Raw genomic sequence first — 72,089 nt, 5'->3', positions numbered from 1 at the left:
GAGTAACTGCCGTGGTCAACAAGGTCGCCCAGGCATCCATCAAACCGGAGAGAACTTGAGCCGGCCTGCGCATGGAGCCTCCTGCCCCTGCTACCGGTCCGGACGCCGCCACAGTAGAGTTTTGCAAGGTTGGCTGTGTTCCGGCCATGAACATCCCGACATGGCTCGGCGGTTCAAGAAATTCTGGAATACTGGTGCCATCGGAATACCCTTCAAACACACCATCCTGAACCTGGTACAGGGATTCGGTTTCTCCAGCGGATGACTCATCGTCGGAATAAGCGACCGTCTCACCTTCAGACTCCGGTTCAGATCCGATCCCGTGGACACATCCCACAAACGCACGCTTCACGGCGGGCTGAATCCGAGCGGGGCTTGCATGCTGAGTCGTCTCGATGAGGTTGGTGCAGATGTCCAGCTCAGGGCCCGGTTCGCCGATCTTGCCAATGAAAACGTGAATTCCGCCAAAGGGGACTCGGTACCCGTACTCAATCGAGCCGGCCTCGGGGCCCCATCCTACGTCATCGATGTAGAGCTTGCCGCGACGACTCTTGGTCATCCGGCCAACCGCATACCCTTTGAGTCCTTCAAAGTTTCCCTTCAAGAGCTCGAAACCATTGTGCGATAGCCCCACGGTGGGCGCCAACTGTCGTGGAAATATCACGTCAGATGTCCTCGTGTAAGGACTTAGTCGTGGGGCCATCGCGACGGGTTAGCTTAAAGGGGTTAAACCGGACAAAGGACACAAGGGATTTTATACTAGTTCGGCCCCTTCGATTAAGGTAAAGGCCTAAGTCTAGTTGTGTTGGGATTATTGGGGGCTCGATTACCAGGGAGCTAAACACGCTATGTCTGGCTCTCGAGTTGTTGTTTCTTGTCCCTGAACCACCGTCGGGTCGTCCCCTTATATACATGGGTTGACGCCCGGCTGGTTTACAGAGTCCCGAGGCTGGCTCATAACAGCGTCCGGCTCGGTCTCTCATTTCCTTATCTTACAATACAAGTTACATGACTATGTCGGTTTATCATTATGGGCCCTATTCCGCCTTTGGGCTCCGGGCCTCTAAGCTTCATTAGTTAAGCATCGTCTTCCGGGTCTTCGTGGGCTTTAGTATAGTAGAGGGTGAACCGGCCCCTCCTGGGCGGTTTACACTCAGTAGTTATATCCCCAACAATGATGGTGAACTGTTTGTGTGCCAAATCTATGTGGATGACATTATCTTCGGCTGCACCAACAAGAAATACAGTGATGAGTTTGGTCACATGATGCAAGAGCAATATCAGATGTCCATGATGGGTGAACTGAAGTTCTTTCTGGGTCTCCAAATCCGTCAGCAACGCAACGGCATCTTCATCTCTCAAGAAAAATATCTCAAAGATTGCCTGAAGAAGTTTGGAATGCAGGACTGCAAAGGATACACAACACCAATGCCAACCAAAAGTCATCTGGGTCCCGACGCCAATGGTAAAGAGTTCGATCAAAAGGAATATCGCTCCATGATTGGTTCTTTGCTTTATGTATGTGCATCTAGGCCAGATATAATGCTTAGTGTTTGCATGTGTGCTCGATTCCAAGCGGCACCACAGGAATCGCATCACCTAGCTGTGAAGCGAATTCTTCGATATTTGGCTTACACCCCAACACTAGGATTATGGTATCCAAATGGCTCAGAGTTTGATCTAGTTGGATTCTCAGACGCTGATTATGCTGGTGACAAGGCTGATCGCAAGTCCACATCAGGCACATGTCACTTTCTGGGTCGATCACTTGTCTGTTGGTTTTCAAAGAAGCAGAACTGTGTATCTCTCTCCACTGCTGAATCCAAATATATTGCTGTTGGATCTTGCTGTGCTCAGCTTCTCTGGATGAAGCAAATGCTCAAGGACTATGGTATTCACCTAAAGAATGTGCCACTCTACTGCGACAATGAGAGTGCCATCAAGATTGCCAACAACCCAGTTCTGCACTCGAAGACAAAGCACAGTGAAATTCGTCATCACTTTCTCAGAGATCATGCTATGAAAGAAGATATTGATATTATTCACATCAATACTGAAGAGCAATTGGCTGATATCTTCACAAAGCCCTTGGATGAGAAAAGGTTTTGCAAGTTGCGGTGTGAGCTAAATATCTTGGAATCCTCAAATGTCTTGTGAATTGGACACACATCCTAACACTTATGCATTTTGATGACATAGATGTGCAACACACGAAGAAACGTATATCTTCAATCAATGAAGACATACACTCTAAGTGTGAATACATTAATGTGGAATTTGACTTCGGAGCGCCACGATAATTGTGCGCCGTGTTTGGGTCTAATACTTCCTATACGGTGGGTAACGCCACCACCAAACTTTTGTTTGAAATGTTTCCCTTGGCGTTATGTTTGCAAAGTCTTCGAAATTGATTTATCTTCACCATTGACTTAAGCTCTTATTTATCTTCATTTGGTAGTATACTAGTTACATACGTACTTATGTTCTATCCTCTACAGCATTCACTTATAGCTATGGCTTCATGCTGAATCTTTTGATCTAAGTGAATGTGATCGGACCCCAACCTATCTATGCTTATACCTCAACTCTATCTGTCCAAATCATATGCATTCTATTGAAAACTGTCGATTGTCTTCACTGAGACCTTGTCAGCTGACGTCAATCTGACAAACATTTATATCTGTTTTTATTGCTCTATCTTTATTGCCTGAAACCCAAAGAATTCGAAACGACCACCCCGACAATCCAGGCGTGTGTGGGAACATGGAACAACTTCCAAGGTGTTGCATGCTTGCCACATGTCCTTCAGATGTGAACCGCCAGGGGCACCTGCGTAATTGCGTTATGTTGTCCCTTTCCTTATAAATACCCATCCCATCACGGCCAAAATATTTCTTCCACCTCGCCACCTCTCGCAAACCCTAGCGCCACAGCTAGCTCTCGAGGACGCCGGCGACGAAGCGCTTAGCTGCCGCAACTTCTCTGACACCGTCCTCACGCCAGCCGCGGACCTCATCTTCTCCGGCGCTGCCATAGGTGTCTCTCGTCGCCAAGTTAGGGCACAGGAGATCAAACTGCTCAGCCTCCAATTTCGCTTCGTCTAGCAGTTCTTTGTGTGTTAATTATAACTCACTTTTTACCGTCTTTTTGATCTGAAAGATTCATCCTTCTTTACCAAAAGTGGTTTCTACACTTCAAAGTTGAATCTGTCCAGTTCTACATTTCATGTCATGCCTAGTCTGTTCACTTATGCTTCCCTACAAGTCTGATTCCTCACTTGTACCTATTCTTGGATTCGTACAAATCTGGAACCGACTCACAACAAATAAGTGAATGTCATGGCGATATGAGGTCAATGTCTTCAAACTGATTTATCTTCAAAATCTTCTGAGAATGCATATGACCTCTTCCCCTTCCCTCGCACCTCTAATACTGTCACAGGTACATGTCCATGGGAGAATCCCTTGGTTCTCATAGTATGCATTCATTTGCAGAATTCTTACAGAGTCACTTAAATTCTTCTGAAGCCAGTTCTTGTCTCACCAGCCGTAAGAAGCCTTTGCAAGTTCTGAAGCCTTTCAGGTTAAGATTCATGGCTACTAACAAATCAGCTAGAAAGGGTGGCCGACAGCGCCATGGGAATACCTCCAAGGATTTGCCACCTGACTTGCATGAGATGTACAAGACTGACCCTGAAGAGACCTATGGTGAACGCAAAACTCGAATCCAATGGATTCGAAGATATTGGGCTGAAGAATGGTTCAAATACAGATTTGTCACGGCTGAGTACGCCGAGAAGAATGCCATCAAGCGACCTTGGGGAGATATCCTATACAAAAATCTTCCACCCAGGTCCAAGTCTGAAGCCATTGATCAAGGCTTCTATCCGTGCATGGTTCGCGGCCCACAACTAGAGAATGCCGCCCCATCTTCTCTGTTGTGGTGTCGCGAAGACAATCTATTCAAGGGCAACTTCAAGTTTGCCAAAGACTCTGCTGTGAAGAACAAGAAGGCATTTGGACATGACTTCAACCCAGGTCCGTCTGCTCCTCGGGAAGATGGCACCCGTGAAGCCAATGAAAATAGGATCGGCCCCTTCTATAACTTTGAAGGCCTCCTCTCACACATTGTCGTCCAAGGTGCAAACGTGGATCACTCTGCTACTGAAGCAGATTCTGATGAAGCTCTAGCTCTTCCTAAGCCACAGAAGCAAAAGAAATCTAAGGCTTCAAAACCCACTGCTTCACCAAAGGCTTCAAGAGTGAAGCCACTTGCAACTGCTCCTCCTGCACCGAGTTACTCTGAAGATCAATCTCGGGTCTCCAAACGGAACGAGAAGCCTCAGAAGAAAACTGCTCAGAGGTCCAGTCAAGCACTTACACCAGTTGTCGTCCTAAGGAACAAATCTGAAGCTATTGATCTGTCGTCAAACGACGAGTTTGGTGATGATGCTCTGGAGCAGCTGATCAAGAGCAAGCAAGAGGCGGAGATCTTCAATGATCTGCCCCTTTTTGATGTAAACATCCTGGACAACTTCATTGATGAGTGGTTTGACAACCCTGATCTCAGCTTTGATGATCTTCAGCTCCCAATAGGCATCAGCATCGCCTTTCAAGGCGCCATTGCTCCTGAGTTGGCTCTGGCTCAGAAGATTGTCGAACTGAAAAACAAAATTGACTATGAGAAAGAACAGTTCAAGAAGCACATGGCCAAGCTTAGTGTGTCTGATGTTCAGAAATCAAGCTGATGTTAAATGACCTCCAGGAGACATTTCGCAAGAAACGTGAAGAAGCCAAAGGCTCTCGGGAACGGATGAAGAACCTCGCTGCCAAGTGTGTTCAAGCTTACAATGAAGCTGAAAAGCGCAAGGCACTTGGGCGACCAGGCATTGACCCCAAGATGGCTGCCAAGAAGAAGAAGAAGTCCACTGTGACCCCAACTGAAGCATCAAGGCAGGAAGAACATCGCAGTGTCTTCCCTGCCAGCATGACAGGATCGAAGCCAAAGGTCCCCACAGTGGCTTCAGAACAAAAGAAAACCAAGGCAGCTGAAGCCAAAGCCAAAAAGTGCAAGTTCAAGAACACCACTGATGACACTCCCTTGCCCAAGAAGAGAAAAATAAGAAGAAAAATTGTGCTGCTCCCAAAGAGCCCCTCATTCTCGAGCCTCTGTCTTATGCTTGTCCTGCATCGAAAAACCAAGAGCGTCAACTAATAGTTCATGAGCCTGCTTCCACAGAAGCTCCTAAAGATCAAGAAGTTCCAGTCGTTGACCCCAACACGACTGAAGACATTGGTCCCCAAGAAAATGTGGTTGATGATGAAGTCCTTCCTCAGATCGAGTGCCAAACGGTATCATCGCCTGCTCTCACGAACAGCGAACCCATCAGTGTTGGTCGTCCTTTGACGCCAATCTCACAGGATGCCTCATGGGCTGATCGCCCCCAACCAGCAACCCCAGTTCAAGACTCACCAAGTACACCCCATCCTCCACTAGTGCAAGTCAAACAGCCTAATTGTCAATGACAAAAATTACATGGAGACCACACCATCACCGAAAGTGTCGCCCGTGTTTCAACGGCTTCGCAAAGTCCAAAGGCCATTGGTCTCCATGACAACCATCACAAAAGAGGATTCCCACCAGTCCAGCTCAGTGGCGCATCAAGTGTTCCCTGAAGACAATCCTTCTGTGATGATTCCCGCATCATAAGCCAATGCTACTGAAGAGATTCCGGCTGCATCAGCCGATGATAGACAAGAAGAAGAATGTGTTGCTACACCTCCTACCAACCAAGAAGAAGTTGTTCTCGAGGAGAACGCGTCAGTGCCCGACCCTCCAGCTATTCAAGTGGAGGTTGAAAATCCTGAGGCGGCCACCAACAACACTACTGACACCAATGACGATGTCATGGCTGAAGATAATGTGGCGCCTACAGTCAACACTGTGCATGAAGCCAATGATGCACCTACCACAAATGTGCAGCCTCACGCCATTGCTAATGCCCCTGCTCCTGTACCGCCACCAAGGCCACACACTATTGAGCATGCATTCTATCAAGGCGAGCTGGTTCCAGTCAGATGGCCTATTCTGGTTCCTCCGCCTGCTCCCGGACCTCAGTTTGACTATCATGTGGAGCGCAGGCCTCAGGTTCAGAAGTCAAAGCCAAGGTTGCCACGGTTCCTAGGTACTGCATCTGCACCAGGATCATTCAATGTCAATGTCTTCATTGCACACAACACCTTCTTTGATAGTGCCAAGAACCCATATTCCAAGCCAAGGATATCATCTGATCGGTTCTGGAGTTATCAGCAACACAGCTATTACTCATGTGTTCTATACAACCAAGGGCACATATTTCCTCATATGTGTCTGGATTCCGAAGCCATTGCTAGCCTGCCCTGCTTAGAAGAAGCACTTGACTATTTCAGAGATGCATGCCTTCTCTGTTTTGTCACTGATAAGGAGCATTGGAATGAAGAGCTTCTGCTAAAGTTCTATGCAACTCTCCACATTCGCGGCTACAACAGGGATCCGAAGACATGGGTCCTTGAGTGGATGATAGACAATGTACATCATGAAGCCAAAGCCTTTGATCTCATTGAGCTTACCGGCCTGTCCACTCCAGGTGAACTCTATGAACCTAGTTGTCAGCTTCACCGCGATGCACTGAAGAGCATCTTTCAGAAGCCAGAGCCCAACATGAGCCAAATGCTGAGCATGATCAAGCCACTGCCACATGATGCTGAATATCCAAAGGAATTCTTTGTTGAAGACCTAGAGTATCTGCCCTGCACCATCTATCACATCATTAGGCGAACTCTATGGCCCATCAAAGGACACTCTTCCTCAGCAAAGCTTGAAGGTGCAATGAAGACATTGGTCTTCTATATTCTCAATGGCAAAAGCTTCAATGCTCAGGATTTCTTCATTCGTCAATTTGTGCATCCGGATCCGACATCTTTGGACTGAATTTCTATGCTTTGTGGGTTATGCGTCTGATAAAGCTTCACTCCGCTGTTAACTATCATCCCTCTGCACGCAACCATCTTATATTCCTGCGAGAGGTTGATATGTCAGTCGAAGCCATCTACCCAGGGCCTGCCAAGGAGGCAATATATCTTTACAATGCCGATCATTAGAGTTTCTCTCGGCATGTTGAAGGTGTTCAGGCTGCTTCTCGAGTCTATCCGTTGGCTGGCAACACTCGCCATGCACGTACTGAAGCCATAGAAAGCACCATTGCTCCAAGGACTCGAAAGCAATCTTGTGTTCTCAATGACCGAGAGCTTCTCGTGGCCTTGCATCAGAAACACGACAAGCATCACTACTGGCTGAAACGTCAAATGCAAAGCCTCTTGGTGGATGCCAATCACATTCGCAACCTTGCCACCAAGAACGCCTTTGTTACTCATGAAACCTGTCGGAGGACTTTGAAGAGTTTGACATTGTTCAGTGCTGAAGCTGATCTTCAAGACGATGGCTTCACCAAGAGATTCAAGTTTGACTCCACTCCTCCCAGGAATGTTGTCTTGCGTCGAACCCCGTCTCTTGAAGATTCAGGATTCTCCTCCTCCGCTGCAACCGTACATGCCAGATTTCTTGATGACGTCGATGATGCTACTTCACCACCTCCAACTTCAGCGCGCGTCGACACGGCACCAAGTTCATCTGCACCACCAAACCTCGACAACGACCCTACTACCTCACCTACTCCTCATGGGAATGAATAGAGACTATGTCTTCAAACCTTTTTGGTCCTCATTGACAAAAGGGGGAGAAGCATATGTTGATATTCTTCAAGCGGGTCCTTAAGGGTATTTGCTATATTTTTGCCAAGTGCTTACAACTCTCGTTTTTGGTTCTTTGAGTTGTAACACTTAAACTCGATGGTCGTCTGCTACTTTTTACTGTTGTTCTGTGATGCGATGATAAATCCCACATGAAGCCATTCTGCAGATGTCCATTTCTCATTATGCATATCATTATTTCTATATATCTGCTCATGCATGATGAATTGTCTTCATAATATGAAGAGGATCTCCACAAGTACAACCTGCCATGTGCATTTGCATTCCAACACAAAACATCTATATGCACATCTTCAGGGGGAGCCTGTTTACCATCTATGAAGACAATATCTTAATCCTTTACAATTTCACATACTTTTATCCCCGTTGAAAACTTCAACCGGTTTGTCATCAATCACCAAAAAGGGGGAGATTGTAAGTGCATCTAGTGCCACCCCTAGTTGGTTTTGCAATATTGACGACAAACCTGGTTGAGGGACTAATGTGTTTGTGAGAATTGTAGGATAACACAGGTAGTAGTCCCTCATTGATTCGGTTTACCTACCGGAGATGACCCCTAAAAATGTGTGAAGACATTGAAGACAGTGGTAGTCTGTGAAGCTAATCACGTTGAAGACTATGACATGAGAAGACAATGTCTGAAGACTATGGAGCGTGAAGACTTGGCTGTTTCGTTGTTTCTTTTCTTCTTTGTTGAGTCGTAGGAACCACCTCACTGTTAAGTGGGGTCCAAGTGAACAAAGTCAGAGTGTCTGAAGTGATGATTAACCAAATCCTATGTCTTCGAGCAAAGACAATGAGAGAAAATCTTATCCAGAGTCGGATGAGTCAGCTTTACTTGTAGCCCAAGTCAAGCTGCCGCGTGTGTTTGAAATCTGACCGTTGAGACACGTGTTAGTTCCTTAGTGACCTAGGGTCATTTCGGACAAATCAGGTCGGGTTGCCAGTGTCTATAAATAGCCCACCCCCTACACCATAAATTGGTGGCTTCTCAGAGTTAGTATATGGCTTTTGTCATTTGAGATCATCCCACCTCCGAAGCTTTTGAGAAAGAATCCTTGCGAGGACAAAGCCCAAACCACCCAGAGCCCAAAGAGTGTTTGGCATCCACTGAAGTCTTTCTGTCTGAGTGATCTGAAGACTTATTTCACTGAAGGACTGTGAATCCTCCAGCCGGTTAGGCATCACGTTCTGAGCATCCAAGAGTCATTATGGATTGCCAGTGAACGAAGTCTGTGAAGGTTTGGGAGTCTACCTTTAAGACTTACCAGAGTGATTGGGCGGGGACTGAGAGTCCTTAGCTCAAGGGGAATAAGGTGAAGACGCGGTCTTCTAAGTTAAATCTTAGCCTCCCTAACCATACGTACAGTTGTCACAGCAACTGGAACTAGTCGAACAAACCCCTGTCCTCCTGAAGCTATTGGTTCTATCTATCACTTCTCTTTACTTACAGTTTGTCTTCGTGAAGTCATTGTCTGCTTGCATTATCTATTTGACTTCACTGTGTGACTACTTGTCCTGATTGGCTTCATACTATCTTATATCCTGATCTTTACTACCTAGCTGCTAATAGTCTCCGTGCTTTCACTTCATTGAATACTTGACTATGGCTTGCCTAGTGTAGTCTACCTTCCGCCGCATACGAATAATGTCGTTTCTATTGTTTGTCTTCAAAAATCCCATGTTTTGAAGACTTTCATAAAAATCTCCTATTCACCCCCCCCCCTCTAGTCGATAACTAGCCCTTTCGTACACTTTTATATCATTTTTGGGACTAACCTACTAACCGGAGGCCCAGCCCGAATTGCTGTTTTTTTGCCTATTTCAGTATATCGAAGAAAAGGAATATCAAACGGAATGAAACCTTCGGGAGCGATCTTTTTGGAACAAACGCGATCTAGAGGACTTGGAGTGCAAGTCAAGAAACAAGCGAGGTGGCCACGAGGGTGCCCGGCGCGCCCCCTAGGGCTGGGCGCGCCCCCACCCTCGTGGGCCCCTCAAGCGTCCACCCACATACTTCTTCCTCCTATATATACCGATGTACCCAGAAACCATCAGGGGCGACCACGAAAAACTATTTCCACCACCGTAACCTTCTGTATCCGCGAGATCCCATCTTGGAGCCGTCGACGGTGCTTTGCCGGAGGGGGAATCCACCACGAAGGGCCTCTACATCAACTCCAAGGCCTCTCTAATGAGTTGTGAGTAGTTTACCACAGACCTTCGGGTCCATAGTTATTAGCTAGATGGCTTCTTCTCTCTCTTTGATTCTCAATACAAAGTTCTCCTTCCTATTCTTGGAGATCTATTCGATGTAACTCTTTTTGCGATGTGTTTGTCGAGATCCGATGAATTGTGGGTTTATGATCAAGTTTATCTATGAGAAATATTTGAATCCCCTCTGAATTATTTTATGTGTTATTAAGTTATCTTTGCAAGTCTCTTCGAATTATCAGTTTGGTTTGGCCTACTAGATTGATCTTTCTTGCCATGGGAGAAGTGCTTAGCTTTGGGTTCAATCTTGCGGTGTCCTTTCCCAGTGACAGCAGGGGCAGCAAGGCACGTATTGTATTGTTGCCATCGAGGATAAAAAGATGGGGTTTATATCATATTGCATGAGTTTATCCCTCTACATCATGTCATCTTTCTTAAAGCGTTACTCTGTTCTTCATGAACTTAATACTCTAGATGCATGCTGGATAGCGGTCGATGTGTGAAGTAATAGTAGTAGATGCAGGCAGGAGTCGGTCTACTTGTCACAGACGTGATGCCTATATACATGATCATGCCTAGATAATCTCATAATTATTCGCTTTTCTATCAATTGCTTGACAGTAATTTGTTCACCCACCGTAATAATTATGCTATCTTGAGAGAAGCCACTAGTGAAACCTATGGCACCCGGGTCTATCTCTTATCATATAAGCTTTCAATATACTTTTATTTGCATCTTTACTTTTCCAATCTATATCATAAAATACCAAAAATATATTTATCTTATCATATTATCTCTATCAGATCTCACTTTCGCAAGTGGCCTTGAAGGGATTGACAACCCCTTTATTGCGTTGGTTGCGAGTTCTTGTTTGTTTGTGTAGGTGCGTGGGACTTGTGAGGAGCCTCCTACTGGATTGATACCTTGGTTCTCAAAAACTGAGGGTAATACTTATGCTACTATGATGCATCACCCTTTCCTCTTCAAGGAAAACCAACGCAATCTCAAGATGTAGCAGCGGTTCTCTGCCCTGACGCTGCGGAGGAGGGGGAGCTGATGCTCTATGGCTATGCCCTTGATGACCTGGTAGAGCCTGAGCCCCCCCCCCCCCTCCCCCCGTCTCTGATGGCCCTCATCTCGATCCTTGGTGGCAAGACGGCTTCCCCTGCGATCATCATTGATGAGCTCCGTCACCTCTTCCGCGTAGATTGGGAGTGGGAGGTGACCCCGATTTCGGCCCCCGAGTTCACGACTGTCTTCCCCGACCCGGTCAGTCTCCGCTACGGCACTCACAGCGCCAAGCTCACCCTCGCCCTCAACAAGCTCCAGGTTAACATCTCGGTGCCCACGGTGGATCCCATGGTTGTAGCCGTTCTAGCCCTCGTCTGAATTCAGATCCACGGGCTTCCTCCTATTGCCAGGAAGGAGAGGGTCATTCGCGGCATGTCCTGGCTCCTTGGCAAGATCATGGAGGTTAACGCAGCTTCTCTCATCCGTGGCCCGGCAGTCCGTGCTAGGGTCAAGTGCCCCGACTCGTCCAAGCTCCAGACCATGTTGCGCTTCTACTTCAATGACGCTGGTTATGATCTCCGCATCTCGGTCGAGAACGCCCCCCTGCTGCCACGCCTGCTCCAACTAAGGGGGGGGGGGGTACTGACCCCAACCGGGATGGTGATGATGGTGATGATGCTGACCACCACCATCGCCGGGCTCACAACCGCAACCGCTCCCCCAGCTCGACGGAGGGTGAGGACTCCCCGGGCCAGGGTGCCTCCCCGTCTCGTCCCCTGACTGCGGCGGGCTCCGGGGCCGCTGGTCAGGATGCAATACTAGAGGCTGGGGTGGACCTGCCGGCCATTACAACCATCCTGGAGGTTGCGTCCACCATCCACCCTGCCGCCTCTCTAGCGCTGCTCCTCGCCTCTCTGGTTGTCTCGTCTGTCGACGAGGGGGCAGCGAGGTGAGCTCGGTGGGATTGGTTGTCTGCCCGCCATCCCCCCCGCGCTCGGCCTCTCCGACCACCCTCTCCGTTGCGGACCATGTTGCTTCATCCCTGATGCCTGCTCCACCTCTGGGGTCCACGTCCCCAGACCCGACCCCCATGGTGGTTCCCCCTGCGGCCCGACCCCCTCGTCCCTCGGGTTGGCCACAATCGGCATCTTCGCCGCCTTCGTTCATGCGAAAGAGCTCCCACTTGGGCTCTGCCTCGCTTACAAGTGGGCCTACGCCCAATGCGATGGAGAAGGCCCTCCATCGGGCGGCGGTGCGTAACCTCGATGTAGGTTCGTCATCCAGCTCTGTCCCTTCTTCTGATGTTGATGATCCATGTGATGATTCCTTCTTGGCGCTAGCGGGTGTCCCATTAGGGCATTTGGCTAAGATTGTGACTGATTCTATGATTGCTTTCCGAGGGGGAAAGGGTCCTGCCTTAGAGTAGATTGCTTCCCTATAGGATCAGGAGATTCTCGAGGGCCGCCTTGCGGCTGCTCGCGCCCCTGTGGTTGCCACTTCCAAGGGAGCAGAGACCCAGTCTACGTGTCCCTCGGGCCGCCGGGAGCTCCTGAAATTAGATTCGGGAGAGATTAGAGGACGAACCCGGTCTTGTACCGCCCAGCTCCGTTGGGCACTAGGTGCCTCCACCCCTATAAGGTCCAGAGTGGACCCGGTAGAGGAGTACATGCTTTCGCTCTTCTGGAACCTTGCGGCTTTGGCCATGATGGCCTGTTGCAGGCAGCTCATAGAATACATCCGTGATGAAGCCATTGACATTGTGGCTATTCAGGAGACGATCCGTACTGAGTTCTCTCTGTCGGAACTCAAAGGCCTTAGTCGGCAGTTGTTTGTATGGCACTGGTTGCCATCTAGTGGAGTGGCAGGTCACTCCGGTGGTATCCTGCTAGGTGTGAAGGATACCACCTTTGAGGTCGTGTCTATGGATCGGGGTGAGTTCTTCGTTAGCATGGAAATCTGGGAACGGGCGGCCAAATTCAAATGGGAGGTGATCGTGGTTTACGGTCCCGCCGACCATCGTCGTTCCCCGACTTTCCTAGAAGAACTCCACCTCAAGATTATTTCGGCCACCCTCCCGCTGGTGGTTGGTGGAGATTTTAATCTCCTACGGTCTTCGGCGGATAAGAATAACGCTCGAGTCGACCTACAGAGCATCCAGGGCTTCAATGACCGGGTTGCGGATTACTCAATTTGTGAACTTTTTCAAATCCATGAAGTTTTTTCAAACTTGTGAATTTTATTGGTATGCATAGACTTTTTTTAATTCTTGAATTTCTTTCATATCCATGAACTCTTTTCAAACTCAAGAACTTTGTTCGAATATACAAAAAAGTAAATTCGTGAAATATTTTCAAATCCATGAAGTTTTTCAACGTCAAGAACTTCTTAAAAATCCATTAATATTTTTTCATATTCATGAATTTTTTCTAAATTGACAGAAATTTTATAAATCCATGAACATTTTTACTTGGCAACCGTTTACTCGGTGAACAGAACAGCAGCAGAAAAGAAAAACCGTGAGAAAAGCGAGCAAATGAAAAAAAAGGGTAGGCTAGCAAAGGAGGCTGGCAGCAGCGCGCCAACGAGGAAAGCTTTAACTGGCACTTAAGGCGGTAGGGTGCGCTCTAGGGTTACAAATAAATCCTTTGGGCTTTTTGTACGTAAAAAAGACGCACATATAATCAATAAAGCGCCATGATGTTGTTTCCTAAAAGAAAATCAAGTTCTTTTCTTCAAAAAATGAAAATATTCAGTTCTTTTTACTTGCATCGGATTTCCCGGATCAAACTAGAGAATGGTAAGTGATGGTTCCGGCTCAAAAACCCAACATCCGGGCTGGGTGGCTAAGGGTTTTTTCACCTGAATCCCGACCTGAAAGTATAATGATATACTTCATTTAAAAACTAAACAAATAATTAAATTAAACAGAAAAATCATTGATCATCCATTTTGGGCAGGGCTTGGCATTTTCGACCGGCTTTTGTTAAGGATGGCCCAAAACCTGGCGTGGCCCCTGGTATCCCAGAGAACTTCTTCTAGGGTAATGCACGGTAAGCCAAAATAAATCCCGTGTGCTTCGGGTATGTAAAAAACAGACCCATACGTAATCCCGTCTTCTCCGATTAATGGGAGTTAGCCTCGAACCGTGACCTCCTTCCATGGCGCCGCCGTTGAGGCCTTGGGCGGATCTCCATGCCGATCTCATCATCGCCATCGTGGACCACCTGCGATCGCTGATGGACTACGTCTACATCCGCGGCGTCTGCGCGGCATGGCGGTCCGCGCTACCTTCCGAGTCGCCGTGCCTCCTCGTCCTCGACGACTTGCAGCCTCCCGTTTCAACACCGGTGCAGCACCTTGGCTTCCCTCTTTACAACACCCGTGCGTACGCCCTATCCATCCCCATGCAGCGCACGTTCCACCTCCCCATGCTCCGGTGCCACAGCAGCAGCGTCACCGGCTCCAGCAGAGGCTACCTCATCATCGCCAATGGCGTCGACTGGCGTCGTCCTGGGATCTTGCTACTGAACCCCGTCACCAGCGAACAGATCGAGCTCCTTCCCCTGCCGAACAAGCACTACACCTACCCGCGCAAAGTCGTGCTTGGGCCGAACCTAAGGCCTGGTTGCTACACCGCCGTGGCCATCTTCTACCATGAGTACGCCACCAAGGTCGCCTACGTGACGAGCGGGGACGCGGAGTGGACGATCGCCAAAGTTGCCGTGAATGGAGCGAAGCTGGTCGATCTGATCTACGATGCCGAAAGCGGCCGTGTATATTGCCTTGATGAATGTGGGGACGTGCAAGTACTCCACATCCCCCGACGCGGCCGAATGCAAGAACAGACGGTCACGCCATTGCTGGCTGACCGTGTTGGTCCTAGCTTCGCCCCACCTTACGAAGCCGTGTCCAGCAAAATATCTTTCATGCGCCTCTTCTTTTGCGAGGGCGCTCTATACCAGGTGTGGCAGAACACCGGGGTTACCATGCGGTTTCGGTTACCGGCCGGCGGTGTGTTCACAATGTCCACGGACGAGATACTCGTTCTAAGGTACTACCCAGAGCGATGGCCATGGTGGGATGTTGTGACGGATATGGGAGGCTACTCCGTGTTCATTGGCCATAACAACACGGCAGTGGTGCAGGCTGAGGCCTTGTCGGGAGTAAGGCCCAACTGTGTCTATTGGATAGATTGCATGCAATGCACGCCATGGGTGTTTGACATGAGCAAGAGAACCTCTAAGCGGTGTGTTCTTCCTCGCAGTGTAGGAAGGCCAAGATGTTGGTACTTTAACAATGAATGAGACTACAACAACACAAGAGAAACACCGATCAAGGAGCAATGATATGAATCACAAAGACTTAAAATGACTTATTCTCATGTTCTTTGCATGTCTAATGTATTATTTCTTGGTCTCTTATAAGACTTGATTATTTTCGGCCCTCTGCATCAAGATGAGGTGCATGCAACCCTTCTCCCCACTTTATGTGTATCTTACATTTCTAAGTTATTTAGTTTTATTGTAATGTCCTACTTAAGTTGCTATGGATTAATTTTTTTAACCAACCCTCTGGCTAAATTGGATGATACCAAGCTGTTGTGTTAGCTTGGCAAATCCGGCTCAAAGCAACAGACACGACCATGCTTGCTTGGTAAGAGATGCACGCAGAGACATATGTACCTAGGGCTTCGGTTTCTCTCCACTCCCGCGACTCAGCTCCCGGAGCGCAGCAAGCTGCTGCAGCTTTTTACGGAGCTGCTCAAACCGAGCTCCGCGAAGTTGAGCGGAGTGGAGAGAAGCCGAACGGTGACCTAGTATTTGTTGGTTAACTTCTAGCATGATCTTACAATAATTGATGTTATATAATACTACGTACTTGATTAGCATTAGTCCGTATTGAATTTTTTTTTTTAGAAAAGGAGGATAACCCCCGGCCTCTGCATCTGGGCGATGCATACGGCCACTTTATTAATTATTCTCACAAGACCTTACAAAACCATATAACAGCAAGACTAAACCCACCGTCTAAGCAACAACTGTCGCTACACCTATCCAAATGATGAAGGGGCGCAGATAGTCTGGGCATAATACCAAACCGACATCGCAGCCAAACCTAAACATCTAAGACCTGAGATCCCAAACAGGATGCCTGCAGGGTATGGGGCACCTACTAGTCCGGCGCACTCATCAACCAGGACGCCTGCCGGGTATGAGGCCGCCGCAGCCACCTGCCATCAAGCCATCTTCAGAGTTGTACTGTTGCATGAACCGTGCCAGGTCTCTCTGCCATCGACGCCACCACGACGCCCGACAGCGTCGTCCTCCTGCGCGAGTCCATCCTCCCACAGCGAACTCCGAATCTGCACTGCGCCACGCCGTCAAGATCCATCGCCATCAGTGTGTAGGATGAAGCACCGATCCACCAAAGAATCCGTCCTCTGGTCCCTCGATCACGTGTGTACCTCCAAAAATGACGCCCCCAAGGGAGGAACGACACCAGAGCGCCGCCGTCATCCAATCATCCGATTTGGGGTTTCCCTCGGAGGTAGCACAAAGTGGCCTTGAACTTCTCCACGACGATGCCTTCAAGAAGGGAACGACACATATAGCGCCGCCACCGACGGCCTTAGCAGGAGCCGAAGGCAAGTTTTCACCCAGATCAGTGCGAAGGGATCAATATCTCGTGCCCGGGCCGCCGTCGCCACCAGCACCAGCAGGCAGACCCTGGAGTACCGGCAAATCAGCGAGCCGCCGGCACCACCGCATCCAGATCGCCGGCCACGCCGGGCCGCCATCATCCCCTGTGTCGTCCGGGTCAGAGACAAAGCCGCCGACCGCGCACAGGGACCGCCGCCGCGACTGCACACGCCGGAGCGCCGCCGAGAGCACAGCGCCCGCCACCGCTTGCCGAAGCCAACCGCCCAAGCACTGGGGCCACCGTGGAGCCATCAGAACGGGGAGGAAGACGTGCGTCGACCACCCTCGCGGACCCCGCCGCACGTCCGAGCGCCGGCGCCACCGCGGCGGCATCAGATCGGGATGAGGAGGAGCCCGCGCGCTCGCCGCCCCGCGCAGATCACGCCGCCGCCAACGCCGCAGCGCCTCCAAGGAGGGGAGCCCCGCCCCGCCAGCGGCCCGATCTGTGGCCGAGCCGAGCGCCGCCGCGAGGGCCGGCCGTCCCGCGCTGCCCAGGATCCTCGTGAGGGGGGAGGGAGCCCCGCCGCCACCGACGCACGCGCGGGCTTTGCCCGGTGGTGTCCCCTGACGGCGGCGAGGGAGAAGGAAGGCGAGAAAGGGGAGCGACGGCGGCGGCGATCTAGGATTCCGCCAGGGCCGCTCGCGGGAGCGGCACGGGGGACGGGGGACTGCAGTTTTTTACGGAGCTGCTCAAACCGAGCTCCGCGAAGTTGAGCGGAGTGGAGAGAGGCCGAACGGTGCCCTAGTATTTGTTGGTTAGCTTCTAGCATGATCTTACAATAATTGATGTTATATAATACTACGTACTTGATTAGCATTGGTCCGTATTGATATCCACACTTGTTAGGAACAGGATCAGATAAATGTAAATTGTAAAACCTCAGCGACCCACGATACAGAACAATACCGATTGTCATGCATATACATTGGTGGTTCGTGAACGGCAGCAGCTTCCGCCTCAGTGGCAGAGCCCACCCCTCCCACTCCAGCGGCAACCATGTCCGCCATGGCCCCCGCGTCGGCAAGTCTGCTACATTTTAAGATAATAAAATCGCCCTTTATCAAAAAAAGGATTTATTCGCCCCTCGCTGCCAGTAACTTTAATAGTCGGCTTCCCCACCTTCTTCGCAATTTTTCTTGCGATCTCCTTCTTTGTGAGTCCATCAGCAATTCCTATAATCCTGACCCACGCTAGTATTCTATGCAGTTTGTATTCCCGCATGTTCATGAACCCATTCTATTCTTCATACAACCACCACTGTGGCATCTCTGAACAACCACGAATTTCCTCCGATCACCCTGTTCCAATTTTTATTTTTTATTTTTTATTTTTTGCGGGGCACCCTGTTCCCATCGTCTAAATACATAAACAGGACCATGAACAGGTTCTCTCCCATGGGTTTGAATGTGACTCCCTGCGCGGGCACCCATGCATTGTGCATTGATTTGATCAAGGCTGCATGGCTAAACGCTTCTGAGTATGAACCCTAAATATTCCAAGCCAGTGAACCTCATCCATTAGCTCGTCATTCTTCTCACCAAACAAGTCAAGCTGTTCTTCCTCCTCTCCATGAAGATTTAATCTACTGAATCTGTCCTCCAGGTTTGCACCTGGGTACACGTCTTTCTCAGTATCACCACTTCCTGATGCGTCCGCCGCCGCCGGCGTTGCCCCCATGGGGCCAGTTTCCGCCACAGACGGCATAGGGGCGTCTACCACCCCCCGCTGCTACCACCACGAGAAGCACCCATGGGCCATGGCCCAGCGATCTTCCTGGATGATCTTCTATCCCTTCTCACGTACAAATTCTGGATTTCATCTCGCGTTTTTTTTTTTTTTGAGAATCATCTCGCGTTTGTTTATATCCTACTACTAGGGAAACACACACGTTCGTTTGCTCTAAGGTATGTAATGCACGTAAGCCGATCCTGTTAGGTTTGATGAGCATATATAAAACAGACACGTAATCCCGTCTCTAACGAAGGGAGCCTCGAAGCGTGACCTACCTCCTTCACCATGACGCCCTGGGCCGATCTCCACGCTGATTACTTCCTCCTCATCGTAGACCGCGTACCATCCCTAAGAGACTACGTCTACGTCCGCGCCGTCTGCACAGCGTGGCGGTCGGCACTGCCTCCCGTCCGTCAATCCCCGTCCCTCCTCCTCCTCGACGACTTCCAGCCCAACGACGACGGCCCCCCTCGCGACAACAGCCATGTCTACGCCTTATCCATCTCGATGCAGCAGCGCGCGTTCCGCCTCGCCACACTCCCGCACCACAGCAGCCGCATCGTCGGCTCAAGCAACGGCTACCTCACCATTGCCGATGGTTGTCATCTTGGGGCCTTAAATCCCGTCAACGGCGAGGAGATCGAGCTCGTTGCTCTGCCCAACAACCTCTGGCCACGCAGAGTCATGCTTGGGCCAAACCCAAGGCCTGGTTCCTACACCGCCGTGGCCATGTGCGACCATAACTACGTCACCCAGGTCGCCTACATGACGACGATCGGCGGCACGGACTGGAGGATAGCCGACATCGTCACCGTGGATAGAGCAAAGCTGGTCGATATATTCTACGATGCCGAACACGGCGACATATACTGCCTCGACGAACGTGGGGCCGTGCAAGTACACCACATCTCCCCCCAAGGCGGCCGGACGAAGCACTTAATATTGGCTAAGCGTGTTGTCGGAGCGGTCGGTCCCCGCTCTGACTGTCCCTCCGCCTTCGCCCCACCTTACGACATCATGGCCAAGAAAATATATTTCAAGCGCATTTTCTTATGTGAGGGCGCCCTATACCAGGTGTGGCAGAACACAAGATCCACCATCAACTTGCAGTTGCCGGCAGGCGGTGTGTTCACAATGTCCACGGATGAGATGCTCGTCCTCGGATACTACCCAGAGCGGCGGCCATGCTGGGAGACGGTGAAGGATATCGGAGGCTATTCGGTGTTCATCTGCAAAAACAACGCCATGGTCCTGAAAGCTGAGGACACCCCAGGAGTAAGACCCAACTGTGTCTACTTGCTTGATTGCCGGCTACGTCCGTGGGTGTTTGACATGAGCACCAAAACCACTACGCTTTGCCATCTTTCTCCTAGTGTAGGAAGGCCAATGTGTTGGTACTTCAACCGTGACTAAGCAGATTACTAGTTCATGTATTTTACAATTCTAAATTATATATTCAGCTATATGTATTTTGCATTTTCTATTAATCCAGGCTTGAAATAGTACTTTAGAAATGCAGTCCCTACAAAAAAAATAGAAAATGCAAAGAACACGAGAATCATTGATTTTGAAGTCTTCGACACCCATATGTTTTTTTAGAAAAGGAGGAATCACGCCCGGCCTCTGCATCCGGATGATGCATGCGGCCATATTATTTATTATTCACAAAGACCTTACAAAGTAATACAACAGTAAGCCCGAGGCCACCATCTAGACGACACCTGTCGCTACTCCTATCCCCTTGATGAAAGCGTGTCGAATGTCCGGGCCAAATACCAAACGGACATCGCACGAAAGCCTAACATCTAACGCCGGATGCCCCATCCAGGCCACATAGGCGGGATTGGGTAACACTCCGGTCCGGCGCACTCTCAGTGAGTACCACACTCACACGCTGCAAAGGGCCGTCACCTCCATCTTTCAACGATCCATCCTCAAAGCATGTATTGACGCATCGACCTTATCAGGCCTCTCTGCCATCGACGCCACCACGACGCCAGACAACGTCGACCTCCTGCGCGTGTCCCTCACCACACATCTGACGCCAAGCCTCCACTGCTCCATGCCGTCGAGAACCGCCGCCATGAATATGTAGAAAGAAACACCGCTCCACCGCAGCTGCCATCCGCTGGTCCCTCGAGCCCGAGTGCATCTCCAAGAATGCCGCCCCCAAGGGGGTAACGACACATGAATGCCGCCGTCATCCGATCAACTGATCTAGGGTTTCCCCCGGAGGTATTGGGTGGGGTTGGGAGCTTCACCTCGATGATGCCTTCATGAAGGAAATGATGATAAGAGCATCGTCATCACCGGCTCTGGCCAATGACCGAAGACCAAGTTTTCACCCGGATCCATTCCAAGAAATCCACCCGACAACCTGTGCACTGTCTCGACCGCCTTCAAAGCCCCAGATCTAGCCTCCTAGATCCGGCGACCAACCGTGATAGCAGTGCCACCGTAGGAGCCCTGGCGCACCAGCCACTGCCTGAATGTGCCACCACTGGAGCCTGGGAGGAGGGCTCCCACCCCACCTCGCCAAACCGCGAGAGCCGCCGGGATGGATCCCGCATGCTCATCACCGTCTCTGATCCGAACCAATCCGTGGCCAAACCACGAGATCGCCGATGCATATCCGCCTTGGATAGGGACTACACCACGCCATGCCGCCGCGGGAAGCCTGAGCTTCACTCGCCGCCACCTTCCAGGGCCGCCGCCCCGGGATCCAGCCGCAGCCGACAGGACGCGCCGCCCACGTGCAGCAGGCTGGAGGAGCTCCCCCGATCCAGATCTGGACCGAGAAGCTGACCACGGCCACCCCACGCCGGCACGCCCCGCCTGGCCGCGAATCTGCAGCCACCCGCGCCTCCGCGCCAGAAGCCGCCATCCGGCCGCCCTGGACGCATCCGTGCCGCGCCGCCCTGCATGGCTGCGCGCATCCGCGCGCTGTCCCGCGCCAGCCCCACACCGCGCCGAAGGGAGGAGGGCCCGCCGCCACCGACGCCGGCCGGGCTTTGCCCGGCGGCGGGAAGGCGGAGGGGACGGGGAAGGGTTGGAGGCGGCGGCGTGTGGGTTCGCCCCCCCCCCCCCCCCCCCTCGCGGGAGCGGGCTGGGCGATATCTCTGTTCCTTCCCTTTTGACTGCAAATTTTTCGACACCCATATGTAGCTATTCAGCATTTCTCTTCCATTTTTGTCGATACTAGTAAGTAATCTTAGTCACTATTAAAGTACCAAGAGCTTTCAAATCCTACACTAGTAGGAGGAAGAACGCAACGCGTAGAGGTTCCATTGGTCATGTCAAACACCCACGGCGTACATAGCAAGCAATCTATCCAGTAGACACAATTGGGTCTAATTCCCGTGGTGGCCTGGCCTCAGCTTGCACCACCGCCGTGTTGTTCTCCCTGATGAACACCGAGTAGCCTCCCAGATCCTTCACCGCATCCCAGCATGGCCATCGCTTTGGGTAGTACCTGAGAACGAGTATGTCATCCAAGGACATTGAGAATATGCCACCCCCGATGTCCTGCCACACTTGGTATAGGGTACCCTCACAAAAGAACGGGCACTTGAAAGACATTTTCTTGGCCACGATGCCATAAGGTGGGGCGAATACGGCTGCAGCATTGAAGCAGGGACTAACAACACGGTCACCCACCAAGGGCACGATAGTGCGTTGCTGCGTCCGGCCGACTCGGGGGATGTGGAGTACTTGCACATGTCCATGTTCATCAAGGCAATATACGTCTCCGAGTTCGGCATTGTAGACCAGATCGACCAACTTTGCTCCATTCACAGAGACGTTGGTGATCGTCCACTCCATGTCCCCGCTCGTCATGTAGGCAACCTTGGTACCGTCGTTGCAGATGGCCACAGCGGTGTAGTCATCGGGCCTTGGGTTTGGCCCAAGCACGAGTCTGAGTGGGCAGCGGTTGTTCGGCAGAAGAAGGAGATCGATCTCCTCGCCAGTGACGGGATTTAGGATCCGGAGCCGACGATAATTTGCAATGGTGATGTAGCCGTTGCCGGAGCTGACTTTTTGACCTATGCAAACCATTTTTGGTAGATTCCTTCAAAAGTACACAGATAAGACGCATTGCACAGAATAAACCCATTTTTTCATAGATTACTTAAAAATGCACAGATTCTTAATGGATGTCGTTGAGAGAAACATGTCAGATTGATGCAGAAACATGATCTAGTGGTTCAAGTGTATATAGACAACCGGAGCTAGAGCTAATGGAGCAAGATCTACAGATCTGACCGTGGAGTACCTTGTTGAATTCGTGGGCACCGATGCCGGAGATGAATGCGAGCAGCACAGGGAGCGCCACGCACATGGCCATCCTCGGCTGTACTGTCGACACTGGAATGAAATAATGGATGCAAGATTGGCTGCCGTCCGTTGCTAGATGGCTGGTTTGACCTGCACTTCTATGTTGCTCCGAATTTCTAGTAGCGTGCACATGCAACAATTAAGGAACTGTATACTGAGTGACCACTGTATATTAAGAGAGAAAAACTATATCGTTAAACCTCAAAACCTGTCATTTGAGTGGAGCATTGTCTATTTGTATGTGCTGGAATTTAGTCTATTTGGGCAGCCCAATAACTATTTCAGAAATTCCTAATAAATCCTAGAGGCCCACATAGCCCATTTGTGCAAGGCAAGGGATACTACTAATGTTTAGTCCCACATTGCTAGTTGAGTGGGAGTTGGACCTCCTTATAAGGGAGGTTCTTTCCCTACTTGTATGAGCATGAGAACAAGAGGGACATCCACGCGCGCTCCTCCTCCGCCGCCCACGTCGGGACAGTAGGCCTCCGAGACCGCACCTTTTCAGTCCTGTACGCGAGAAGGGTGATAAGGTTTTTGGGGAGCGCTCGCGCGACTACTGGCTTCTTCATCATGGACGATCCGGTCGCCGACGACTACGTCCACGACCTCCTCGACGACATGGCAGGCGAGGACACCGACCTCAAGTCCAGCGCTTCTGCTGCTACTGTGCCGTACGCGTTCTTCTCCTTTCTGTTAGAAGTCCTGTTACAGTTCTTGGCTCTAGTTTCTGTCCTACGTATGTTAGGCTCTATGTCGTATAAACAACTTCATCTACTGACTGTTCTAGATATGTTTACCTCAAGTTCATATATGCGGATGATGTTTACCTTCTCTTTGTCAAATTGCATGGCTTGTTTTATCATTGCTACACTAGTCATGCTTTATCTAGTATTTCTGTTAATAAAATCACTCGGTAAATTGCTCATATTTCCAACAATCCAAAAACCTTATTATAGGCAATTTACCCCAAGTGGTTTTGCTGCTTCCATGAGACCTCCTATGTTTGAGGGTATCCACTATAAGAGGTGGCGCGTGAGAGCAGTCTTATGGTTTCAAACCATGAGTTGCTATGACGCCACTCTTGGCAAACCTGAAGGAGAGCAAGATGCCCAACAGGCACAAGCTTTTCAGAAAATGGATACCTTGTTTAAGGCTGGCTCTTGAGTGTTCTTGGAGAGAACATAGTTGATGCTTATGCGTCAATTGATAACGGAAAAGATATGTGGGACGCACTCGAGACCAAGTTTGGGGTCTCGGATGCCGGCACTGAGCTGTACATCATGGAGCAATTCTATGATTATAGGATGACTGAAGAGCGCTCCGTGGTTGAGCAGGCTCATGAGATACAGTCATTTGCTAGAGAACTTGAGCACTTCAATTGCATGCTACCGGACAAGTTTGTTGCCGGGGGTATCATCACTAAGCTTTCTCCTTCATGGAGGAACTTTGCTACCTTACTGAAGCATAAGAGACAGGAGTTTTCTGTTCCGGATCTCATTGGCACTCTTGATGTGGAAGAAAAGGCGAGAGCAAAGGACACACGTGCTCGAGGTATTGAGGGAGGATCTAGTGCCAATGTGGTACAAAAGAAAAACTTCCAGTCCCACAAATTCAAGAACAAGGGAAAGTTTGATGGTAAAGGAAAGTTTGATGGGAAGAACAAGGCTGTGCAGCACACGAACTTCAAGAAGAAGAATGACAAGAAGAAAGGTGCTTGTCATGTGTGTGGAGATCCTGATCATTGGGCTCCTAGTTGCCCTAATCGCTATGACAAGCGTCATCCTGGGAAAGGCGGCAAGACCGTTAATGTTGTCATTGGAGACACTGACATGAAGGATGCTGGGTATGGTATATTTCCCACTATTCTTTCAGTATGTCATTCTCCTGACTGGTTGATTGACACGGGTGCTAATGTGCATGTATGCGGTGATATTTCCATGTTTTCGTCTTATCAGACCGCAGGGACTTCAACCGTGCTGATGGGCAACGGTTCAAGTGCTTCTGTTCGTGGTGTTGGCACGGTCGATCTGAAGTTTACTTCGGGGAATATCGTGTGGCTGAAGAACATGCATTATGTCCCCTCCGTCAATAAAAATCTTGTTAGCGGATCTCTTCTGTGTAGAGATGGCTATAAGCTTGTCTTTGAGTCGAATAAATTTGTAATATCCAAGTATGGAACCTTTGTTGGTAAAGGCTATGAGTCAGGAGGCCTGTTTCGTTTATCTTATCAGACGTTTGCAATAAAGTTGTTAATCATATTTGCAACAATAGTGAATCAAATGTGTGGCATTCATGTCTTTGTCATGTTAACTTTGGTTGCATGTCGCGACTAGCGAAATTGAACTTAATCCCTAGTTTCACCACTGTCAAGGGATCTAAGTGTCAAGTGTGTGTGCAAGCTAAGCAACCTCGTAAGTCTCACGTGACTGCGGAGACGAGAAATCTTGCACCACTAGAACTTATACATTCAGATCTATGTGAAATGAATGGTGTTTTGACAAAAGGTGGAAAGAAATATTTCATGACGTTAATTGACGACTCCACTAGATACTGCCGTGTGTATCTTCTGAAATCTAAGGATGAGGCTTTGAACTTTTTCAAGATCTATAAAGCTGAAGTGGAAAACCAACTTGATCGAAAAATCAAGAGGCTTAGGTCCGACCGTGGTGGAGAGTATTTTTCCAATGATTTTGATGCTTTTTGTGCGGAACATGGTATAATCCATGAGAGGACGCCTCCCTACTCACCTCAGTCAAATGGGGTGGCCGAAAAAAAGAACCGTACTCTAATTGATTTGGTTAACGCCATGTTAGACACATCGGGTCTCTCCAAGGCATGGTGGGGGGAGGCGATATTGACTGCTTGTCATGTCCTAAACCGAGTTCCCACAAAGAACAAAGAGATAACTCCATTCGAGGAATGGGAGAAGAAAAGGTTAAAGCTCTCTTATCTGCGAACCTGGGGTTGTTTGGCGAAAGCCAATGTGCCAATCCCAAAGAAGCGGAAGCTGGGACAAAAAACTGTGGATTGTGTTTTCCTGGGATATGCTTTTCATAGCATAGGCTATAGATTCTTGGTTGTAAAATCTGAGGTATCTGACATGCATGTCGGTATGATCATGGAGTCGAATGATGCGACTTTCTTTGAAGATATCTTTCCCATGAAGGATATGGCTACCTCATCTAATCAGGAGATGCCTAGTTCATCGAATCAGGAACCGGTTACAATTACTGAACCTGCCATTTCGATGGAACACTTTGAAAGTCCTGTGGAGGAGAACAATGAAATTCGTACTAGGAGCAAGAGACAGAGGACTGCAAAGTCTTTTGGTGATGATTTTCTTGTGTATCTCATAGATGACACTCCCAGTTCTATTTCGGAGGCCTATGCATCGGAAGATGCTGACTACTGGAAGGAAGCGGTTCGTAGCGAGATGGATTCTATCTTGGCGAATGAAACCTGGGAGATAACTGATCGTCCTTATGGGTGCAAACCTATAGGATGCAAATGGGTATTCAAGAAGAAGCTTAGGCCTGATGGTACTATAGAAAAGTACAAGGCTCGGCTCGTGGCTAAGGGTTATACCCAAAAGGAAGGTGAAGGCTTCTTTGATACTTACTCACCTGTGGCTCGACTGACCACTATTCGAGTTCTACTTTCACTAGCTGCCTCACATGGTCTTCTCGTTCATCAAATGGATGTTAAGACTGCTTTCCTAAATGGAGAGTTGGATGAGGAAATTTATATGGAACAACCAGATGGGTTTGTAATAGATGGTCAGGAAGGGAAAGTGTGCAAGTTGCTGAAGTCTTTGTATGGACTCAAGCAAGCACCCAAACAGTGGCATGAGAAGTTCGAAAGAACTCTAACAGCTGCAGGATTTGTTGTGAACGAAGCTGACAAATGTGTGTACTATCGCCATGGTGGGGGCGAGGGAGTTATGCTTTGCTTGTATGTTGATGACATACTAATTTTCGGAACAAATCTAAATGTTATTAAGGAGGTCAAGGATTTCCTATCTCGCTGTTTTGAGATGAAGGATTTAGGAGTGGCTAATGTCATTCTGAACATCAAGTTGTTGAGAGATGATGATGGTGGGATTACATTGCTTCAATCTCACTATGTGGAAAAGATCTTGAGTCGCTTTGGCTATAGTGACTGCAAGCCCTCTCCAACACCATATGATGCTAGCATGCTGCTTCGAAAGAATTGAAGAATTGCTAGAGACCAATTAAAATATTCACAGATTATTGGCTTGCTTATGTACTTAGCCAGTGCTACAAGACCTGACATCTCTTTTGCTGTTAGCAAACTGAGTCGGTTTGTTTCAAAACCAGGAGATGTGCATTCGAAAGCTCTAGAGAGAGTTTTGCGTTATTTGAAAGGCACTGCGAATTATGGAATTCACTACACTGGGCATCCAAAGGTGCTTGAAGGGTATAGTGACTCAAACTGGATCTCAGATGCTGATGAGATAAAGGCCACGAGCGGTTATGTATTCACTCATGGAGGTGGCGCTGTTTCTTGGAAGTCTTGCAAGCAGACCATCTTAACGAGGTCAACTATGGAAGCAGAACTCACAGCACTAGATACAGCTACGGTCGAAGCAGATTGGCTTCGCCGGCTATTGAATGACTTGCCGGTAGTTGAGAAACCTGTACCGGGTATCCTTATGAACTGTGACAATCATACTGTGATCACGAAAGTGAACAGTTCTAAGGATAACATGAAGTCATCAAGACACGTTCAGAGAAGGTTAAAGTCTGTCAGAAAAATGAGAAACTCCGGAGTTATTGCATTAGACTATATCCAAACGTCTAAAAATCTGGCAGATCCTTTTACTAAGGGTCTATCACGTAATGTGATAGATAATGCATCGAGGGAGATGGGTATGAGACCCACAATATGAGTTGTTCACAGTGGTAACCTATTCTTTGTGATCGGAGATCCCGTGAATTAGATGTGGAAGACAAGTCGTTGGTCAACTGGGAGGAGAGTACCCTTACTATTAAAAATACCACTCCATGAAGATGCAATACTATCCTAATCTGCATGGCAGGTTGATGTATATCTTAATGTGTTCTAAGTGGCTCTTTGAAGCAGAGATGTTATCCTGCAGAACATCTTTTGAAGAACACACATATATGAGTCTGATTGTCAAACGTCGCAATCTATGAGAGTAGGGTTCTCTCTAGTAAACTCATGAAAGGTCACGGAGTATGACGCATAAGCTTCACCCGCGGGGAAGACCCACGGTAGCCACGTATCGGTCAAGGCTTTATGTGAAGCTAGATTCGCAGAAAACTTGCAGTTCAAGGCCCAGTCCACTGTTCAAGTTGCTTACTAGTGTAGCATAGAGTTCTAGGTGGAAGTTCAACTTAACAGTCTCCACTGGAGTACCGGTATATAAAACAGTGTTTTGGAACCAAAGGCAAATTTCTGTGTGCCTCTGGGATCTGGTGGGGGATTGCTGGAATTTAGTCTATTTGGGCAGCCCAATAACTATTTCAGAAATTCCTAATAAATCCTAGAGGCCCACATAGCCCATTTGTGCAAGGCAAGGGATACTACTAATGTTTAGTCTCACATTGCTAGTTGAGTGGGAGTTGGACCTCCTTATAAGGGAGGTTCTTTCCCTACTTGTATGAGCATGAGAACAAGAGGGACATCCACGCGCGCTCCTCCTCCGCCGCCCGCCTCGCCACGCCACGCCCCGTCACGACGCGGGTTGCGGGAATGAGCCGAGCCGATGTCTAATTTTTGCCACGCACTACGGGTATATGAAAGGTCACTTGGGAGCTGAAAAGCTTTTGCGGTAGTGGATAATTAATACGAACGGCGCACCCTTCGCGTGCTGCCTGTTCACTTCGCCTCCCTCCGTTGCTTCACCTCCCGTCGTAGCCTGTTCGCATCCCTCTCATGTGCCTATATAAGAGAGGTCGCTCCTCTCCAGAGAGACACATCAGAAGGTCCTCTTCCTCTCGCCACACAGTTCCAATCTCTGCGCTGCTGTCCATCTTCCTTATCCCGGCTTGCGGCGTGCACCGCACGTCAGGACAGTAGGCCTCCGAGACCGCACCTTTTGAGTCCTGTACGGGAGAAGGGTGATAAGATTTTTGGGGAGCGCTCAGCGCGACTACTGGCTTCTTCATCACGGACGATCCAGTCGCCGACGACTACTTCCCCGACGACGACTTCTTCCCCGACGTCCACGACCTCCTCGATGACATGGCAGGCGAGGACACCGACCCCAAGTCCAGCGCTTCTGCTGCTGCTGTGCCGTACGTGTTCTTCTCTTTTCTGTTAGAAGTCCTGTTACAGTTCTTGGCTCTAGTTTCTGTCCTACGTATGTTAGGCTCTATGTCGTATAAACAACTTCATCTACTGACTGTTCTAGATATGTTTACCTCAAGTTCATATATGCGGATGATATTTACCTTCTCTTTGTCAAATTGCATGGCTTGTTTTATCACTGCTACACTAGTCATGCTTTATCTAGTATTTCTGTTAATAAAATCACTCGGTAAATTGCTCATATTTCCAACAGTATGTGTGTGCGCTAATATAATGCTGCCTAGGTAGACAGCTGTCTCCACACGTCATTCAGATGAAGTACAGATCACATTGTTTAGCTATAGTTCTTCTGAAAAAACAGATAGCCAGCGAGAAGCTTCGTTCCTGAGCAAATCGATAGCTCGACATATACACAAGGACGTGGGGTACAAGTACATGGGAGATGGCCTGTGCAACAAGAGCGTCCTCCTGCGCTGCAACCCTACTCATGCACAGCAGTCGCTGCGTTGTCTTTGAATTTTTGGTATAAGATTCTGAATTTGGCCTCCCACTGTAATAACCAAGATATCCTAGAATGTTCCACATTCATTATTGGACGTTGATGCATGAATTGGTTTAAAAACATAAATCCTGAACAACTTAACTAGAACATTACAATAAACTAAATGTAGTTAACAAACGAAAAATACACATAATTAAACTGAAAGGGTTCGTGTGCACTGAACTACAGTTTATTCAAAAGACCAAGATATATAACACTTTAGAAATGCAATCCCTTAAAAAGATTAGAAATGCAAAGAGCATGTATTTTAAAGTCTTCCAGAACCGTATCTAGTTATTCGGCGTGTCTCTTACATTGTTGTCGATACTAGTGAGTAATCTTAGCCACTGTCATTGAAGTACCAACACCTTGCAAATCCTCCACCACAAGGAGGACGAACGCAATGCGTAGAGGTTTTGTTGCTCATGTCAAACACCCACGGCGTGCATAGCCCACAATCAATCCAGTAGACACAGTTGGGTCTTACTCCCGGGATAGCCTCAGCCTGCACCACCGCGGTGTTGTTCCTGGCTTCCTGCCGATGAATACCGAGTAGCCTCCCAGATCCTTCACCGCCTCCCAGCATGGCCATCGCTCTGGGTAGTACCTCAGAACCAGTATCTCATCCGAGGACATGATGAATACACCGCCTTCCCGTAACCGCAACTGGATGGTTTGCCTGGTGTTCTGCCACACCTGGTATAGGATGCCCTCACAGAAGAACAGGCGCTTCAAAGATATTTCCTTGGCCACGGTGTCGTAAGGCGGGGCGATGGGAGTGTCGAAGGAGGTACCCACGACACGCTCAGACAACAAGGGATAGACGTTGTGTTCCTTCATCCGGCCGCCTTGGGGGACGGGGATGTGGAGGACTTGCACGGCACCATGTTCATCGAGGCAGTATACATCGGTGTGTTTGTAGACCAGATCGACCAGCTTCGATCCATCCACTGTGATGTCGGTGATCGTCCACTCCGTGTCCCCGCTCGACATGTAGGTGACCTTGCTCATGACCTTGCTGACATTGTCATGGCCGCAGATGGCCACGGCGGTGTAGTCATCAGGCCTTGGGTTCGGCCTGAGCACGATTCTGTGCGGGTACCGCATGTCGGGGAGAGGAAGAAGCTCGATCTCCTCTCCCGTGACAGGATTTAACAGCCCAAGAGGACGACCATCGGCAATGGTGAGGTAGCCGTTGGCGGAGCAGGTGATGTCGTTGCTGTGGCATGCGAGCGTGGGGAGGCGGAACGTGCGCTGCATCGGGAGGGATAGGGCGTAGGCATGGGTGTTGAAGCGAGGGAGGCCGCCGTCGTAGGGTTGGAAGGCGTGGAGGACGAGGAGGTACGGGGACCGAGGGCCGGGAGGCAGCACGGACCGCCACGCGGTGCAGACGCCGCGGACGGCGATGCAGTCCCTCAGCGTTTGCAGGCGGTCCACGAATGGGAGGAAGAGATCGACGTGGAGATCCGCCCAAGGTCTGAAGTGCGGCGCCATGGAGATCAGGGTACGAGGCTAACCACCATTAGTTGGAGAGACACGATTACGTACGTGTCTGTTTTATATACTCAAAACACCACGGGATATTTTGGATTTCTCGATCTTTTTTGTTACTACTATATATACTAGTATAAGTTTTTTTAGACAACCTCGCATGCTTTATTCATTGTCCATAATGTTTATGGGTACAAAATCAAGATCTCCTGGCTGGCCCAACCACACATGACGATCAAACCCTAATGACAAAGCATACTTAGCGAGATTGTGAGCCTCGAAGTTCGAGCTCCTAAACTCATGAACTACTTTACATGAAATAAAAGAATTTGCACGATGAATTATCTCATGCACTATAGCTCCATACTCAGCCGCCGAGTTCTTCTGGACTTCATCTACCACCCTCTTACAATCCGATGCAATTAGAATTTTGTTTTCATATAGATCCTCTGCCAATGCTTGCCCTTCCCTTATAACTATTGCTTCCAGAGTGCTTGCATCTGTGATGAACTCGAGTTTTAAAGCTGAAGCTCCCAAGAATCTTCTATCGTGGTCTCGGCACACCACTCCCGCTGCACCACACTCCCCTTCCATGGATTACCAGGCATTACCGTGGAGCAAATAGGCCCAGTTAGGTCTACCAAAGAATCCATTATTATGAAATTTCTAGAAGTTTATTTTTCGTTTTCTCGTTTTTTACTGGCTTTCTTTTCTATGGTCTTCGCAGACAGCATGTTCACTACATAAGCCGGCCTAATCCGGGGACTCCCTGTGCGTCGACACAGTGTGAATGAAGTAATCTCGAGCATCTACACAAATGTGAAGACAAGAAGAAACCTGACCAAGGATCTCTCTCATGCTTCACCAAAAATGACAAGTCATTGTTCACAAAGTGCATGTCTTGCTCTATGTCATATCATGGTTATATATGGTTATTCGGTGATACCTCGAAATCAATGTTAGTGGTAATTCAATACATTTAACGGATTCCTGCAACTGTCCATGAGCATGGTGGTCCTCAGGAGGTTAATTTCGGTGAAGAAATCGTATTCACCTACAATTGTAAATTGATTGATGAGGAAACAATTTTCTTACATGTTCAACATCATTTAGAGAAAGAAACAAAACAGGCTATACAATTAATTATATCTTAGTGTTTTCTCTACCATTTAATGTTACAAAATCCAAAAACTATGGGGCAAATAAAATTAGAATTAGAAATCATGTGAATAAGATAAGACATCTCATACAATGCAGACAAATGTCTTATATTTTCTTCTTTATTTTTAATAGATAATATCTTAGCTAAGAAAAGGCAAGCCACAATTCCCCTTTCTCTTGCTACCACCCCACCAATTAGCCTACATGCCATCATTAACATAGACTACCCGCCACGCAAACTCCTGGTTGGGCCGAACCCTGGGCCCGATAAATACACCGTTGTGGCCATCTGCGACTATAATCACTATTATGTCTACAACACCAAGTTACAAAGAAACAATTTTTTCCCTCAAGGTAGGGCTTTCTTTCCTCTCGGAGGCGATTTCCACCGCCGTTGAGATCCACGCCTTCTTCCTTCTCGTTGGGCTGCGGGGGATCCGTCCAGGGCTTCCTTGCTTTGGCAATCTCCGTCCGCAGACGGCCTGGGTTAGGTTTCGTCACAAAGAACCCGTTTTGTCTCATCAGATCGGGTTAGGGTTAGCGACATGGCTGCGGAAGCTGCGAGCGGATCGGCTACGGTCGGGGGCTCTTCTTCTGCATCAGAGATCGAGAAACTAATGGCAGAACTCGGCCTCCAGGAGGATGATATGGATGATGTTGTGGTGATGAGGGGTCTGTACCGGAAGATGCAGCAAGATGGCTGGCGATAGCTCGAGTTCACATTGATAAACCCTATAGCCAGGGCTGGTTTTTCATAAACATGAGAGCTACTTGGGATCTAGCTCAGGATGTCAAGTTTAAACCTCTGGAGACAAACCTGTATACGATGTGCAATTCCGGTGCCTTGGGGACTGGGAGAGAGTAATGCAAGAGGGTCCATGGAATTTCCGGGGAAACGATGTCATCATATCCCTTTACGATGGAGTAACACAGTCATCCCATGTCAAGCTGGATACACTGGACATATGGATTCAGATCCATGATGTCCCGGATCTCTTCGCCCATCTAGTTCCTACTCTTGCAGCTAAAGTGGGGGAAGTTTTGTTCTATGAAACAGCGTCCCATGATTTTACTGGAAATTTCTATCGCGTTTGGGTCAGAATTGATGTGCACAAGCCATTGAAGAATGCAGTCTCCCTGATCAGAAACCAACAGCGACAGATCTACAGGGTAAAGTAGGAGAGGCTTCCTGATTGGTGTGCGGTCTGCGGCCACCTAGGGCATGTTTTCAAGGAACACGGTGATGGAATCCATCCCAAATCTGCTCTAGTTTTAAGACCTGCGAGGTACTTGGGCCATGAGGATTGGCAGAGGCCCGGGTGAGAATAGGGGACGTCGAGGAGGAAGAAGGGGAGGCAGGGCTGGAGCAAATCGCAATGCTAGCAGGGAGGACACAGAAAGTTTTGCGTTAGACAGGGATGAAGACCCGACCCTTGACCCATCAAACATGGCTTTGGACGATAGCAGCAGGAAGAGAACAGAAAGGTTTGAGCCGGGCAACCCCAACACGCCACTAGAGAAGACATCTATAGACCAAATCCACAGGATCTTGCGCTTGTCATTGTTGGGAGCAGTGTAGTCAGCCCTCCTCTGTCGAGGGATCCGAAGAGGTCCAAACTAGGACCTGATGGTCAAGAGATCATACCAACTGCAGTAAAGAATTTGGCGGGCTCTTTCGAGGGGCGCCACCAGCACCAATGAGTGCCCTCTGCTTGAACTGTCGCGGTGTGAGCAACGCCGCGACAGTCCAAGAACTTCGCGATTTCACGACGAAGCTTGCCCCTACCCTGTTATGTATTGTCGAAACTCAGATAGAGGGATCTAGGGTAGAAGCCTTAGCTGGTACGATGGGCTATGATAGAGCTTATGCAGTGGATAGTAGAGGTAGAAGTGGTGGAATAGGATTGTTTTGGAATAATTCAATAAAAGTTGAATTATGGGTTATTCTTGTTATCATCTTGATGTATCCATCAAAGAAACTGGTCAGGAGATGTGGCGGATGACGTGTGTCTATGGTGAGGCCCAGACTCACCTAAGACACCAAACTTGGGAAGTGCTCAAGAATATCAGCACCCTGAGCTCTCTCCCATGTCTATGCATGGGGGATTTTAATGAGGTTTTATGTCCAAACGAACACGTGGGTATTGGAAACAGAAGCAATGCACAAATACAGGTGTTTCGCGAAACTACAGATGTTTGCATGTTGATTGATATTGGTTATAAGGGCCGTTTCTGGACTTTCGAAAAGAAGGTGGCCGGGGGTACATTCACACGCTGCAGGCTAGACAGGGCTTTGGTGAATGCACAGTGGTTAGCGCGTTTTCCTTCTGCAAGCTTGGAGCATCTTACAGCAGCAACCTCGAACCACAGGTCGATCCTCCTTGATCTAGGCCGAGACTAGGAAAACAGAGCCAAGTTCTCTTTCAAGTATGAAACCATGTGGGAGAAGCATGATGAACTAGCTGGAACGATCAGCTCTGAGTGGGCAACAGCGGGGCCCTGTGTTAATGTTCAGTAGCTCCATGACAAATTGGTGAGCGTCTCAAAGGGGCTAACTAGCTGGAGCAGGAGATCTTTTGGGAGTGTTATAAGGGAGATAAAAGAGTTAAAGAAAAGATTGGATGAGCTCCGGGGTGATCCGTTGCGCACTGCACCCTCACATGTTGAACTGGAGATAAATGAGAGGCTAGTTGAACTCTATCACAGGGAAGAGATGATGTGGAGGCAACGTGCACGTATTGAATGGCTATCCTCAGGAGACAAAAACACAAAGTTCTTTCACCTGCGTGCTAGTCTCAGGAGAAAAAAGAACATGATTCGGGCTCTGGAAAATTCCTTGGGAGTAATGGTGTCTGATCCGGTCGAGCTAAAGTCCATGGTAAATGATTTCTACCAGAATCTTATTCTTCAGAGGGAGTGCAGGAGATAGAACGAGTAATGGAACATGTACCCCGGAAGGTGACGGATGCTATGAACCGGGACCTGTGTGCCCCTTATACCTGGGAGGAGGTAACGACAACCATCTTCCAAATGTTTCCTACTAAAGCCCCGGGGCCAGACGGTTTCCCGACCCAATTTTATCAGAAGCACTAGGACGTGTGTGGAGACGAAGTGACAGATATAGTTCTCAGAATAGTGAGGGGGGGAAGAGAACCCGATGAGCATTAACGATAAAATTCTTGTGCTGATTCCGAAAGTGATCAATCCCACACTCCTATCCCAGTTCAGACCTGTCAGTCTATGCAATGTGATCTACAAGATAGCTTCGAAGGTAGTGGCCAACAGGTTAAAAATTGTTTTACTAGAGATAATCTCATATGAGCAGTCAGCCTTCGTTCTGGGGAGAATGATCATGGACAACATTATTTGCGCCTATGAATGTTTACATTTTATGAAGAGAAATAGATCAAAGAACAACAGCTTTTGTGCTTTGAAGCTAGACATGATGAAAGCCTAGATAGGTTGGAGTGGACATACCTCCGGGACATTATGTCTAAGTTGGGTTTTGCTCAGTCTTGGATTGACACGGTTATGGCTATGGTCTTATCGGTCTCTTTTTCGGTTTTGTTCAATGGGAAAAAGTTAGAGAGCTTCACTCCTACGAGAGGGATTCGGCAGGGAGATCCTATCTCCCCTTACCTATTCTTGATAGCAGCAGAGGGCCTTTCGTGCCTCCTGAAATCTAGTTCTCAGTCATCTATGCAAGGTATTAAGGTGGCTGCAATGGCACCAACCGTTAACCATCTTTTGTTGGTTGATGATAGCATGTTGCTTTTTAAGGCTAGTATGGAGGGCGTAGAGCATGTGTCAAACCTACTGACCCATTATTGCAGAGCCTCGGGGCAAAGAATTAATAATGGGAAATCTTCAATCTTCTTCAGCAAGGGATGCTCACAAAATGTAAGAGATGCAATTAAGAACAAGTTACATGTGCAAAACGAGTCTCTTAGTGAACGATACTTGGGCATGCCAACTGATGTGGGTCAATCAAAAAAGGGAACTTTCAAATATTTACGAAACAGAGTTTGGGAAAAAGTGAAGGGGTGGATGGAGAAGTTATTGTCGGCTGCAGAAAAGGAGGTACTCATCAAGTCAGTGGCTCAGGCAATACCAGTCTACTCCATGGCACGCTTTAGATTACCTAGAGGCCTATGTGAGAGTGTAACTTCACTTATACGACAGTTCTGGTGGGGGAGCAAAAGAGGTAAACGCAAGCCAGCATGGGTGGCGTGGGACATTCTGACCATGCTGAAGTACATCGGGGGCTAGGATTTCGTGACTTGGAGCTATTCAACCTTGCACTCCTGTCAAGGTAAGCATGGAGTATTTTGAATGATCCGGATACACTGAGCGCTAGGATTTTGAAAGCCAAATACTTCCCACATGTATCACTATTGGATGCTGAGTTGGGGTCTCACCCGTCCCAGATATGGCGCGAAATCCTAGATGGCAGAGATGTTATGGCCCAAGGTTTGATAAGAAGGATTGGAGATGGTGAGTCTACCAATATTTGGTCACAAAATTGGATACCACGGGAGAGCTACAGGAGACCAATTACATCACTAGTTGCAGATCCCCCTCAGATGGTTTCGGAGCTGATTGAAGCAGCCACAGCGTAATGGAGGATGCAGCTAGTGCGATCTGTATTTACACACTTTGATGCCGAGGCGATACTAAAAATACCCTTATGCACGAGGAGAGTTGAGGACTTATGGGCATGGAGCGAAGAACCCCGTGGGTATTTTACGATGTGCTCTTCTTATCGGATGCTGGTTCGTACCAAGCTGAACAGAGAAAGATGGTTACAGGAACATCAGGGTCCATCGAACACTCAGGGGGAGAGTAAGGAGTGGCTTTCATTATGGAAACTTGAGGTCCCTTCAAAGCTTAGGGTTTTCATATGGAGATTAGCAAAGTACTCTGTACCGTCGGGCGAAGTACTGCATCAACGGAATATGGCAACTACGGGTGCATGTACGTTGTGCGGGATTCACGACACTTGGAGACATGCTTTGCAGGATTGCCCGGTATCTCGAAGTACTTGGGCGCTATGAACTGAAGGCATTCTTGATCAACTGAGTGCCCACAAGGAGGAAGATGCTAGGGAGTGGATCTTTGCTGTGAAAGCAGCACTGTCGTCGGAAGAATTCATAAAATTTGTAGTGACATTATGGGCCATTTGGGGAGCTCGAAGGAAGGCAATTTATGAGGGCATCTTCAAGATGCCTCATGCCATACATGGCTTTGTGTTATCGTATTTGTCGGACATACAAGTGCTTACTCCGAGAAGGCCTCCCATGACGACCACAACGACACATCTGACGGGATGGTTGGCCCCTCCAGAGCATTATGTGAAGCTCAATGTTGATGCAGCAGTGGAAAGGAGAGGTGAGTATGGTGCTGTGGGAGCCATTTGTAGAAATCATGCTGGCACTTTTCTTGGAGCGTCGTGTACGTGTACACCAACATATGTGATCCAGCAACTCTTGAACCTTTGGCTATTAGAGAAGGGCTAGCCCTAGCCGGGGATTTGAACGGTGCATATTGCATGGGATTGCAAAGGGGTAGTGGAAGAGGTCCACAGAGGAAGTGGTGCCACCTATGGAGCAATCATCCAGGAGATTAAGTTACAATTTTCTTCTTTTATTTCATGTAATTTAGTCCATGAATTTAGGAGTTCAAATGTTGAGTCTCACAATTTAGCGAAGCATGCATTGAAATTAGGAGCTGGCCGCCATGTTTGGCTAGGACAGCCCGATGGACTGCCTTTCGTCCCTGTAATGGCGGTGACGGTTTGAATAAAAGCTTCGTGAATTGTCTCAAAAAAATGTCTACGGCACCAAGGTTGCCTTCCTGAGAAGCGGGGACATGGGATGGATGGGAGCCGACGTGTATGGAGCAAAGCCGGTTGATCTGGCATATGATGTCGGATGCACCAAACGCATGCAGCAACTTTTGCCCGCAGTTGCAGCTCCCTCACTGGCCATGGCAACTATGGTGGGACGGCTGCAGCTTCGGCAACACCGGTCGCCGGTCGCAACGAGCTCACAGAAAAGGCCTCTCCTTCGGGTTTGCTGGTGACAACAAAAATGTCCGCTGGTAGTAGCAAAAAAATTGTGCCGGTTCCAGCAAAATTAGCTCGTCGGTTCTGCCACCCCGTCGCCATTGTAGCAAAATTGATCGCCGATTGTAGCTTTTGTGACTGCCGGTTGTAGCAAAAATGAAAAGAGGTTCCGGCAAAAATTAAATGTAGCAAAAATCATGGCGGCGACGGCACCACCATCATCTTGAATTGCAGCAAAATTGGTAAACGGTTCTAGCAAAAAAACTGAAGAGGCTCCAGCAAAACATTCATGGCAGGCACCGCCCGTCACCGCCCAAAAATTTCATTCCAGCAAATACCATAGATCGTCGTCGCCGAGTCGTAGAAACATTTCTAGCCGGTCGTAGCAAAAAAAAAGCCGGTTCCAGCTTTCGGCAATTACGGTTGCAACACATGTCGTGCATGGTTACTGTTGGATGCTTCCGAGCGCAAGTCACAACAAATCCCCTTGATGTCGGTTTCAGCATCATGACATGTTGGTTCCAGCATCTCCTTCTGTTTTTTTCTTGCAATAAACAATAATGAATGTTTCAACTGCGTGCAAAATTTTGTGATGAAATGGCATTCGTGGAGGTCTTGGCAAATCAATGCTTCCAGCAATAATCTTTTCGGAGCGTCAATGTTTATAAAAAGAATTATAATTTTTTGAATATTTTTACTATTGTTTATCTTACTTTTAATCACAGAGCATATGAGCTCGGGTTCTTAAACTCAAGGTCTCCATATATAAGTCCACGGAAACGTCAAAAAATCTCCATGTTTTTCCCTTCATAAAATGTTACAAGAGCAGTAAGTCCGACTCATAGCTAGGCTTGGTATCCAAGGCAATATATGGGCAATGCTACGCGTCCGCCGGATGATAAACTGATAAGATCAGCCGCCTCGGCAACCGTCGGATGCCGCCCGAAACACCGTTCGATCTACCATCCCAGCCAACTGGGCGCCTTCGCAATAGCTAGCTTGTTGCGCTCATGGCTTTGCAACAAGGACCTTGTTGCAAAGGTCCACTAAGACAGCATCACTGCCCCGCCATGGCATGAGTGCCTCGGCCATGGAGCGTCGCCGGCCGCCGGAATCGACACGCCTCCTTCGAACCAGCACCCCGAGCAGCTGCCTCTACTCCAGCACGATAACGATGAAGTCTCATGCCGGGCACTCTTCTGGCGATTTCTGCAACCGAAGCTATGTTTCTGAAACATGCGTTTTGTTGCAATGCTTGCCCTCGTACGCTCTAACGCGGGGGCGCTCATTCTGCGCTTTTCTGCAATCGGGGCTATGTTTCTAAAACAATACCCTTGTTGCAGAAGTGAAAATATTGATCGTCGAACCATTTTTCTTCTTTCTGAAACAAGGCCTCTAGTGCGGAAAGTTTCTGAAATTAGACCCTGTTGCCGAAAGAAAAACTTCACCATCAAACACTTTTTCTTTCTGAAACAAGATCTTTGTTGCAGAAAGCTTCTGAAACAAGATCAAAATCAATCTGACGGCTACACAGGCGGCGGATGTTGTGCGGGCATCAGTCAGCTGAAGGTTAGCGTTTTCCTGTATAATCTACCCAAAAAAACATATATAATCAGCATATATGATTTTTGCGGGGCCAACATATATGATATATACGGGAAATAAAGAAAGGGAAACTCTTACAATCACCTGGCGGATCGCAGCGTCCGCGTCCGCCACCTCCCCTGCCTCACACGTGTCTCAGTGAGAGCCCACTATCCTTTGTCGAACGCGCTTCTGCAACAGGAGCTATGTTTCTGAAACATATGTAGTATTGCAATGGTCTACAGCAGGTCTACCTTTTGCAACAAAATATCCCTTACGAAATTTTTAAGACCTTGGTTGCAAAAAAAATTACAACAAAAACTCAGTTGCAAAATACTGCAACAAAACAACTGTTGCAGATAAATTCTGCAATAAGACCAATGTTGCATAAATAATCCTGCAACAAGACCTGTGTTGCAGAAGTAATCCTGCAACAAAATTTGTGTTGCAATGATGAAGGCACGTCTAAGCGCTTGATGCGGCACAGATTTGATGGCTCGCGACCTGGCTGATCTTTTAAAAAGATTGGCTGGTGGATACGTAGCACGCCCCATAAAGAAACCATGTATAGTCAAACTTTGAAGTGGTCGTGTACTGCGTGTTGATATATAATGCCTTGCAGCTCGATCAGATGGCGTGGAGATAACATTCTTTGACTATTTTTCTCAAGAAAACAGAGCCATGTCCCATGGACGAAGAAGATTCATCCCTAAGCAAACTCTGACTGATATATACTCCACCGCGCCGTGTACCTCAAGGGCACCCTAAGCGCCGAAGGGCGAACAGTACTAGCAGCTGAGTGTGCGCGACGCAGAGTCATCGGAGGTCGATGGCCGGAGGCGGAGGAGACGAGGAGGTGACGCTGCTGGGCCACTGGGGGAGCGCGTACGTGACACGAGTCCGGCTAGCGCTGCACCTCAAGGGCGTGCGGTACGAGTACGTGGAGGAGGACCTGCGCAACAAGAGCGACCTCCTCCTCCGCTGCAACCCCGTCCACCGCGCCGTGCCGGTGCTCATCCACAACGGCCGCCCCGTCTGCGAGTCCCAGATCATCCTCCAGTACATCGACCAGGCCTTCGGACCTCCCACTCTCCTCCCCGCCGACCCGCACGAGCGCGCGGTCGCCCGGTTCTGGGCAGCCTACGCCGACGACGTGCTGGGGGCGCCGTGGGAGAAGGCGTACAGGGCCCGCACCGAGGAGGAGCGGGCCGGGTGGATGAGGCGGGTGGTGGCGGCCACGGACGCGCTGGAGCGGGGGCTGAGCGAGTGCACCGACGGGGGCAAGAAGGGCTGCTTCTTCGGCGGCGAGCGGGTCGGGTTCGTCGACGTCGTGCTGGGCGGCGTTGTCCCGCTGGTGCACGCCACCGTGGAGATCTCCGGGGACATGCTCTTCGGCGACGCCGGGAGGACGCCGCTGCTTGCCACCTGGCTGCAGCGCTTCGGCGAGCTCGACGCCGCCAAGGCGCTCCTGCCGGACGTCGACCGGGTCGTGGACTACGTCAGGATGATACACGCCAAGAACGCCGCTGTCAAGGCTTCTGCGAATTAAACCGGCATGCATGGTTACATGGACACATAATTGATGTACACTCCCTCCTTCCTCCGTCCCAAAATAAGTTACTCAATTTATAAAGTTAGTACTATAAAGTTGAGTCACTTACTTTAGAATGGAGGAAGTATTATCTTATTTTCCACGTTTGCTTTATGGCAACCACTCAATTCTCCTAGGCGTAGACGTTGGCAACAGCGTGGGCTGCGTCGACGTCGACGCAGTAGGCTATGAAAAAAGTTTGAGCTCAACGAAACTATTTCAGCTCGCTTTAGGCTCAGCTCAATCCCTAAAGGAGTCGAGCTCGACATACGTGAATAGTTTGATCAAGCTCGTTTGGAGGTGATTTTGTTGAGCCGAGCTCAAGCTTTGTCGAAGTCAATCTAGTATTTTTCATTTAAGTGAGCATTACTTTCTTATAGTGCAGACTCACTTGATCGAGCTGAGCTTGAGTCCACCCAAGCTTTGTAAGGATTATTAGGTTTTTATATGTCTGAACAATGATATATTAGTTATCAAGCTTTGTCGAGCTGAGCTCGAGCCTATCAGCAAGCTTGAAGTCTAACTCAGTCTCGCTTGAGCTACTCATTTTGCAGCTGTACCAGGCAGGAGGTTGACGGGGTAAATCGGACACTTTAAGATTATCAGGGTGCAAGGTTCAACGGCGCGGGCAGGGGTAGAATGTGTAGAGGTATGATAGAGGTGTGGCGGAAGCTAAGATAGGGGTCGTCATATGACATTGTAGACTATTATCTTTCTTTTTTTATTAAATGAACGTGCAGTCCTACTGCACGTTCAAAAGAAAAACAAGTATGGCTGTCCGCAACAGATGAAGATGGGTTACAAGCCTGTTAACATGTTGATGACAGTGAACAACAACAACAACAACAATATTCTTAGTATACGGAATAGACGCACGTACTCCACACACACCGCTGAGACCAACTAGATTGATATCCCACAAGCCCGAGTAGTTAAAACTTGATTTGTCTCTGCGCTCCATTTCGCATTTCATGTCTTGTTGCTTATCGCTGACCACGCACGAAATTGAAGGCTTGATTCAGGGATCCGACATCACTGTTCACCCATTTCAGGCAGCATGACGGGATAGAAGGTTAGACTTTTTTGAAACTCTCAAAGCACTGATTGAGCATTCTCAAAGCAAATAGAGAAATCAGAGCATGCATGTGCAAACCTTGCAGGTGCTTAATTACTGCGGAGGAGGGCCACGCCGGACCGGTTGAAGCCATGGGGGTGGACCATCATATGCATAAGGGTTCTTGCCGAAACTGTTCACCATGTCGGTGCACCATGATTAGATAGGTAGTAACACAATTACTCCCTCCGTAAACTAATATAAAAACATTTAGAATACTAAAGTAGTGATCTAAATGCTCTTATATTAGCTTACAGAGGGAGTAGTAGAGAAAGCTAAGTGTGGGATACCACCAAGAGCCGAAACAAGAAATATGCAACTGTAATTTAGTTTACACCCACACTATAATCGGCCACTCGTTGATGAGGAGGAGGAACAAAATGAAGAAGGAAGCGGCGGATTCCCCAAAGTAATTAAGAAGCAGCAGGTTGTGAGCTAGCAAACCTTGCGTTTGAATTCGGCGGCGTGGAGCTGGAGCTGGAGCTGGAGCCTGACCTCAACGGCGTGGTGGACTCCGCCGGCGGCCGTACTGGTATGTACGCTTCTGCGTCCGCCGCATGCAGTCCGAATGGCCCGGCCATCTCTCCCTGACCTCGTCCGCCTCGAAACAGTCCCAAGGCCCGATCAAACAACCCCACTTCTGGCCTGCTAATATATCCGTTCGTTATGAAGGGTGACTCTTGTGGACCATTGAACTTGGCCAAGGGTTCAGCTAAGTACCCTCTGCCGCCTGCGCCTGCGTCTCCTCCCCTACCTCCACCACCGTTCCCTCTGCCGCCTGCGCCTGCGGCTCCTCCCCTACCTCCACCACCGTTCCCTCTGCCGCCTGCGCCTGCGGCTCCTCCCCTACCTCCACCACCGTTCCCTCTGCCGCCTGCACCTGCGGCTCCTCCCCTACCTCCACCACCGTTCCCTCTCCCGCCTGCGCCTGCGGCTCCTCCCGTACCTCCACCACCGTTCCCTCCCCTGCCTCCACCATCGTCCCCACCTGGCACTGGCAATGGCATCCTAGTAGCAGGCGAGAGCTAGGCTAGCTAACTGTGGCTGCCAACGATGGTGGTGTTTGCGCAAAGTGGTTGTGATGGCACTTGGCAGGATTGCTGAAGGAAGAGTGAGAGGAAACGCGGCCGGTGGCCGAGTTTCTATAGGCCCGCCCGTCGCTTGACCGGACGGAGCAGGCCGGTCAATTCGTCATATTGTATGTCGTCCAGGAAGACATGTCCCATTTTGCTTGCCTTCCCGGTTGCGTGCCATTGATCGATTGATTAGGATACTTCCCACAGGCGGATCAAAAAGATGTAATCAATTACACAACACTTGGCTGATTGGCCGGAGGCCGGAGCGGAGAACGTCGTGCGAACTTGCGGTTGCGGCGCCTTGACCCGAGCGAGCGTCACCGCCGATGTCTCCTCCTTTTGCTTGCATGCCGCGGGAGCCACCCACCCACAACGCGGTACTAGTATAGTAGCTAGGCACGTAGCTCAGCGAGTCAACAACTCCTTATGTACTCTAGTCGTTGGCCGATTGAGAGACCCAGGCCACAAGGCACCTTCCTTCCTCATCGATCCTTTTCTGGAGTATTTTATGAGAGCGAAAATGCTAGATTCACGGACAATTACGGGCCTTTTTACGGGGATTCCTTCTAACTAATTTCTCTGCCCCCCCGATTTTCGGGTGGTGTGGGACCTTCCTCCCCTTAATCCTTGATTCTATTGGTCCGTGAACCTCCGTGATAAATTTCCGTTGATGTAGCATTACTCTTATGAGAGTGTTCTTCTGCCACCGTTTGTTCGGGCAGTTTTTTTTTCCGGGCCATTTACATTTGTACCCCTAATTTGATCCCACTGCTTAGATTTGCCTCTAATTTCAAAGGATACTTAAATTTGTCCCTCTGTCGTTAGGTGTCCTTATAGAATCTAGTCAATGTGTATGTGCAATGCACGTTAATTTGGAAGTATATTAAGTACATACGGATATTAAGTAGGATATTATTTGTGTGTTATTATGTGTTCTCATTAGTATTATATTTGGCATGAAATTAACTGCACGCTAAACATGTTGAGCGCTCAACATTTAAGCAGTCTAAGTCGTTGGATTGATATGATTTAATGAACGAGATTAATTGGATCTGCCTCTTTGGGTCTTTTTATATTGTTATAGATTATAGATTATAGATATAGATATAAAAGATGCCCTTCTGCGCCATTACCGTCCGGTTAAAGGACTTTGACCGTCTCAAAAAATAGCAAAAATAGCAAAAAAATCTGAATTTTTGTGTGATTAAAGATACTTAGGTGCGTGCAATTTTTCGTGATGTTCGGACACTCTACGAGCTCATGGCAAAGAAAAAAACAGTAAATTTGTACGCCTATGAATAGTAAATTCAAAATAAATAGCAAGAAAAATCAAAAAAAATATGAATTTTGTTGGCATCTAAGATGATTGGTTGCACAACATGTGTGCAAAATTTTGTTATGAAATGACATGCCAGGAGTTGTAGCAAAAAAACAATATAGTGTATTTTTTCAAAGTTTTTTTCTGAGCCATATTTTGTTTTTCGGAAACACTAACGCCCACACGTGTGGGCGTTAGCCAACTCGCCCACACGCCTCGATCGCCGTCCAGTGCTTTTTGCACGAATCTTGGCACGAAAAGGCTGATTTTATGTGCCACGTAGGACAACTCGTGTGTGTGGCGTGTGAGGGAGTTCGCCCGCACGCCGGTTTTCTCTCAGCGGTCAGCGCGAAGTTGCCCGAACGTCCTTTTCTTTCTCGCTCGCCCACTGCTCTCTCTTCTTCACCTTATCCATTTCCCAGTCCCCACACGGCCACACCCCCACGAGCAGGAGCTCAATCCCGAGCGACCCCGACACCTCTCCCACACCTCTGGTGGCCGGTGAACGCCGACGAGCGCAGACAGGTTTCTTCCCACCGCCCCGTGCCCCTCCGCTTCTTCCCCTCTACTCGTATCCCCTCTCATCTGTATCTTTGTGCTGACCGGTAGGTGGCCGGCGAGATGGGCGATGGCAGGCGTGAGGGGCGGGGAGGGGCGGGTTGGTGGTGAGCACCGGGTGGATCCCCCTTCTCCCATGGCGGCTTGGGTGGCGGCGAGGGAGAGTTGCGTGGTCTTCCCGGCGGTGAGGGGGGGGTCTAGGGGGACCGGATGGCTGAAGCGGAGGAGGCGGGCGCGCGTGCGGCTACTTCTGAGGTTCGAGCTCTGCCGCGCGCCAGTCTATTTGCGTGCTGCCACCGCGCTACTCGCCAACTCCTGCCCTGGGAAAGGCGGGGGCGGGCCGGCGGGTGTCCCTTGTGGGGCTCGGCCTCCGCGGTTGACGCAGGTGCGGGGTGGAGCTACTCGATCCGGTGGGCAAGCGCTACCCCGCATTCTTCGTCAACATCGACGGGCTTGCGGTCGTGGGGGGGGGCAATGGCTTGTTCGTCAGGGTGTCGCGGCGGCCCAACAACTACTACAATCATGGCGACATCCGCGCGCTCGATGTGATCTTCAGGAAGGCATGTCTGCTCCATGCTCCTCCGGCACGCGATGCCATGGAGGTTTGATTTTCCCTCTCTCAGTTTGGTGTGTTGTGTGTTCATGCACACAGCAGCAGGGCGATGATTCTTGTTTGATCAATCATCTGCGTACAGTTTTGAATTTGATAATGTATAGAATAGATGGATAGTCTTTAGTTTCCATTGGCGGTTTTCGAGCATGCAGTGATGGCAACTTTAGAGTCATGGCAATTTATGATGATGCCATGGTAAATTTCAGAGACATGCTAAATTTTACACCCATGGCATTTTAAGTTGATCACATAGCTTAAACATGTGTACCTGTAGTAGTGCCCCAGGTCACAAGGCCTGTTAGTGAACTGGTGTTGTTCTTTACAGAATACATGTGGTTAGATTGAGGTTAGAAATCCTTCGCAAAAAAAAAAGATTGTGGTTAGAAATCATGGAAATTGTTACACTTTTATCGATGGCAATTCTGTAACGTATATTTCCATTTTTAAGCAAAACGCCATGGCAAATTTGAATATGGATATGCCATGGCAATTTTTATTCATAATTTGTAGCCACGTCCCTTGTAATACAAGCACTTATTTTTTTAGGCCTATGGCAATACTTGATTAAGCCCATGTCCCTCGTAATACAAGCCCATGTCAAAGTTATATGTGTACGTAGCATGCCAATTTTTCTGCATTTGATGACATAGCAAGTTTAGAAAATGTTCCTATGACCTTTTTTTTCAAAGTTTGCCATGGCAAAAATGTCATGTTATTTTGTCATGGCAAATTTAGTTATTTTTAACACGCCCATGCCAATCTTTATGCTTTTGTTTCTTACTTAACCATGTCAAATTTAGTTTGTTGATAATGGCAAATTTAGTTTATTGACCATGGCAATCTGATTTTACTTGATCATGTCAATTTTAGTTTATTTGGTTCATGGCAAATTTAGTTTACTAGTCACGGCAAATTTCATTTTCAAATCATCGCAATTTTTACTTTACGTGAATTCCGCCATGGCAAGTTTTGATACGAATCTGCCATGACATTTTTCTTGTTCATACATGACTTTCAACTTTTTGTGTTTTTTTCACACACGGCAAATTCATCATACAAACACGCGGCAATTCTTGATACGAATTTGCCATGGCAATTTTCTCATTCATATTTTTTGATTTTCAACTTTTTGTGTTTTTTTACACACACGGCAAATCATCATACCAAAGCACGACAATTCTTGATACAAATCTTCCATGCCAAGTTTTGATACAAATTTGATTTATTGATCATGGCAAATTTTAGTTTATTGGTTCATGGCAAATTTAGTGTACAAATCATGGCAAATTTAGTTTATAGATCATGAAAAAATTTAGTTTCAAATCATGGCAATTTAGTTTACATGATTTTTCTGCCATGCCAAGTTTCAATATGAATCTGCCATGGCAATATTTCTGTTCATGGCAAATTTAGTTTTACGTGAATTCCGTGGCAAGTTTTGATATGAACCTGCCATGGCATTTTTCTTATTCATACTTGATTTTCAAAAAAATGGCACATGGCAGATTCATCATTCAAACACACATCAATTCTTGGTACGAATTTGCCATGGCAAGTTTTAATACGAATCTGCCGTGGAAATTTTCTTGTTCATAATTTTATTTTTCAACTTTTTTCTATTTTTAGACGCGCGGCAAATTCATCATACCAGAACACGGCAAATCTGTCATGCCAAGTTTTGATATAAATTCAGTTTACGGAAATGTTAACGCCCACACATGTGGGCGTTTGCATCTCGCCCACACACGTGGATCCACATCCGTTCATGAGCGCACGAATCTTGGCATATTTTTAGTGCCATGTAGGACTAGCCTGGTGTGTGGGCGTTCACCCGGTCACCCACACTGTCGTTCCACCACACGGGAGGGGCTGGTGTGTGGGCGTTCAGCGGTTCACCCACACGCCACTTTCAACGCACGCACAAGGGCTAGTGTGTGGACATTTTCCATCTCGCCCACACGCCCGTCTCCTCTCCCACATCCAAGCTGCTAGTTGCCACATGTTTTGCAGCGCACATGGCAACTGCCCTAGCGTGCTTTATAAGCAGGTGACAACTCTCTTTTTACCCGAGTTGCCATGTGTTTTGCAAGATACAGGGCAACTGCCTAGTGTGCACATAAGCAGATGGCAACTCTCTCTTTACCGAGTTGCCATGTGCTTTTGCATGGTACATGGCAACTGCCCTAACGTGCACATAAGCAGATGGCAACTCTTCTTTTTTACATGGAAACTGCCCTAGCATGCTTATGAGCATATGGCAACTCTCTCAACTGTCTAGTGTTAGTATGTGGCAACTACTAAAATTTTGAAATCATGGCAACTACAGTAGACCAGACCATACATGGCAACTGCAGTTGAGCAACCATGGCAACTGCAGTTGTCCGACATGGCAACCGCAGTTAAACGAACATGGACGAGGGTCTGGACCATGGCAACTGCGGGCGCGCGGTGACTGTCACGCTGGCGTGCGGGGCCAGGAGGTACGAGGCCTGACATACGGGGCGTGTGGGCGTTATCTACTTCGCCCACACGCACGCGTGTGAGAGGGACCGGGAAGGAAAAAAAAAGGTGTGTAGGCATTACTTGTTTTGCCCACACGTAGGTGTGTGGGCTGTTCCTCTTATATACCACACAAAATGTGTGGGCAGTCTCCCTAACACCCACACGTGTGGCACTTATCGGCATCCTTCAGTTTATTGATCATGGCAAAATTTAGTTTATTGGTTCATGGCAAGTTTAGTTTACAAATAATGGCAAATTTAGTTTATTGAACATGGCAAATTTAGTTCTCAATATGACAATTTAGTGTAAATGATTTTTTTCTGCCATGGCATTTTTTCTTGTTCATGACAAATTTAGTTTGCGTGAATTCTGTGGCATGTTTTGAAACGAATTTGCCATGGCATGTTTCTTGTTCATAGTTGTTTTTCCAACTTTTGTATGTTTTTCACACATGATAAATTCATCATACAAAATACGGCAATTTCTTTAATACCAATCTTCCATGGCAAATCTCTTTGTTCATAATTGATTTTTACCTTTTTGTGTTTTCTCTCACACACGGCAAAATTCTCCTTCAAAACACGACAATTTTAGGTAAACTTTCATGGAATTTTTAATAAAAAATGCCATTGCATTTGTTATCTTCTACTGTCCTGTCAAATTTTTGTGTTCTTTTCACATGCATTTTTCAACTATTTTTTTCACATGGCAATATTGATTTTTTCTGTCATGGCAGATTTGCCATATTTCATTTGGGGCATTAAATATGTGTTTGTAAACCTTTGTCATTGTTAAAAAACAATATAATGACAAATAGTTTGGTCAAACTCAAATGACATTTTTTTTCTGCTATTTTTCAAAGCGCTGGTGGCATTTCTTAGTAGCTGAGCAAAATCTGGCTTTTATTTGTTGCAGAAAAAAACTAAAATCTGGGCCTTTTCATTTAATTCATTCTCAGTGGGCCTTTCGTTCCTTCTTTCAGGGTAAAAAGGGCCTGGTGTGATGGAGGCGTGTGGGCTGTGGGTTCCCCTGCCGAACGAATTCGTGCGGGTGATCGATCCCCTCATATCGAACAAGTCGTGTGGTAGGGTGCTCCTCCTGCCACACGTGTGGGCAGTGCTAATATTCGCCCACACAGGGTCATGTGGGCTGCTTGCTGGGTATCCACACAGGGGCGTGTGGGCGGGTTTATGTTGTGCCACACGTGTGGCAGTTAGCGGCGTCCTTCACCATGAGCTCCTACAATGTCCAAACACAACAAAATTTTGCAAGTATGCACCCGAGCATCTTGGATGCCAAAAAATTTCTTTTTTTTTTTGAATTTTCTAGCTATTTTTTTAATTTAGTATTCACAGGCGTACCGATTTACTGTTTTTTCTTTGCCATGAGCTCGTAGAGTGTCCAAACATCACGAAAAATTGCACGCACCTTGCGCACCTAAGTATCTTTAATCCCACAAAATTTCAGTTTTTTTTTTATTTTTTTGCTACTTTTTTTGAGACGGTCAAAGCCCTTTAACGCCCTTTGACCGGACGGTAACGGTGCAGAAGGACATTTCTGTAAGGGCTACTAACGGTAGAGGGGCAAATTTGAGCACCCTTCGAAATTAGGGGCAAATCTGACTAGTGGGATCAAGTTAGGGGCACAAATGTAAATGTCCCTTTTTTCTGATAAAGGATGGATTCTATTAGTTTAAAATGGAGCATAAAGGACTTACAAATATAATGAGCATATACCATGGCCTTTCATAGTTCGGATGCACACATTCAGCAACATACACACACAAAATCACATCGGGAGCTAACAAAGTCGAACAAGGCCAAAGTTATGCCTTATGGAGTAAAAAGAAAAAGAAAAACCGAAGCAATAAAAAAAACTACAACACCAACTATCTTTTGACATCACCAACACAGCGAGAAGGATTCTTCAACCGTCACGCCTCTAAGAAAGAAACGGCGATCAATTGTTGTCATTGTCAGATCCAATAACCAAGGGCCAGATCATGGGCTCACCCTAAAGAACAAGTCCGAACAAATCCAAGCAATGCCTTCAACAAGGTAACGACATAAGACATATCGCTATTGCCAGATAACCAATAATGGTTAAACCTTGGTTTTCACCTCAGAGCACTAGACCGGTGTTTGAGAAGCACCACCAAATCGAAGTCATCCCATGATATCGCCACCACTTTTCGCAATCCCATCGGCTACATGCATAGCACGGTATGAACATGAGGTGTCATGCAAGTGATGACCATGCTTGCACAAGCAAGCCATCAAGTCGCGGCAAGAGTCGATCGCCACCAACAGCTCCAAATAACAAAGGTCGTCGTCGCACTTTGCAATAGAAATCAAAGGAGTAAGGTCATAAGCACTATCAAATCCCAATTCGAGATGCTCTGACGGTTCTGCGCCTTCCTCATGCTCTATGGTCCTTGTCCATGGGGGCAGAATCAGGCAGGGAAACCAACTTCTTGCTGCTGTAGGATCTGAAGATCCAGGATCCCCGGCCCCGTTTCAGCAATCACCTAGCAACGCAGGACCACACCGCACACGCATGCCCGAGCGGAGAACCAACATATCAGGACGCAGCAAAACGACGCGGCCACCTGCATACCTGCAGATGGGATCGTGGCCACCTGCATCTCAAAAAGACTACCAACACAACTGGAAAATCCACCGCCGCTGATGTGCATCCATGCGCTTTGCCTCAAGTCGTTGTCCCTAGATCGCACTTCGGAGCGCCATCGTAGAGCGTCAGATCAGGCCCAATCCGTAGAGCCTCAGCGCATCCACAACAGCCGATGCAGAGCCACCATGTCAGGGCCACGAGCCCCACGCACCCCCAGGCACCATGTCAGGCCCATGTCATTTTTCTTGTACATGAGTTAAATTCACTACTAAGCAGGTAATTTTTTTCTTGTAACTTAGTCATTTTTATGTTTTTTAAATGCCAAGCATGTCCATAACCATCAAGAGATGAATCATGCATGCATATATACTTATCTCTACTCTTAATGGAGCAGTTGGTAGCCTGGTACGGTTTATTTTCGTCCGGTTTTTCTTCGTCCCACCTCCTCCCACTGGGTTTTCTCCCTCCCATTAAAAAACCAAATCCCATTAGGGGGAATCTTGTTTCATGCTTCCTTTGGTAGGTGTTGATTCAATTCAATTACGTAAACAATAAGGAATTAAGAATTCAGAAATTGCACCATATATGTGAGATCACCTTCCTAAAAGACAGACATAAGATTTTTCTCGATAACCTTCCATAATAAAATGAGATATTTCTTCATAAGAAATCACTAATCCCGCGGGCTATGTCATTCATTATTATCATCATCTCTACTATTAATTGAGAATCACAAGTTTCATATGGGCACACGCATCTGCGCGCCCCTGCGAAGGGACGTCGTGCAGGACACCATGGAAGATGTCGTTGCTGGGCCTAACGCTGGCACGGTGCTTGAGAATGCCAGGGCGTGGATCACGGGGTCGAGGACGGCCATGGGGGGAGGCGGGTCATCAGACCGCCACGTGGACTCGGTCATATTATATATATTTCTTGTAGAGCCAGACAAGCTACATTCTGAAATCAAGTGTATCCATTTAAATGTCAAGAAATTCGTTAAAGGAATGTGTCCAACATTACTTGGTAGTCGTCATCATTGGTGTTTGTAGCAGCCATTCATGTAAAAATATTTTAAAAATCAAGCACTAAATAAATCTTGAAATCAAACGATTGATGCAATTAATTAGCTAGACAGTTAATTAAATATGCAATTAATTAGGTCCATTTAAATATAATTTTTTGCACCAAGTCAATTTGGAAGTTGAGTGGTTAATGCAATTAATTATTTTGTTAGACAATTATTTGTGCCTATAGATAATTAGAAGTAGGGATATTTTACAATTAGTCGGATTATTAATTGATTTGGTTGACAGTTAATTAGCCATGCAGAGAATTAGGTAGGTCGTTAATTATTTGTGTACTTAATCAATTAAGCAAGCAGTTAATCACGGCGAATCATTTTGAAAGCGCTCGTGGGCAAGGACGATCAACGGGCTCTTAGCTGCATGGCCAGTCACCGAGCACCACTTGCCAACATGGACAACGGCCACCATGCGCTCGCGACATGGGTGACCTAGAGTTCACCTAGATGGATGAAGACTATGCTCCGCAGGATGTCCACACGCTGACGGTTGCCGAAATATTCACGGGTGAGGACAACAAGACACAACATTGGCCAGGTGGTTCATGCGAAAATAAGAAGAAAGAGTGTTCCAAGAATAATAAGGAAAAGAACCAAAGCCACCAAACGGTCCATGGTGTTGGAGAAAGAAAAGAATGTTCCAAATAATAAGAGAGAGAGAAAAGAAAGAGTATTCTTGAAAATAAGTAGGAACGAGAACTAAAGCTGACGAGAAATGAGAAATAAGAATATGAGGCGTCAATGACGAACATACTAATGTTGACGTGGTGCTGGTTGGCGCCAATGAAACGGGTTAGCAAAGACACGAGGAGTAGAAGGTGTAGGGAAAGACGAGGAAGATAAGAACGACAGTTATCCCTTCTAGCATATGTTGGATGGAGATGGAGCTTATTGGCGACTAGGAATACGTTCATGTTGCCACTCTCCCCCAACGTCAGTGTGCATTTGCAAAGTTGAATGGACGTTTGAGAATGCTATCTATAGTTATTTGTTGCTTTGTGTCAATAGTATGTTGTTAGTTTAACCCGCTATTATGTTGTAAACATGAAAATTTTCATTCTTATTGCAATGCACGGCGGAGATGAGGTCGACGTCATCTGGTTCCAAAGGATGTGGCTCTAGCGAGAAATGTCCCGCTACGGCAGGAAGCCGATCGGGAATGGGAGATTCCGACAAAAAAAGGGAAGGTACATCGTTGGATGAGGTTTTTTGTGTTGAATCCGAGTGTTACATATAACATTGCGGATAGCCCGTAGCAACGCACGGGCGTTCTGCTAGTATATAGAGTTATACACTACTCGTGTAAAATAGTATGTGTTTTGAGTCATAAATTTGCAAATTATTATTACGTTATTTTCAAATTCACGTCAACTTTGGTTATTATGGCATATACCGAAACCATACCGAAATAATTTGGTATATACCGAAATTGTACCGTATTTTAATTTCATACCGCATTTATCAAAGTATTAATATTGTACAAACCTACAAAACGTATAAACTGAACCATGTAAACCGAATAAACCAAACGCACAAAGTGACACATCCATATGCCAATGTGTAACTTTTTTAGATTTTTTTGAAACTTTGAAACATGCTTTTTGAATGTTTTAAATAAAGAGTTGCATGTAGCTCGGGCACCAAAACGCCGCACTCATGTATCTAGACGTATTTCTGCTACATACATCCATTCGAGCGTTAGCTAATTCCGGATGGAGAAGTAATGGAGATCACTGCTGGAGGCCTCCTGATGTTGGTTGGATCAAAATAAATATTGATTGGGCTATCAATATTGAAAAGCATTCTGGAGGAGGAGGTGGTGTGGCTCGTCCTCACCTAGTCTTCGTCGGAGCTTGGAGTAAACCCTTCGTTGGGGTAACTGATCCGCTAATCATCGAAGCTTTAGCTCTCCGGGAGGGTGTCATCTTTGCAAAACTCTGGGGTTTCTGACATCTGGTGATGGAAGTGGATTGTTTGAAGGTTGTTAACCTCTGATCTTCGCGCAAGAATGCCCTCTCCAATGTGGCGCCTATCTTAGATGAAACAGGGGGAAGTCGTCATGTTTTATTTCCTTTTCTGTCCGACATGTCCTGAGGGGTGTCAATAGTTTGGCAGATCTCTGTGCCAAGCATGTGTGTACCTTATCGATTTCCGAATGCTGGTTAGAGGAATGTCTGAATTTCTTAGTTAGTAACCTTCATGCTGATTCTAACAGGACCTTGTTAAAGCAATAAAGCTCCCTTTCGTGGCAAAAAAAAAACTAACCATAATAGATCAAGGACCCGTCGTCGGCTGAAAGGGAGCCTCCAGCTTTTTCTTAGGTGAAAAAAGTTTATTATTCAGCAAAATCCACAGAATGCGGGATACAAATTTGGTCATGGGATTGGCCAAACCAAACATGGCATCCCGGACCTACAAAAAGTGCAAACTTGCTAAACTATGAGCCTCATAATTAACTACATGACCTTCAAAAGTAAAGTTACAACTAAAAGAAGAAGATTGGAGTTTGATTTCGCTGATAATTGCTCCGTTATTGCCACATCCATCTTTGAGGATGGTTTCGACTACCTCTTTTGCATCCGAAGCTACCACAAAATGATGTAAGTTGAGATCTTGTGCAAGGGCTAGGGCCTCCCTACAAGCTATCACCTCCAAGATTGATGGATCATGAACACCTCCGATGACAAAAGTTGAGCTACCTAACAATGTACCATTTTCATCTCTGGAAATAGCTGCGGTCGTCCCCCCTACTCCCTTACGGCATCCGGCATCAACATGTATTTTTGCATGGCCCACCGGCGGAGCTCTAGGGCGCTGATTGCTAGCATTCAGAATAGTAGACTGGCCTTGAGGGGAGGCACGAGTATTTTCGGTGATCAAGTCTAGCTCCTCAATGAACCTATTAATGAAACAATATATGGATTGGGAGCTCTCAAAAATACCCTCATGAATGGCCTTGCGCGGCGCCTCAAGCTAAAAGGTCCAGCTCCGAGCGAACGTTTCCCCCACCACTATCGTTCGCTATGGGGCAGACCAGGGTGAAACCCTCCGATTGTCCCAAAAGGCCCATTTTTTGGGTTTTCCTCCCGTCGGTTTTGGGAATGTTATGCATTTTCTGAGCTGGTTTTGCAATAGTTTGGTTTTCTGTGTCTTACTTTTCCCCTCTTTATTTTTATTTTTTTTCATGAACATTTTTTGAAAATTGTGAAGATATTTAGAAATTTGGAACATTTTTAAATTTATGAAACGTTTTTCAAATATGAAAAACAAATACACGAACATTTTTCAAGTTAAGTAATAGTTTTTTACATCTATGGGCATTTATTGTAATTTAAGGAAAAAAGCATATTTTTGAAATTCAGAACATTTCTTCAATCTTATAACATTATCAAAATCATGAATATTTTTTGAAATTCAAAACATTATTAAAATCACAATAAAAGGAATTTCTGGATATTTTTAAAGTTTAGAAGAAAAAGCAAAATAAATAATAAAAAGGGGCACCATTCGCCCCCCCTGGCCGCCCCCCCTACTCCCTTACGATATCCGGCATCAACATGTATTTTTGCATGACCCACCAGCGGAGCTATAGGGCGTTATTGCTAGCATTCAGAATAGTAGACTGGCCTTGAGGGGAGGGATGAGTCTTTTTGGTGATCAAGTCTAGCTCCTCAATGAACCTATTAATGAAACAATGGATGGATTGGGAGCTCTCAAAAATACCCTCATGAATGGCCTTGCGCGGCGCCTCCAGCTAAAATGGTACAACTCCGAGCGAACGTTTCCCCCACCACTAACCGTTCGCTATGGGGCACGCCAGGGTGAAACCCTCCAATTGGCCCAAAAGGATCATTTTTTGGGTTTTCCTCCCGTCGGTTTTGGGAATGTTATGCATTTTTTGAGCTGGTTTTGCAATAGTCTGGTTTTTTGTGTCTTATTCTTTCCCTCTTTATTTTTATTTTTTGTCATGAAATGTTTTTGAAATTTTTGAAGATATTTAGAAATTTGGAACATTTTTTAAATTTATGAAACATTTTTCAAATATGAAAAACAAACACACGAACATTTTTCAAGTTAAATAATAGTTTTTTACATCTATGGGCATTTATTGTAATTTAAGGAGGAAAAAAAATCATATTTTTTAAATTCAGAACATTTCTTCAATCTTATAACATTATCAAAATTATGAATATTTTTTGAAATTCAGAACATTATTAAAATCGCAATAAAAGGAATTTCCGGATATTTTTAAAGTTTAGAAGAAAAAGCAAAATAAATAATAAAAGGGGCCCCCTCCCCCCCCACCACCACTGCCACGGCCTACACGCACATTTGGAGGACTCCTCAAGGCTTGTGGTTCGGGGTTGATGAATGATCTGAGCCCGAAGCTCTAGTCATTGACCTGCTCGAGTCCTGTTGTCAATGGAGAATGATCCATAATTTTGTGGTCATGAACTTTTTTCATGTATATAAAAAGATAGTAAAGCATATATTTGAAAAAAAGGTTAACCATGTATTTAAAAAAGGTTAAATATGCAAAAATAATATCTGATGTGTACGAAAAATGTACAATGTGTATGCAAAAATGTAGACATGTGTTGATAAGAAGGAAATAAAAGAAAAAGAAAAAACTGAAGAAAGTTGGTCAAAAGCGAAGAAAGAAAGAAAACCAAAAAAAAACAAAAGCTAAAAGTAAAAAACCTGAAGATAACTAGTGAAAACCCGAGGAACCCAATGCAAATAGTAAAAATGGATAAAAATTATAGAGAGGGGAAAAACTCAAGTGACAGCTAGAATACCTAAACACCTAGCGTCGCACCAGAGACAAAGCTCGGTACGGCTTGCAATAAGCGAGAGATAACTACCTCGCACGTCTCTATTTAGATAATTTGATAGTTGGAAGGCCTTAATGGAAATCGTATGGTTTCTTTTAATAGCTGCCTTAGATTGTATTACCTCCGTTGACATTAACTGTATTAAATTTATCTAGATACGGTTGTATCTAACACTAGGTAGTACTCCCTCTGTTCTTTATCTAAGGTGTATTATTTTTGACACGGTGACCAAGGCACATAATTATAGATGTGTTAGAACAAAATTACCCTCGGAAAATTTATTCGTTAGTGGCAAGTAAATCAATTAGTCCAGAAAAGTAAGAGATACATGCAATCGATATAGAGATAGTTTCCTTCTTTTACTACAAGGAGAGATACATACAATCAGGAGAGAGATACTTTCCTCTTTCTGAAGGGCTAACAAGGGAATTATGAGGAATTATAAGAAATGCACCTTACATTCTGAAATTTTATCAAAAAACAAATACACCTTATATAAAGGAACGGAGGGAGTATTAGGTACTGAACGATATGGTTTCTTTATGAAAATTGGTGGGGCAGACCTTCATTTATTCCAAAAAACTAACAACTTATTTTAGGGGATAAACCAAAGTTTATTCATCGAAAACCACAATATGTGGGATAAAAATCGGGTCATGAGGTTGACCGAACCGCACGTGGCGACCTTGACTAAGAGAAAGAGAAACTTTAGCTAAGCTATGTGCCTCGCTATTTGATGCACGACCTTCAAAGGTAAAAATTACACTGAAATAAAGTAGCTTGAGTCTGGAAGGTACTACTCCCTCCGTCCCATAATATAAGAGCGTTTTTGACACTGGTGTAGTGTCAAAAACGCTCTTATATTATGGGCCAGAGGGAGTACATCCCAAGAACAGTTTGGGCTGGCGCTTAACAATGCTCTGGCCTACTCCTCAACGCAGAAAGCCCAACGAGCCCGCAGAAAAGCGCAGAAAAATCTCGCGCACAGTTTCCGGTCCCACACGGCTGGCCCAACCAACCAGAGCACACCACGTCGCGGCCCCGCGGGCCCAAACAACCGTCCATCCACAGACGACGCAGCTCCGGCCACGTCGCCCTCGCCCGGATACGGGACGGGAGCACGCGCGCCCGCACACCGGGCCCAGCGCTCAGTGTCACGCACCCTCAGAGGCCTACCCCACCTGTCACTCCCACTGCTTCAGCTGCCTTTCCTTTTGTCACCGCCATCCGCACCCACTCCACCCTAGCCCATCCCCTCCCCCCACCCCCGCACAGCCGCCACGCCCCGCCCCACTCCTCCCCGCCGCCGCCGCCGCCCCCTCGCCGGAGCCGGAGCTCGTCGCGCACGAAGTACCCGCGGGAGCGCAGGCGGCGATCCCGCCCGGGGACTCGGGCCCGCGGGACAGCGGACGCGGAAGGGGACGCGGACGGGGGGTTTGATGAGATACGGGAGCCTGCTGCGGCGGCGGCGCGGGCAGTGAAACTGGTGATGCTCCTGGCCTCCTCGGTGCTGCGGGGTCGCCTCCGCCCCCTCCGCCGGCCCCGGCCCCCGATCATGCCCTCCCCTCTCTTCCTCTCCCGAAACCCTAGCCCCAGCCCCAGCACCGGCAGCAGCGCCAGCCCCCAACTCCCCTCGCCTTCCGCCATGAGCACCAGCGGCGTCTACGTGCCGCCGATGCGCCGGCTCCGCTCCGTCATCGCGTCCACCAACGGGAACCTCGCGCCGCCGCCCGCCGTGCAGCCCGCGTGGACGCCCGAGTGGCGGGCCGACGGGCGCTCCCTCAGCCCGCCGTCGCCGCCTCAGCCGCAGCAGCGCCGCTCGGCTGCCCTCCCGCCCCGGCCGCCGCCGCCCCAGACGCAGCCCTTGCGGCAGCAGAGCGCGGGCTATTCTCGGTACGCCTATGACGACTTCTCCGAGGAGGAGTCGGACCGGGAAATGGACCGCACGTCGGTGTCCAGCAAGGTAGATATACATTACCGTGCTCTGCTTTTGTTGTATTTTAGTATGATGAATACCTTAAGCTTGCATGTATGCTGTGTCTTTTGGTGTTGGAATGACTTCGTACAATAAGTAATTCATAGACACTGATGCTGCATCTATGTTCTGTGCATCCATGGACAGAGAAATAATAAAACCCCGTCTGAAACATGAGATGTTTTTTACTGATGCTGCAGGAAATGAAACAATTGACACGGAATTTCTATCTTCCAAACATGCACTGATCTAGGTTGCTCCACAAAATTCTCTTTAAGATCATAAAATTGTGAGGATCACATGAAATGGACGTGCCCTGCATATTCAGTTCAGACATTGTGCGTGTTTGACGTCTACTCAGATGCTGGTACCATTTGGAGAGTATAATGTCAGACTTAAGGAATATTTTTTTTTACAAAGACCTTTGTTGGTTAAGTTTGAACAAATGCAATGCTTTGAGTATTAAGTGAAAATTCAATATATCTACAGAGGTACTACTGCTTTTGTGGAATTTTAAACGGCAACATTTTTAAAATGAGAAGTACTAGTTTTTTCTGAAGAAAGGAAGACCTTGACAAAGTATTGCAACTGCAAATATCTTTTATGTTGAGAATCTTGAAATGGCATTTTTCTGCAATTTTTTGCTTGTCAAAAATATTTGCTATATAGTTCTTTTCTGGAAAGAATTAAGCTTCCTTTTGGTTTTGAGGTCAACTCTATTTAGAATTGATGTTTACTAAAATAAGGAAACATTTGGTGTTCCCACATAACAATGAAACACCAATCTATTGGCCATGTTTTCTTTCGTGTCACGTTAAGTTCTTCACAGTTATACTCAACAAAAATTCCAGGGGGGTGGATCTACTTTAGAGAATGTTGACGAATGGAAATGGAAACTGCACATGCTTCTCCGTAACGACAATGAACAAGAGATTATGTCGAGGGAGAAAAAGGACAGGCGTGATTTTGATCAACTTGCCCAACTGGCAGATCGAATGGGTTTGCACAGGTACTTCATGGCCCCTCTAATATCATTGTGTTGCATATGCTTTGCCCCCTGTCTGATGATAATTTATGTTATGGCAGCCGTCAGTATTCCCGAATCATCGTGTTTAGTAAGGTCCCCTTGCCTAATTATAGATCAGACCTTGATGACAAAAGACCTCAAAGAGAGGTATGCTGAATGCTGATTGTCCTAGTAGCTTAAAGATTGAAGTGTGTATGACTTGCGCATTTGTTGGCTGAAATATTTGCTTTATAGGTATCTATACCTTCTGGCTTGCAAAGAGAAGTTGATGCATTGCTTGCAGACTATCTTGCGCGGAAGAGAACAGACAGTGGGAACTTTCCTAATGCTGCCTTCTCAAGGTCAAGCAGCACGGACAGTTTCGCGACTGATGAAAGCTTCTATGAGCAGCAGGATAATCAGACATCAACCAATGTTGTGATGGAAAGAATCCAAAGAAGGAAAAGCTTACAGTTGCGTAACCAGCAAGCTGCTTGGCAGGTTTGATTATATGCAGTAGACCACTTGTCAGTTTTTCCCCGTGGGTTGGGAGTTCTATAGTACACTGAAGATATACACATGAAGTGAAATTTATGTTTAATATTAAGTCTCAAAACTTGTATCACATTTAACTTCACCACAATATCCTTGCCAATCATGGTTCTGTATAATTTCCCCCAGTTTCGTATTGTACTTCACTAACTATCATCTCCACTCATCTGTTGTAAATGGAATAAATTGTATTTGCGGAAGTACTTTAGATAACTGATATATCATATTATCTTCATATGACCAATCTATTGGAATGTCATGAAATGAAGGGATTATTAGATGTTTACGTACATCATCCTATGCAGATACGCTATTGAGTTTGTGATTGCATATGTCACTCAGTTTCACGGTGTTCTTTTAATTTGCTTACTAATTTTCTTTGGGTTTGTGTTGCATGGTAAATGATACTCTACTTTGTGTAATACCGTGTCAATGTTACAATGGTTGATTATTGAATTGATCATCTAATTTAGGACTGTAGTTGCATAACTAGCTTAACATGATGGTCCTAAGATGCCAGAATTTTAACTTGACAAATGGGCAGGACTTTGATGCCTTCGGAATTGTTAGTCCTTCCAATTCGATATTTCTTTTCTTACTTATTTTTGCGCTTTAATATAGTTTTGAGTGGATCAATGACCTTTTCGGATTATTGCACCCTGTTGATTAACATTTTCTCTGTTTCAGGAATCAAATGATGGTCAGAGCATGATGGAGTTTCGTCGAAGTCTTCCTGCCCAGAAAGAAAGGCAATCACTATTGGAAGCTATATCTCAGAATCAGGTCCTGTTCTTTTCCTTGCAGGGCATTTTGGTCACAGTTTGGTAATGTTTGGTTTTCTTGGTATTTGTGGCAAGTATTTAAGAGCAGAGCTAAATATGGTTTATTTTTGCTTTTGCAATACCCCAACTCATTTGTTTGTGACAGCAAATATGAAGTGATCTTATCATGACATAGAAAAACAAGCATTAAACTAAGTGATCTAAAGCCAATCTGTGTGCTTTTCATGTGAAAAAAATGCTATGTTGTGCGCTACCTCTGGATGTTGAATAACTATTCAAGAAATGGATATGCCCCTTGAAGTGTCAAACATATTTATGATTTTCAGTTCTGTATTTCTTAGATATGTAATCCTCCATTTGTCTGGGAAAGTTACTACTAATTGTTTTGTTATCTAACATTTTTTCAATTAAGAGTGTTTCTGCAAACTAGCTGAGAAATTTGATAGTTTTTACTACTCAGCACATGGGTTAAAAGCCTACTACTTGTGAGTAGCTATATTGAGATAACCAAGTATTAACAGTGCTTTGCTTTATTGAGCAGGTGGTTGTAGTTTCAGGTGAAACTGGCTGTGGTAAGACAACACAATTGCCACAATACATTTTGGAATCTGAAATAGAAGCTGCTCGTGGTGCTACTTGCAGTATCATTTGCACTCAACCAAGACGAATATCAGCTATTTCTGTTTCTGAAAGAGTTGCTGCTGAAAGAGGTGAAAAAATTGGGGAATCGGTGAGCTACTTGCACCTATACAGTGAGAAATTTTTCCATGCTGAGGTTTCGGTTTTGTGGTTGCCGATGGGTACTCATGGTTATTTTAGTCATTGGATGTTGTCCAGGATAGCCATTTGTTGTCCATCCATAGGTTGCTGACTGGCCAGTAATCCAGTTGCTGTAGAACCTTTTCTTAACTTCTTTTACTTTGGTTATCTGATGAAATGGGTTTACACTGCTAAACAGTTTGTGCAAACTTGGTGAGATTATTCTGTTCTTTTTTATTTTGATAAAAGAATTGTTACCTTAGGTTGGCTACAAAGTTCGGCTGGAAGGAATGAGAGGAAGGGATACACGCCTTCTGTTCTGCACTACTGGGGTCCTGTTGCGAAGATTGCTGGTGGACAGAAGCTTGAAAGGTGTCACCCATGTTATTGTGGATGAAATTCATGAACGGGGCATGAATGAAGGTTTGCATCACTCATTATAATTCTGAACTAGGTATCCAGGAGGTAAATAGCGTTAATTTTGTTGGGTCTCTGTGCTAGATTTTCTCCTTATTGTCCTAAAGGACCTTCTTCCACGCCGACCGGAGCTAAGGCTTGTATTGATGAGTGCGACCCTCAATGCTGAGATGTTCTCTTCATACTTTGGTGGAGCACCCATGATACATATACCTGTAAGATATTTTATTAGGACTTATTCACTCTTGTATTTGCTATCATATCAGTCTGCTCATCAAGTCGTTCTTTCATTTGAATCAGCACAAATTTATATCCATAATATGAGCTGAATTACACCCATGTTGTGCATGGTTGCTCTTATCAATCTTAGGAATAGCCTTTTGAATCACTTGCAATTATTTAGTGCTTTGTGTATATTGAGTTGGCCTGAAATCTTTTAACTTTGTTTTCCTCTCTAAACCCGCAACTTGCTTGGGTGTTCTTTGCGGTCTTAATAAGCTGCATGCATATCTCATTGTAGGGTTTTACATACCCTGTCCGGAGTCGTTTCCTAGAAGATATTCTTGAAGTTACTGGCCACAGATTGACTCCGTACAATCAGATCGATGACTATGGCCAAGAGAAAAGTTGGAAGATGCAAAAGCAAGCTCTACGGAAGAGAAAGAGCCAAATTGCTTCTGTTGTGGAAGTACGGGAGTCCCTATTTTTTAACCATTTATTTTCTGCTTAAAGCTTTGGTCTCTAAGCTTCTCTTTTTAACAGGATGCAGTTAAAGCTGCAGATCTAAGGGATTATAGTCCGCAAACTCGTGACTCTCTATCCTGCTGGAATCCTGATTCAATTGGTTTTAACTTGATAGAAAATGTCTTGTGCCATATTTGTCAAAAGGAAAGAGATGGTGCTGTACTTGTATTTATGACTGGGTGGGATGACATTAATACGCTAAAAGATCAGCTACAATCCAACCCATTGCTTGGCGACCCTAGTAAAGTTTTGCTGCTTGCATGTCATGGTTCAATGGCTAGCTCAGAGCAGGTATTACCTCTTAGATGTTTCCATTTCCTCTTTTGTAGTTACTAATACAGCCATGGTTAGTTCTTTTGTTTAATACATATACCTACACGGAACTACTTTGTTAAGTCATTTGAATTTGTACTTGCTACATCATACACGATTTTGATAGTGCTGGCAGTTTGAGGGAATTCTTCTCTAGGCTGATGTGTTGGTTAAATTTGATATATTTAAGCAATCATGATTCTGTCCATTTATGTGTTTCGATGCTCCTTTGATTCATAGAACTTTCTCCAGTCACCTATTCCCTCTCTTCTGGTTGGTAAATCTTGCGGGTATCCCTAGGTTGTCAATTTGACCAATGAAATATGAGTTATAGGCCACAAAGTGCATACCGTTGAACTTTCATTAGAAGTTTCTAATGGTGTATATTTTTATGATATATAACTCGTGTTACGTTGGTCACATTGATGATTTAAGGGATACATGTAGGCCTTACAAACAGGAAGGTAGCAAGTATTACTTATTTACCCTGTTCTGCAGATATACAGTATGAATTTCCGTGACCTTATTGAATTGTGAATCTATTGCAGTTTTGTTATCATCTATTACAGTTTTGTGTAAAATCAGATGTGTCTTTTTACATGAAATTCTGCTATAGACCATATAGGCTATGCACAGGCTGTAGCCATGGATAGCAAACAGTACAGATTTATGTCTTTTGATATATCAATGATTTTATTCTTATATTGTATTCTTTGTTGTGCAGAAACTAATATTTGACAAACCTGAGCCTGGTGTAAGGAAAATAGTTCTTGCCACCAATTTGGCTGAAACTAGTATTACTATCAATGACGTAGTTTTTGTTGTTGATTGTGGAAAAGCAAAAGAGACATCTTATGATGCACTGAACAATACTCCCTGTCTGCTTCCAACCTGGATCTCCAAGGCTTCTGCTAGACAAGTAATATTTTCTATCTTATTGGAATATGATTAATTTTATTTTTTAGTGCAACTCACTTTTGATTAAATAATTAATTCTGTGTGTGTGGATATGTTAAGCAAGCAACCTGTGATTTTCCTTAAAAAGCGTCTTCGGTCATCACACTTACATCATGTCCTTTTTTGTTATTTATGTCTGGTGATTTAGAGACGAGGAAGAGCTGGCCGAGTTCAATCAGGGGAATGTTTCCATCTCTATCCACAGTGTGTATATAATGTGTTCGCTGACTACCAGTTGCCTGAACTTCTGAGAACCCCTCTCCAATCCCTCTGTTTGCAAATAAAAAGCTTGCGGCTTGGTAGCATCTCAGAATTCTTATCCAGAGCTTTGCAATCACCTGAGTCTCTATCGGTACCTTTCTTTTCACTTTTGTTACCACAATCACAAATTTTGTCCTTCGTGCCTTCAGATGATCCGATAGTTTATTCCAATATATTTGTTTCAGGTACAAAATGCCATCGAATATCTCAAAGTCATTGGAGCATTCGATCAGAATGAAGAGTTAACAGTTCTAGGTACCAGATCCACCCTTTAAATTGATCTGTGAATTACCACCTCTTCTTTACTGCATCACTTTTGCAACTTGTGTGCTATAATACTTGCTGTTTGTCACTCTCAGGAAAGCACCTGTCTATGCTTCCAGTTGAGCCTAAATTAGGCAAGATGCTTATTTTTGGGGCTATATTTAATTGCCTTGATCCCATATTAACCATCGTTGCTGGGCTTAGCGTAAGAGATCCATTCATGACACCATTTGACAAGAAGGATGTAAGTATGCCTCTTCCGTCTCTAATGCATCTAAATATGCCTGTTGTGCTGTATACTTTAGTATTGAACTTCAGTGTTTTGCCTTCCTCCATGCAGCTTGCGGAGTCTGCTAAGTTGCAGTTTTCATGCCGTGACTATAGTGACCACCTTGCGATTGTTCGTGCATATGATGGATGGAGAGATGCTGAAAGAGACCGCAATGGCTATGACTACTGCTGGAGAAATTTTCTGTCAGCGCAAACCTTGAAAGCCCTAGATTCTCTCCGGAGGCAGTTCCTCTTTCTTTTAAAGGACACTGGGTTGATTGATGAAAACATGACTATGTGCAATAAATGGAGTCGCGATGAAAATCTAGTCCGGGCTATCATTTGTGCGGGTTTATACCCAGGTGTTTCGTCTGTTGTGGTGAGTTGGTTCTATATACATTCCTGTTCCATTTTATGCATCTAACTCACCTGTAGCTCTGTTGTTGTAGTATACCTTTGGTTTGCCTAGGACAAAGGTCATGTTTGGACTATTTGTTTTGCATGTGGACTTAGCCACACTATTAGAGCACTTTTAATTCTCTGATCTGGATCCTAATGTGCTCCTTGGTAATTCAGAACAAGGAGAAATCGGTTTCTCTCAAGACAATGGAGGATGGACAGGTCATGCTTTACTCGGTAAGTTAGCACATTCATTCTATGTAGTATCATGACTGTGATCATGTCGCCATTTTACTTTGGTCAGACGGCCAGGGACTGTAAATGATGAAGTTTCATCTTGTTCTTTGTTGTTTCCAGAGTTCAGTTAATGGGAAAGAAGCCAAGATTCCATTCCCCTGGCTAGTATTCAATGAGAAAGTGAAGGTGAATTCAGTGTTTCTCCGGGATTCAACAGCGATATCTGATTCTATATTGCTGCTCTTTGGAGGAAATATACAACAAGGGGGCTTGGTAAGTTCCTTTGCATTGCTTATTTGTCTTTCGGTCTGGTAAATTACCATTGAATATTTTTAAACTCCATGCTGCAGGACGGACACTTGAAAATGCTCGGGGGATATCTGGAGTTCTTCATGAGTCGTGATCTTGCATCGACTTACTTGAATCTCAAGGGTGAACTTGAAAATTTAATCCACTGCAAGGTATAATTATTGATCTTAAATATATCATTCTATACGAATACTCTTCATTCTACATTTTAGTGTTGTTTAGTTACTTGCTGACATTCAAAACAGACCTCCAATTAAATATCCTGTAAAAACTTTATTTATACAGTAGAATAAACATGTCTATCTATATGCACTAGGTAGATTACACTATATGCTATGGTTCCCCTGCCATCTCCTATGGTGATGCTGTTGGGCTGCCAAAATGGTAGTTAGCACTTTTCGGTGGTAACCATCCGTTTGAAACCTTTCATCGTGGTTTCCGCTTATGCACATTGGGTTTTCAAGTTTGGTCCGCTTTCAGCTTCGCCCAGAAGTCGATCTTTTCTGACTTGATCAGATAGTTTTTATCTGACAGAGCATGCTTCTCCCCATGAAAGTGGATGTTGAAGTTGTTTGCATGAGCTAGTTTTTGGGATTTCCCCCCTTTAGGTCTGTTTGCTTGCTAAAATGCTGGGGGATTAAGATGTAATCTTTAGGAACTGAATTCTATACCATTGTCAGTTCATTTGCCAACTCTTATTGGACTTTCCCTCATTTATTCTGATGTTCTACCTAATATTGACCAACCAATTCACTGTTTTTGACAGCTTCAAAACCCAAGGATTGACATCCAAACCAGCGAGGAGCTGCTGTCAGCCGTACGGCTACTGGTCACGGAGGACCCATGCAGCGGCCGGTTCGTCTATGGCCGGCAAGAACCAAGGTCAAAGAAAGCAAAGACGATGATCTCTTCCGCCTCGGTGGTCTCCATGGACCGCGGGGGCGGAGGCGGGCACGGAGGTGACAACCCCAAGAACCAGCTGCAGACCCTCCTGACGAGGGCGGGGCACGACAACCCGTCCTACAAGACGAAGCAGATCAAGAACACCCTCTTCAGGTCGACGGTGGAGTTCAACGGCATGCAGTTTGTGGGGCAGCCGTGCGCCAACAAGAAGCTGGCGGAGAAGGACGCGGCGGGGGAGGCGATCAGCTGGCTCACGGGCGGGGAGGCTCCTCCTCCGACGGCCAACGCGAGAGGCCGGCAGGACGCGGACCCCATGTCGGTGCTGACGAAGCCGGCAACACGCAGGAGGCGGCACCACCATAGGAGGAGCTGATTAGCGCAGACAGGTTTTGTTCGTTGCACTCAGTCAGGCGAAGAGCGATAAAACGGAATACATACGGTAGATTAGCTTGAGAAGAAGAAACACAGCGATTTTTCGTACGATGCCCGAGTTGTTGAAACTGGCTGCGATCGCCCAAGATGGGGTTGTCCTGGTCTTCATTGTTAGATCATAGGACCTGTTCGTACGGTGACCTCGATGCTCATTGTGCAGTGCTGTGATAAGACTATCTAGTATAATGGAAGAGCATTGGATGGTACCAATGCAACAGAGGGACTACTCTCCGTCCTGAATTATTTGTCGCTCAAATGGATGTACCTAGCATGGCTAGATACGTCCTTTTTGTTTGAGAGCATGGGATGGTACCACTGCAACAGAGGAACTACTACATGCAAAAAAAAAGCAGAGGAACTACTCCCGCCGTCTTGAATTATTTGTCGCTAATATGGATGTATCTAGCACTGCAGGATCCGTCCTTTTGAGCCGCAAGTAATTCAGGATGGAAGGAGTATGACTATAAGATTCTTCCACTGCAGAATAAAACATAAACAAAAAATAATTAAAAAATTCTGATTTTTTTTGTGACGAGTAGTAAAGCAAAAATAAATGCCTGTATGCTTGTAAAATTTCAGCACAAAATGACATCCGTGAAAGTCGTGGCTCAAAAAAACATAATGAGTAAAATGCAAGCGCGGTCCTAATTCTTTCCCAAAAATGTCGATTGGGTCTCAATTCTTTTAAAATGCACATCTGGGTCCTAATTCTTTCTAAGTTGTTCACGCGAGGTCCTAATTTCGTCTGACCGCCGCTGACCAGCTCATGTGGCGCTTTGGCCGCCGCCACGTCGACTCGAGGGCCCACGTGGGAGATTTCCCGTGGTTGGAGGTTGGGAATTTTAGCACTTTGGCCCCTGGAGTTTATGCTTTCCTCATTCCCCGGTCCCGCGGTTGGAGGTTGGGAAGAAGGCTGCCCAAGCGCCTCCTCCACCTCTGGCATTAGCCCTTTTCTCGCTGCCCATCTCATCACAGGCACCAGCGGTTCTGCTGCCGTTGGTACCATGCCCTAGCTGCCACATTCGATCTACAATTCGTCTTGTGTCAAAATCGAAGGCAAATCCTGGCAGAAAAAGAGGATCGAGGGTTAGGGTTACGGCCACGACACTGACCGTATCGCGGAGGAGGATCTCCGGGTCACCCGCAGCACGGGCGCCATCTTAGCGGCGCCGCCGCCGGACAAGTGCCTGCGATGGTCGCCTCTTCTCACGGGACCACTGCCGTCAATCGCCCCTCTTTCGCCAGAGCAGAGAGAGGTGGGGAAGAGGAAAAGGACTATGAATGCAGAGAGATCAGGGTTGGGGGGCTCTTTTGCAAAAATGCATGGCTGGTCGTTATCCCGCGTGGGCCCTCGAGTCGACGTGGCGAAGGTCAAAGCGCCACGCGAGCTGGTCCGCGGCGGTCAGACGAAATTAGGACCTCGGATGAACAACTTAGAACGAATTAGGACCCAGATGTGCATTTTGGAAGAATTAGGACCCAATCGAAATTTTTGGGAAAGAATTAGGACCGTGCTTGCATTTTACTCCAAAGATGCTCTAAAAATGCTAGTTTTAAAAACATTTTGGAGTGTTGATTTTTTTTAAGTTTTTCCACGAATGTCATTTCGTGCTCAAATTTTGGAGGCAAGTAAAACATTTGTCAAAGCTTCCGCAAAATATAGTATGTTTATTTTTTATTTTTTTTGTAGTTCACAAGGGTGCATTTGAGCTCGGGATTGAAATAGGACTTTTGCCATCGACATTGAATTTAAGTGTGCCAACATTTAATGTGTTGTGGTGCTTTAGGTCTAGTCTAGCTAGTAGGCGCTGCTTACGCTTTTGTTCGGTTTTCCTTAATAAGCCGAACATTCATTATTTTTCTCTTTTGGCATTTGCCTTTATGCAGTGCATTCCTTTGTTGAGTGTGAGTTTGTAATACATCTTTCTAATGAATGTATTTGGCAGCTCTTCTGCTAACATTCATTTTTCTTAAGTGTGCCATATGCCGGAGCCACCCTTTTGACGTCTTCCACACTTTTTTTCCCTTTCCACATTGCCCAACAGGTCCATAAACTCTGCATTTGCTGATATTGCTGGATGCACAATTTCAGTCGGGCGAATAGCTCCCATGCGACGTCGTTGGTGTGAACTGTCTCTCATGCGACGTAGTTGGTTGTAATGGCTCTCATGCGACGCCTCTCAATGCATAAATAGCTCAAGCAAGACAACCCATTTACGCGTTAGTTAGGCTGAGGTTTGGTTAGGACACTGGGGTTATGTGCTCTGACTGGTGGGTCCACCTAGGGCCACGTAGTCAAGAGTCAACCGTCCACGACTCGACCGGTGACTGTGTGACCGTGCTCGACTCGCCCGTGCTGGACTGGGCGAGCGGCGCCACCGTAAGCATCTTCTCCGGCAGCGGTTTCTTCTCCGCGGTGGTGGAGCACATTTCTCGGCAGCGACAAAGCTATTGCGAGGTGAGCCCGAAACCCTAGTCCCACTCCCCGGAATTTTGGGGGATATGTGTTCTCAGCTGCCCCTGTTTCTTGGCGATTTAGAATCTCGATTGGATCCGGGGGCTGTTTCGCCCCTTCTGCGCGGCCCGGTGGTGGAGCGCCTTTCTCGGCAACGGCTGTTGCGAGTGAGTATTTTCTAAACACTAGTCCCATTCCATTGAATTTTGGATAAATCTGTGGCCTCATGCTGCTGGGCTGCCCCCGTTTCCTGGCGTTTTAGAATCTCGATTGGATAGGAGATGGGGCTGGATGAGATGGAGCGAGGAGACAGTGCTTCAAATCGGTAATGCCACCCTCTTTTCGGGCTTTTCTCTTTTAGCTGTTATCGAACTTGATTTGGTAGTGCTTGCCATTGACAAAACGCGCTGACAAAACAGGGGAGGTTCAGGTTCTGCCACCACATTCACAATTATAGTGGAATTTTTTCCTTGTAAAGCCAAGCTCAGTGATGGCAGTGTCCAAGACATTGATAGAGATACCACTGTGAGGTTGGATGTCGAATTTGCAGATGTTGATCCCCAGGAATTGGAGAGCATGAAGGAGAAGGCCGTGGGCAATTTGGTGGAGAGAATTGGGGAGAGTATTATTTGGGGTCCAGAACAAGAGGTATCTCTGCAACGTTTCGATAACTATAATGGTGAATATGTGAGAATTGAAGATGGAGAATCCATGGTTGCTGAAATTGATCAGCAAGAAGGGTGGGCAAGCAAACAAGAAACATTTTATGCAGAGCTAATTGATCTGCAAACTCATTCCAGAGTTGGTTATGTGCCATCAAAGATGGTTGCACAGGTGGAAGATGATGAGTGGGTTTCACAAAAGAAGATGTTGGCATTGTTGACTGAACCGACTGTAGTAGTTGAAGATACAGGGATTGATGCAGATGGAGAGGAGGGAACCCATGGTGCTAGGAAGATTGTTGTTGATTGGAATGTAGTAGAGTTGAATGAAAAAACAGATTTGGTCATTACACCAATATCTGACATTGATATGGCCGAAATGTTTGGCATTCAAGTTGATGACAAAGATAAGGCGAAGAATAACAGTTCTTTGCCTGCTGATGGTAACACAGGCCCTAGAAATGCAAATGAGGATGAAGAAGAGCTGATGAGAGAGGCTTTGTGGATGATGTAGATGATAATGAGCTGGTTTGTTTGTATGACAAAGAGAACCCAGTTATTGAGGTGGGAAAGTTGTGGCCAAGCATGAAGGAGTTTAGGATGTCTTTCAGGACCTATGCAGTGAAAAAAGAGTTTGATGCCAAGACTATGTGGACTGATCGAAAGAAATTTTATGCTCGGTGCAAAGGTTATGATGGTGGTGGCAATCCTTGCAAATGGTACTTGTCTGCCAGACTACAACCTGATGGAAGTACAGTAAGGGTAAATCAAATACCACACCAGCATACATGTATGACCACTTCACAGAGAGTTTCAAAGATGACATCACAGCTTTGGGTTACAGAGAAGATTACTCCTATTTTAGCCAAGACTCCAAACACTACTGCAAAGAGGCTTAAAGTTGACTTGGAGAAGCTGTACCCCATCCAGCTGCAATATACCACAGTGTGGAAAGCAAAACAAAGGGCCATGAAATCATTGTATGGTGACTGGGCAAATACATTTAGGATGTTGTATAGTTTTAAAGCAGAGGTGGAGAAGAGGTCACCTGGGAGTGTGGTGGAGATAGATACAGAGGTAACAGAGGATGGCAGGGTTTTATTCAGCAAGTTTTTTATGTGTTTGAAGCCTTGCAT

The 72,089-nt window shown here is 46.6% G+C and overlaps 2 protein-coding genes and 1 long non-coding RNA gene across 3 annotated transcripts; 2 read left to right on the top strand and 1 right to left on the bottom strand.

Annotated features, from left to right (window-relative positions):
• Positions 1–40,627: 40,627 nt before the first annotated feature.
• On the top strand, positions 40,628–42,002 carry LOC123064358 (probable glutathione S-transferase GSTU6). Its single transcript, XM_044487849.1, has one exon. The coding sequence runs from the start codon at positions 40,768–40,770 to the stop codon at positions 41,485–41,487; it is 720 nt and encodes a 239-aa protein (XP_044343784.1). The 5' UTR covers positions 40,628–40,767; the 3' UTR covers positions 41,488–42,002.
• A 227-nt stretch (positions 42,003–42,229) lies between these two features.
• On the bottom strand, positions 42,230–43,727 carry LOC123064357 (uncharacterized). The gene is made up of 3 exons (XR_006430686.1): positions 43,088–43,727; positions 42,683–42,776; positions 42,230–42,564 (listed from the first exon to the last, which is right to left on the bottom strand). It is a non-coding gene; the product is annotated as an uncharacterized lncRNA (long non-coding RNA).
• A 14,788-nt stretch (positions 43,728–58,515) lies between these two features.
• On the top strand, positions 58,516–68,092 carry LOC123068291 (DExH-box ATP-dependent RNA helicase DExH3). Its single transcript, XM_044490825.1, has 19 exons — positions 58,516–59,220; positions 60,084–60,241; positions 60,319–60,406; positions 60,494–60,739; positions 61,478–61,573; positions 62,114–62,302; positions 62,595–62,754; positions 62,833–62,963; positions 63,269–63,436; positions 63,511–63,783; positions 64,529–64,723; positions 64,910–65,113; positions 65,208–65,277; positions 65,382–65,530; positions 65,627–65,935; positions 66,133–66,192; positions 66,313–66,465; positions 66,543–66,653; positions 67,268–68,092. Exons 1-19 carry the CDS (start codon positions 58,747–58,749, stop codon positions 67,775–67,777), a joined length of 3,744 nt encoding a protein of 1,247 aa, XP_044346760.1. The 5' UTR covers positions 58,516–58,746; the 3' UTR covers positions 67,778–68,092.
• Positions 68,093–72,089: the final 3,997 nt, after the last annotated feature.

Source organism: Triticum aestivum, chromosome 3B (genome assembly GCF_018294505.1).
Source record: "Triticum aestivum cultivar Chinese Spring chromosome 3B, IWGSC CS RefSeq v2.1, whole genome shotgun sequence".
Classification (NCBI taxonomy): Eukaryota; Viridiplantae; Streptophyta; class Magnoliopsida; order Poales; family Poaceae; genus Triticum; species Triticum aestivum.
The sequence above is the reverse complement of the archived record's forward strand: the minus strand, read 5'-3'. Positions and strand labels throughout refer to the sequence as shown.

Bases quoted from the DNA above. Each gene is read 5' to 3' on its own strand.
- LOC123064358 (XM_044487849.1), top strand. From the start codon at position 40,768: ATGGCCGGAGGCGGAGGAGACGAGGAGGTGACGCTGCTGGGCCACTGG.
- LOC123068291 (XM_044490825.1), top strand. From the start codon at position 58,747: ATGCTCCTGGCCTCCTCGGTGCTGCGGGGTCGCCTCCGCCCCCTCCGC. The intron at 60,407-60,493 runs GTATGCTGAATG...TTTGCTTTATAG, and splicing joins ACAAAAGACCTCAAAGAGAG to GTATCTATACCTTCTGGCTT. The intron at 62,303-62,594 runs GTGAGCTACTTG...TTGTTACCTTAG, and splicing joins GTGAAAAAATTGGGGAATCG to GTTGGCTACAAAGTTCGGCT.